A 62,904-nucleotide genomic window follows, 5' to 3' on the forward strand; every position below is an offset into this window, starting at 1 on the left:
GCCAGAAGCTGGCAATGAGCCTAGTTAGAAGCCACAGAAGAGGAAAAATACCTGTGTGTGAGTCACATGTAAGATAGTAAAATAGTGCAACTATGAAAAAGCAACTATCATCCCTAAGTACAGCGAGCAAGACATTTGCCGTAGAGAAAGGACACCTGCCCTGAAACGCCTTTCTATAAGGTGCAGATGTCATTTCCTCAGAACACAGTGGGAATTCTGATCTGCTGTATTAAAGAGATATTAATTTAAACTAGAAGATATACATAGGGAAGAGCAACTAGGATAACAGTAATGGACAGCTGATCACAAGATAAGAGTAAGAGCAAACAGTTTGTTTCATTTAGAAGAAGAGATGCTGAATGACAAGTTTCTGAAAATATCTGGGAGGAAATACCGTAATGTAAGAAAACACAATTGTAGAGAAAAATAAAGAGAAATAAAGACACAATAGCTAAATCAAGGCTGCAGGTCATTGTTAAAACTGGGACAGACACAAGCGCGTAAGGACCATCTCACTGTGAGTCTGCTCAAGACTCCCTCTCGCCCAGGCCCAGGCTCCAATGGTGGCTATGAGTGGATGCTCAGGAAGGTGTGGAAGAACAGGAGAAGCACACACAGTATTTCTCTTCTGTGAACTCATGCAGGCACCTCTTGGGCCGATGTAAATTTCGAGCATCCACAGCATTCTATGGCAAGAAGTTCCCCAGCTCCACAGCCCCTCACATGAAGTACCGCTTTCTTTGGTTTACTTTGATCTTGGCTTCTGTGAGCCTCATTTCATGCCTCTTCTGTATTGGAAGACACAGTGAACAAAATCAGCTGCACAGAGCTGAACAAAATCACCCTCCAGAGATCACACATGATTTCCTTGTCCTCTTCCCTATTTCCCTTGTTTCTCTCCTTTCCAGAACGGAGACTAAATTGTTCCATGCATTGAAGCTGATATGGACCTTTATCATCCTTGCTCCCTCTTTCTGAACTTTTCTCCTGTCTTCCTGTGACCTTCTGAAGATACATGTAGGAGGAAATAAACTGAATATATTATAGCTTAGTGAATTTATGACAAGAATTGCAAGATGTGCTGTTCAGAATCGAAAGGATTTGGTTTCTTGAGGGTACCTTTAACTCAGTAGAAGTAATCCAGAGTTACTTTTTATTTCTAAATCCAGGTCAGCCTATGTGGTATTCAGGAAGGGATGCAGCAAATCTTGAAGGGTTCCATCTCAATGAAATGAATGTGGTGGTCTGTGTTCTCCATTTGAATTCATTGTCATTGATGGAAAAACCTAGACGTTTTCCTGATGAAGCAGACTGAGCTGTGGCCTTTGTAGTGCATGATCTTAGCAGTGGACCGTCACAGACAGTAGTCAATGGCTGTTTCTCTACTAAGAAATAAAGGCCCAGTAGTGATTATTGGCCTGGGGGCTGAGTGGCCCCCAGCAGACACACAAATACTGCTGTGGCCTGACCTGTCTGAAGCAGAGAAACACAGTGTGATGAAAAGAGAGTGGCTGAGCAACCAGAGATCAGGTTAGGAAAGCTAAAGCCCTGATAGAGTTAAATCTGGCCAGGGACATCATGGGGAACAAGAAAAACTTCTATAGATATGTCAGTGATAAAAGGAGGACTAGGGAAAACGTAGGCACTCTCTGGAAGGAAATGGGGAACCTGGCTACCCAGGATATGGAGGAGGCTGAGGTTCTCAATGACTTCTTTGCCTCAGTCTTCACTGACACGAGCTCCAGCTGCACCACCCAAGTCACAGAAGGCAAAGGCAGGGACTGGGAGAATGAAGAACTGCCCACTGTAGGAGAAGATCAGGTTCGAGACCACCTAAAGAACCTGAAGGTGGACAAGTCCATGGGACCTGATGTGGTGCATCCACGGGTCCTGAGGGAACTGACAGATGAAGTTGCCAAGCCACTATCCATCATATTTCAGAAGTCGTGGCAATCTGGTGAAGTTCCCAATGACTGGAAAAGGGGAAACATAGCCCTTGCTTTTAAAAAGGGAAAAAAAGAAGACCCAGGGAACTACAGGCCAGTCAGTCTCGCCTCTCTGCCCGGCAAGATCATGGAGCAGATCCTCCTGGTGACTATGCTAAGGCACATGGAAAATAAGAAGGTGATTGGTGACAGCCAACATGGCTTCACTAAGGGCAAATCCTGCCCGACTAATTTGGTGGCCTTCTATGATGAGGTTACAGCATTGATGGATAGGGGAAGAGCAACTGACATCGTCTACCTGGGCTTATCCAAAGCATTTGATACTGTCCCACACGACATCCTTGTCTCTAAACTGGAGAGACATGGATTTGACAGATGGACCACTCGGTGGATAAGGAATTGGCTGGATGGTCGCACTCAAAGAGTTATGGTCAACAGTTCAATGTCCAAGTGGAGGCCAGTGAGGAGTGGTGTTCCTCAGGGGTCAGTACTGGGGCCAGTGCTATTTAACATCTTTGTTGGTGACATGGACAGTGGGATCGAGTGCATCCTCAGCAAGTTTGCAGATGGCACAAGTTGTGTGGTGTTGTGGACACACTGGAGGGAAGAGATGCCATCCAGAGGGACCTGGACAGGCTGGAGAGATGGGCCTGTGAGAACCTAATGAAGTTCAACAAGGCCAAGTGCAAGGTCCTGCACGTGGGTTGGGGCAATCCCAAGCACAAGGACAGGCTGGGTGGAGAATGGATTGAGAGCAGCCCTGAGGAAAAGGACTTGGGAGTGCTGGTGGATGAGAAGCTCACCATGAGCCGGCAATGTGTGCTGGCAGCCCAGAAAGCCAACCGTGTCCTGGGCTGCATCCAGAGCAGCGTGGGCAGCAGGTTAAGGGAGGTGATTCTGCCCCTCTGCTCTGCTCTCGTGAGACCCCACCTGAAATACTGCATTCAGCTCCGGAGTCCCCAACACAAGAAGGACATGGAGCTGCTGGAGCGGGTCCAGAGGAGGCCATGAAGATGATCTGAGGGCTGGAGCACCTCTGTTCTGGAGACAGGCTGAGAGAGTTGGGGCTGTTCAGCCTGGAGAAGAGAAGGCTCCAGGGTGATCTTATTGCAGCCTTCCAGTACTTAAAGGGGGCCTACAGGAAAGCTGGAGAGGGACTTTTTACAAGGGCGTGTAGTGATAGGGCACGGGGCAATGGCTTTAAATTGAAAGAGGGCAGATTTCGCTTAGATATAAGGAAGAAATTTTTCACTCTGAGGGTGGTGAGGTACTAGAACAGGTTGCCCAGAGAAGTTGTAGATGCCCCATCCCTGGAAGTGTTCAAGGCCAGCTTTGGGCAACCTGGTGTAGTGGAGTGTTTCCCTGCCCATGGCAGAGGAGTTGTAACTAGATGATGTTTGTGGTCCCTTCCAACTCAAACTATTCTATGATTCTATGGTTCTAAGCTGAGCCGAGAAGCCAGCCACTGGTGGAGAAGCCTAGACAGTCACTAACCAGAGTCTTGTTTTATCTCAGTGTAGACTGTTGGGGCTCCAAACTGTAGTGCAGTGCAGGTGTCACAGGTAAGTACCTTCTAGCCTGGATATCAGAAGCCCTGACGTGAGTCAAGGTGTTGGCAGGTTACAGGTACTTGGACCTTGGGCTCTGTGCTGAGGAAGGAACTGTGGTAGAGAGCAAAGAATGGGCTGTGCCTCTGCGATCGTGTCCCCACATGCCCCCAATGTCACCTATAGCCTCCCTCCATCTCCTGCCCAGCCCTCTCCTTGCCCTGTCCGGTCCCACCACTGCCCTGCCTCTTGCTCCTGCCTTCCCACTTCCCCGGGCTCCTGGCGCCCATTGCTTCCTCCCCATCCCTCTCTACCCCGACTGCAGCCCCTTCTACCGCTCCGTGCCGGCCTTCTCCCCGACGCTGCTCCCTGGCCCCTTCGTGCCCCGTGCCTCGCCACGCCGTCCCGCGGCCCCGGGACGCTGCCCGGGGCCGCTCCGGGGCCGCGATCTGCCGGCGCGCTCCGGTGATGGGGCGGGGATGGGGGCGGTGGGGGGAGCGGGGGGCTGAGGGCGGCGCTGGGTCGGGTTTCAGCAGGAGCCTCCGCGCCGAGCCAGCGCCGACCCGCCGCCTGCCGCCGAGCGCTTCGCGGGGCGGCCGCGGCACCGGGGCGGCCGCGGCACCGGGCGGCCGGCACACCGAAGCACCGGGGCGGCCGCGGCACAGGAGGGCGCGGGAGCGCTGGGGGTGCCGGGGCGGCCAGCGGTACCGAAGCGACCGCGGCACCGGAGCACCAGGGTACCGGAGCGGCTGCGGGACGTCTTGACGGGGCCGGATCCTGCGGGATGTGAGCGCCGCCAGCGCGGGACGCACGGTGTAAGTGCCAGCGCCGGGACCGACCCGCTGCTGCTGCCCCGCCGCCCTCAGCCGCTGCTCTGCACGTCGGCATCGCCGTACGGCGGGCCGGGCCGGGCCGGGCCGGCTGGGACCGGCACCGGGACCGGCACCGGGACCGGCACCGGCACCGGGACCGGGACCATGACCGGGCTCGGGCGCTTTGTTCTGCCTCCGCTGCTCAGACAATAGGGCGGGGGGGGGTGGGGCGGGGGGGGGCGGCGCGCCCGCGGCGGCGCAGCACCACGGATCCGCGGCCGGACCGGCCTCGCCCGCGGCGCGACGGCAGCGGGGCCGGCGCTGGCAGCGGACGAGCGGGACGGGGCGGGCGCGGGACCGCCGCCGCGGGTGCCGCCGCAGGGACAAACCCGCCGCGGGGCGGGCGCTCAGCGGTCGCGGCGGACGAGCCGCGGAGGCGCCGGGCGGGGGCTGCGGGCCCGAGCGGAGCGGGGCCCGGGGCTGGCAGAGCTCCGGCACGGAGGCTGCTCTGTGCGGGACGCCCAGGAGCGCCCGGGGACGGGGCTGCGCACGGGGACAGGCAGCCCCAGCGGGCGGTGGGTCCGACGGCTGGGAAGCCCAAGCGGGGCGGGGAGCCCCCAGAGCCGGGCAATGGGCATACGGCATGGCAGCACTGAGACGCATATGGGCTGGGATTGTGGGAACAGGCTGATGCGTGAGGAAATTTTATTAGTGCTTCCTTTGCGGGGGAAGTGTTTTCAAAGACAGGACAGCCTGCAGGAAGCCCTGGTGTGGCACAGAAATGTGATGCGCAGGGATGCAGTGGAGCTTGACTGCATCCTCGTCAGGGGACTGTCATCACTGCTGGTCACTGCACAGAGCGAAATGAGGCTGCGTGGCTGGGCTAGGAGTGAGCTGTAGGGTGCTGGTCCCGAAGGGCCAGGTGGGAGGTGGCAGAAGGGCCAGGAGGCATGGAGATGACTGTAGGCAGTCAGTGGCAGACTAAACAGAGGTTGAAAGTGAGTTGTTAGCCTCAGGCTGCACTGCAGGCCAGCCTGGGCTGTCTGGTTCCGAGGGCAGAGAATTGGAAACTCTTGAGAGAGAGATCTGTGTGAATGTAGAAGAGAAAAGCATATTCCAGGTCAGTGACGGGTGCTCAGCAATGATTAAACGGGCTTCTGAATCCTTCCTCATCTGGACTGAAGTCTCAAAAACATCATTACGTGAGTCATGGCCTCTCATGTGAGACTTCGGGTATGGCATCAGCAACATCTGCAGCTTTGATGGAGCTTTTGCACAGCAAGCACTCTGACATCTGTTTGTGGCATGCACAGTGGGTGCCATTTTTCCAGCTTCTCTGCTGGGGCCAGTGTGGGCCTGCTTTGTCTTCCTCATGGCTGACACGAGATGCTAGGTGCCACTGGCAGGCGGGCAGGGAGCGATGCATGCAGTGGTCCCTCTATAATTTTGTATCTTTTTTTTTCTAAATATGACATCTGCTCAGTGTAGGCTGGGCTCTCCTGGTGCCTGGGCCTATCAGCCCTGGGCTTGGAAATGCAGCTCACTCCATTTTAGCTGCCTTTCCTGTCAACCTCCGTACTATGGCTCTGGACCCCAAATGCCTCTCTGGACAGATCCGCATGCTGGCAGTTTTCTTCAGAGGCTTCTGCTGCCATTTTTTACTCTGCAACTCAGTGCCCGATGGTGGGAGGGACAGAGAGGGAGCAGGGCAGTCTGGCTCACATTACACAGGCTGGGCCTGGACCAGTTAAGCCATCCCCTAGCACTGAGCTATCTGCTAATTGGAAGCAGCTGTTCAGATTTGGTGACTCTGCATCCACTGAGGTCACTGCTGTCTTCCTCTATGACCCAAGCCTGCAAACTTCACAAGAACAGAGCACTGCTATTACCATGGATGGCCTTCTGCCCATCCTGGACTGGTGCAATCTGGCAAGCCTGGCAGTTGCATCTCTCACCCAAGAGGTAGCTGGGCTCTGAAACTACCGACTTGTATCCAGGGAGGATGGAAAGGGAGTTTACACAGTCTTTCTTCACCAGTTCCCCACCCCAAGGACCCTAATTCCTTTTCCCTGGTTGCCCCATTGCTCTCAACTGTTCTTCACACCGCCAGATTCGCTTTTCAAGTTTCTCTCTCTCCTCCCTGCCAGCAGCCCACGAAGCCTTGTTACACTCCCTTCTGATTCTCAAGAGCCACATCACTAATCAAGCCAGGTGTTTTTTTTCCCCATATCTGTGCCCTGTTCCGTTCCAGGCACTACCCAAAACCTTTCAGCTTCATCCTGAGATTGCCCTAGGGATCCTTGTCCCTCTACCTGTTTTTCTATTCTCCTTTTTATTTAGTTTTTGTCTAACCTCCTGCCAAGGCTTTAAGCCCTCTGCCCTGTGCCTTCCCATGACCCGAGCAGCTGGGTCACAGTTAGGATGGTGCAGTTTCACCACGGAAGCAAACTCAAACCCCAGTCCCCCAGCACTGCATGTTCTGGATGCAGGCGGTTACCCCTCCAGCTGAGGAAATTTAACTTGCTCTAACAGAGAAGAGAGAGAGACCTGTCTAGGACCGCTGAGTTAGTGCAGATCCCTAGCTAGCAGCACAGGGATAAAAGTAACTTCTTTCAACTTCTGCTGCTGAGAGAGAATGAGGATTCACACTTGCTAGGTGCCAGAAGAGTGTGTGGATTTACTTGCCATAGACCTCAGACACTGCCTGCCCACTGAAGTAAACAAACACTTCTTTGTATGTAGAAAACACTTCTTCGTATTTTTCTTTCTGTCACTAATCCAGGATTTCCACAGGGAAAACAGTCTAAACAGCTCACCCAAGGTGGGAAAGAGGACCCAGAAATAATCATCCCTGTCCCCTGGAAAGGGTTAACGCTGCTGTAGGGTTCTTTAGCTCAAGGGCTGACACTCTTAGTCCCCAAACTAGGCAATGTCAGCCACCTCCACCCCCCAAGACAGGGAGGTTCCTGCCGTCCTGTGTCTGACATGAGCCGCTCCTGAGTGTGGTTGTGGGACCAGCAGCAAATGCTTTCAAGAGAGTCCAAGTGTGAGCTCATGCTGCCGCCATCCCTGCAGACCACTCGGCCTCGTTTGCCGGGGGCTGAGCAGCACCGGGGCTGCTGTTCTTCACCAGCTCCCGGGCTGCTGAGTTTCTCTGGCTGTCCCAGGGAGGGCGGGCAGAGCCGGGGGGGGCTGGCAGCCGGCGGGCACTGGCAGCCTGTCCAGCGAGTCCAGCGGTGGGGCTGCTGCAGGGCGCTGCTCCTCCCCGCCCGTCCCTCCCCCAGCGCTGCAGTGAAATGAAGCTACGGCAGGGGGAAATGGAGTGAAGGAGCCGGAGCGAGCCAGGAGCAGCGAGAAGGAGACAAAGGAGGAGAGCGAGCCGTGGAGGGTGTGGGACTGGGAAGGAGCCGGAGCAGCTGGCAGTTCAGAGGGAGCTGCTGCGTTCTTGCTGCACTGCCGCCACCCTCCATGGTACCAGCTTGGGGCATCCACAGCTCTCCGTGCCTGCCCAGATAATGGGCCGTTGTCCTGGGCATTCCCAGCTGTGGGTACATCCTTTGCAACGCAGCCTTTCTGGTTTATTGTTCACTGGATGTAAGCCTGCTCCAGTTCTGCTGCTCCCTCCCGGGGACACCAGATTTTCACTTCATGGGTTTTTTTGGCACCTATATCCCCGTGGTCCTGAAAGGCATTGCTGCTGGGGATGGGGGGATCTCCACACAGTCACTTGTGGAGCTCTTTCCCAATTTGAGACAAACTTTTTTCAGGGTGGAGAGGTGCTAGGCTGCTGTTTGTCCAAAAATCTCTTGTTGTCTTGCAGACAGCCTCTCAGCCTCGCAGGAAGCATTCGGCTGTTAAGGCACAGGCAGCTCTGCTCCAGGGCAGCTGGCTCCAGTGATGCTAGGAGGGCGGGTGGTTGGGAAGAATGCTTGGCTTTGTAGGAGACAGCCTGTGCGATGGGGTACTGGCTGCTACCCTCAGCACACTGTCAGGTGTGACCTGCTTGGCTGACTTCAGGTGCTGTCCCAGCCCTTTGTTCTGGGCACCCTCTGCTCTGACACATTTTCACCTTTGCTCCTGGTGAGGGATAGGTGATACAGAGCACTCAGGTAGCAGGTACATGGCAGGCCTTCTGTCTCCGTGGTTTTTTTTCTGTCCTTCCTTTGCTGCTTCCTCTTAACCAGCATCCTCTGGTCTGCATTCCATGCAGGATTAAAGCACACTCTGCAAAGGAGATCAAGCCACCCTCTGCTCTGCAAGTCACTAGCAATGGAGCAGATGAAAGGGTCAGCCATGCTTCTGCTGGAGCTGCTAATTCTTGGAGGCCTGAGAGCAGGGAAGGGCTCTGCTGTCCTGGGCACCCTGGATCTACAAATAGATGAGGAGCAGCCAGCTGGCACCATCATTGGGGACATCAGTGCTGGCCTGCCCCCTGGAACTAGTGCCTACATGTATTTCATCTCAGCACAGGAGGGCAGCGGTGTTACCACTGACTTGGGGATAGATGAGAACACCGGTATCATCAAAACAGCTCGCGTCCTGGACCGAGAGACTCGGGACCACTACAGCTTCATTGCTGTTACCCCAGAGGGCATCACAGTAGAAGTGAACATCCAAGTGAATGACATCAATGACCATGCTCCAGCCTTTCCCAAACAACACAGCACCTTCCAGATCCCAGAGCACACACCCATTGGCAGCAGATTTCCCTTGGACCCAGCCTTTGATGCTGACAGTGGCCTACTCAATACGCAAGGCTATGTGATTAAGGGAGAGAATGTGGGGCAGGCCTTCCGCCTGGAAACACGTCGAGGACCCAATGGGGTCCTGTATTTGGACCTGGTGGTAAGCAACATCTTGGATCGGGAGAACCGTTCATCATATTCACTGCTGTTGGAAGCCTACGATGGTGGCTCTCCTCCCCGGAGTACTCAGATGACGCTGGATGTGTCTATCCAGGACATCAATGACAATGCTCCTAGCTTCAACCAGAGCCGCTATCATACTCTCATCTCAGAGAATTTGAAACCTGGCAGCAGCATCCTCCAGGTCTTTGCCTCTGATGCAGATGAAGGTGACAATGGGGATGTGATTTATGAGATCAACCGGCGGCAGAGCGATCCTGACCAGTACTTCACCATTGACTCCCGGACTGGAGTCATCAAGCTCAACAAAGGTCTGGACTATGAAGTAAGAAAGGTGCATGAGCTGGTGGTGCAGGCAAGGGATAAGGCTGTCCATCCTGAGATCACCACAGCCTTTGTCACTATTCATGTGCGTGACTACAATGACAACCAGCCCACCATGACTATCATCTTCCTAAGTGAAGACGGCTCCCCTCAGATCTCTGAGGGAGCCCAGCCCGGCCAGTATGTGGCACGCATCTCTGTTTCTGACCCAGACTATGGCGAGTACTCCAATGTCAATGTCACACTGGAGGGAGGGGATGGCAAGTTTGCCCTCACTACCAAGGACAACATCATCTACCTCATTTGTGTGGACCAGCTTCTGGATCGGGAAGAAAGAGATTCCTATGATTTGCGGGTGACAGCTACTGACTCAGGAACACCCCCACTCCGGGCAGAATCAGCCTTTGTGCTGCAAGTGATGGACATCAATGACAACCCTCCACTCTTTGACCAGCAAGAGTACAAGCAAAGCATCCCTGAGGTTGTGTACCCAGGCAGCTTTGTCCTGCAGGTGACAGCTCGTGACAAGGACCAGGGTCCCAATGGGGAGGTACAGTACAGTATCGTGCATGGCCGTGACACCCACTCCAGCTGGTTTGCCATTGACCCTGCCACAGGTATCATCACCACCGCTGCCCCACTGGATTATGAGAAGGATCCTCAGCCTCAGCTGACTGTGCTGGCCACAGACAGAGGAACCCCTGCCCTCTCTTCTTCAGCTGTGGTGCGTGTGGCCCTGCAGGACGTCAACGACAATGAGCCGGTGTTCAGGAGTAATTTCTACAATGTGTCCCTGAAGGAGAGCACTCCTGTTGGGACCTGCTTCTTACAGGTAGGTACAACTGTCAGGAGCTGAGCTTGAGGAGGGCACAGCCAGGGCTGTGCAAAGCGTGGGGTGGGAAACCTGCCCCTGCAGGATGTTTGCTGCAGTCATCATGGCTTAGGTGGGCAGCAGTTGCAGCAGGAATGCCAGAGCAGAGGTCTCCGTGTCCTGCGTGTTGGAAACAGGACAGAGCACTGCTACACCCTTTCTGTGTGCTAGGTACTGTGTGATAGCACTGGTGCCATGGGCACACCTTGAGGATGTCCGTGGTGCACAGCACGGTGTTGGCATCAGCTAAGACTGGAGCCCATGGTGCCAGGCCTCGCTCGCACGAGTGTGGAGCTGCCGTGCAGCCCAGGGCGCTCAAAACGGTGCTCCGGAGCGTGGCTGAGACCTCCAGGAAGCTGCTTGTAGCCAAGATGCTAAGTTTTCTCTCCCCCTGTGAGGTCATTAGCCTGAGTTTATCAGTGTTTGTAAGGCTGGTTGTGAACATTAACATTAATTGTGCACAACTGGCATTGTTGTATTACCCTGGAAACAGCACCTGTGGGATCTGAGCTGAGACACGTGCTGCATCAGCCTTTGTGTCGTGAGAGGTGACAGGTGGGGCCTGGGGATGTGCTGCCCCTCTGACAGGTCCTGTGGACCCCGAGATGGGCCCGCGATGCCATTTGTACCGTGTGTATTTTGTGTTCCCTGCGTTTGCCGTTTCTGTCACAGCTCAGGCCCTGGAGCCCTGGCTGCTGGGACCGGCGGTGCAGCCATCTGAGCCGGGATGGGGAGACGTGGGTCTCGGGGCTGACAGTGGGGAAGTGGTGGGTAACGCCGCGGGACACTGCCAGCCGAGGCAGCGTCCCGGCTGCCCATCAGGACACGTGTCTGTGAAGCGTGGAGGCTGGAGTCGTGGGGCACCAGGATGTCTGGCCGGGGCCGCGGAGGGCTGTGGGGCTGGGTGGTGAGCAGTGCCCGTGGAGGGGGCGAGGGCGAGCTGGAATTCCGGGGCCCATGAGACAAGGCAGGAGGAGGTCCAGCAGCCTGGCCAGGGAAAAGGGCCTCCAGATGGTCCTGGAAGAGGAAGTGGAGCTGGTGAGAAAAACTGGGCTATGGGTGTGTTGTGGGGGGACTGCTGGGGCATGGAGGGTGTGTGATAGGGACTGATGGGACGTATGGGATGGGAGTGCTGGAGAGGGGCTCATGGGGTGGGTGAGTGCAGGACATGAAGGGATAGGAGTGTGTGGGGAAGGAGGAACTGGGTGGGAGCAGGGGCCAGGTGTAGAATAGAGAGGGGACATGGGGCAGGCACAAGTTTGGAATGGGGCAGATCTGAGGGGAGTGGAGGATGGGTCAGGATGGCACATGGGGGTGAGTCTGGGCAGAAGAAGTGGGTGGAAGATGAGGAGGAAGATCTGGGTGGGGGAAGATTTGGGAATGGTCTGTGCAGGGCAACATTCCATACTGCCCCAGGTGGGTGAGGATGGGGACAGGGACTGGACCAGGGCTGGAGACAGAGATGGGGAGGGGTCAAGGGTGAGGGTCGATCCAGGGACAGGGTCGGAGTGGAGGAGCCACATGTCCCTGGGTGAGCGTGGAGGCCCTAGGCGTGCGTAGGGATGTCTCGGCTGCGGCAGCCCCTGAAGGGAGGCCCCCCTCTCTCTCTCCTTCTCCGTGCTTTCCTGCTTAGTGCCGCTTGCCGTGTGGGAAGGCATTCTGGAAATGCAATCGGAGATGGCGGCTGGGCTCCTGACTGCGAGTGCAGGGACAGGCAGGAAGGAGACCGGGACCTGCGGAGAAGCTGGGCTGGTGCGGGGCTGTGGGGATGGCACGGAGAAGCGGGTCCAGCACGTGGCTGCCTGGCCACGGCGAGGCCGGTGCAGCGCAGGGGCCAGCCCGGCTCCGCTCTGCGCAGGGGATGGTGCTGGCCCGGCGGCCGGCAGCAACCGAGGGTTTGGCCAGATTTCGATGGTCTTGGCTCAGCCCTCATGTTTCATTTGGAAGCGGCGCGTCTGGGCTGAGCGCAGGTAACTCCCGCGTGGCCTCGGCACAAAGCAAACAGCTCACACATCTGCTGCTGCTTCCTCCGAGCCGGGAAACGTGAGAGGATGGGAAAGGAGGCTGGCCAGGCTGCCGGCTCGGCACTGGGCCGCGGCAGGAGTGAGCCAGGTCGGGGAGCTGGGTAGAGTGCCGTCAGGGACCCGGGTCTCAGAGCGGAGCTGCCCGATGTGGCCACCCCTCAGCCACCCTCTTGCCCTGAACAGGAGGGCTTCAGAGGTGCCCTCAGGATCCACAGTGGCCAGCAGCGTGTCCCACGGGGTCACCCACATCAGGTGTGCTGCCCCACAGCCCCTGTGTGCAGTCACTCCTGCTTGGCTCCATCTGCCCATGGCTTCTCGGCATCAGGGCCCATCCTGCCTTGGGAGGTGAAAGGGGGCTCTGTCAAGGTCTGGATTTGGTCTAGACCCACGTAATGGTCATGAGAGCTTAGGCCATGGGCAGGCCCTGCCAGCATGATGTGCAGAACCCAGGACAGCCTTCAAGGTCACCACAGAACGGAATGGGCTTGATTCTCTCTCAGACTGCCATGTTTCTAAGCAAAAAACCCTTGAGGACCAGGTCTATTTTCAGATGGTGTCGTCTGCTCTCTGTGGGCAGGACAGAACAATGGGGAAGTGAGGAGTCCATGTGAGTGACCAGAAGAGACTTGAAGAATGGCTGCAGGTCTCCCGCTCCCTTGCACACCCCATCCTCTCTGGCAGGTCGGTATTTGAGGTTGGTGTATGAACAGATATGAGCAGAGCAGGTTGCTGGCCTGAGCTCCCAAGAAAGAAAAAAGGATTTCATAACATCTTCTTTATTTATTACTCGTGTTTATCATGGGCCAGGACCCACAGTAGCAGACTCTGCACGAGCACTAAGCGAAGGAAATGGCAAACTCACAGTTCAAGTCTGAGATGAGAGAGAAATACCAGTGAACACGACACCAGCAGAAAATAGAGCAAGGGATAGTTACTGACTGGTTGTCTCTGTGGCCATGAGTTGATAATATAGAAGTTTTAGGGCTTATCGGACTACGTTCAAATACTATGGTTACGTGATGTGAAGCGCTGTTCTTATATAAATTCACCCTGATGTCTTAAATTTGTTTTAAACATTTGACTTTGTACAAGCAAGCTGCATGCATGGTCAGATGTTGTCTTTCTGGGCCTTTCTGACTTTTCATGCTAAATCAAGTATTTTCTGTGCTCTGGCAGCCAGCATAAAGCACGGAGAGCTGTGTAAACCCCATGTTGTGAGCACGGGCTGATTTGACAGAAATATGAACAAGATGAGATGAGATGGTGGATTATTGATTCTTGCATAGATCCAATATTAATGCTTTTGGAACCCGGGTTCATGTATTTCCTTTGCATTCATTCACACAATTGCTGGGGAACAAGAACATCAGAAGTCAAAATCTGACCAGCAATACACCCAACGTGTAGTCTTATCTCGCAGTTTTGAGGTCAAGTCTGATGAGTTTTGAAGTTTGAGTACTGATACATGATTCTGTGGGACTGGCTGTGCTGCATGCACCGCACCAGGACAGCCTCTTGGGCTGTGCCCCAGATAGGAAGACCCGCACGAAGTGCTGTAGGCTAGAGCAGGCCACATATACTGTGTTACTGAAAGAGAGTCTTGATGGATAATCCTGATGCATCGGTTATGCTACTGAAGTGGGCAGCTGTGGGAGGACGCGGGGAGTAGCCGTGCATGGGGACTGGAACAGCAAGAGGACTAACGCTCACTGATTTTGCTGCCAAAGAGAGTGGCGGGAGGTGGGGAGGACATTACTACATGCATTCATTTTCCTGGGACAAGGGATTTAGCATTAGCTTATTTTCAGACCTTTGCAAGACACGAAGCAGGCCTCCCCCTCCTCAGGAACATGGTGGCAAGCTTCCTGAGGCTCGGTGGGGCGATGCCCGTGAGCTCGCTGGGGAGCAGTGAGGGGAGGGAGCGCGTCGCGCTGCTGGGAGAGCAGGCTGCAACGCGGAGAGTCTGGGGCACGCGGGGAGAGGGACATGGGGAGATGCTGGTACATGGGGAGGTTGTGGGGGAGGTGAGTGCTGTTGTTACCGCCAGAAGAGCTGCATTTGTTCCAAATTCCTGTGAAAGTTATTTCCTTGCGCTGCCAGCAGCCTCCTCCTGGGCTTGGCACAGCAGCCAGCGCCATGATTAATTCAAGTAGCATTTCCCCTGGAGCTGCAGCAGCTTTTCCACTGCAGCCGAGAGGCCCCAGCCCCTCGCACTCCTCTCCCCCCATGCTCCGCTCCTCCCCCGGCCCCCTCACCGCTCCCTCCTTCCTCCGCGCCGATCCCCGGCCCCCTCACAGCTGCCCCTTTTCCCTCACCTCCGCTCCAGCCCCCGGCCCCTCATACTTCCCCTCCCTCCTCCACGTCCCCCCACAGCCCCCCATCTGCGCTGCCCCCTAAAGTGCCCCTCCTGGAGCCCCAGCTCAGCACCACGATGTCCCACCGCCGTCCCCCCGTCTCTGCTCCCTCTTGTTCTCTGCACACCCCTCGGTTGCTGCCAGTTGCTGTGCCTGCTGCCCCCGGGCCCCTGGCTGTTCTGCCCCAGGGCAGCGCTCACTGGCAGAGCTCTCCCTCACCTGCATGGCCCTTGGGACACTCCAGCTCCCCATCCCTGCCTCCTTGCCCAGGGTCACCCTGTTTGGCGTGCTCCATTGCGGGCTGCCCTGAGCCCCAGGCTCACCTGCAAGCCTTGCCCAGCTGTGTCCCATCTGGCTGTGTAGAGCTGCTCTGTGAGCACTCCCTGCCTGAGCTCCGCACAGCCCAAATCCAGCCCAGCACCCTGGTTTGGTGCCCCTCTGAGCATCAGTGCCCACTGGGAGGTGGTGGTTGGAGCTGTCACTTGCTATCCTCTCCTGGTGCTGCCCGACTCGAGCCCTCCCGCCTCGATTACTCTCCCTCTGCAGAGGCCCGGCTTCCCTGCGCTGCGCCGCTCCCCCTTGTGCTCTGCTGGGGCTCCTGGCGCCCTGTTGCTCCCTGCTGCAGCTCCCATTCCACCTCCCTGCTCTTCCACCCGAGAGGATACCTGAGTGCTCTTTGTCCTTCTGTGCCTTACTCCCCCTGCGCTCGGAGGCACCGGGGCTCCCAGAAAGGCAGTGTGCACCCCCAGGCTCCTGCAGCCTGTTGCCCAGCCTTGCCCTCCCCAATCCTACCTCCCTGCCAACGTCTGTCATTAAACTGCTTCCCCTCCTCCTCAAAACGGAGGGCTTTACCCCATCCCGGCGCGGTGCTGGAGGCCACAGGCTGCCCTCGTTCTCCGTGCCTTGCTGCGTATGGCTGTGGCAGCCCTGTGCCTGTCCATGCCCGGGCTGTGTGTGAGGCCGCCAGCCAGAGCCCCTGTCCGTGCCCTGCAGCTTCTGGGCTGCAGGGAGCCCGTGGTGCCAGCGGGCAGTGCCTGCAGCTGTGCAGGGGGCTCCCCCAGACGTGGTGCTCCCTGCGGCCTCGGCGTCCGACCCTCGCCTCGGCTGCGTGTGCCGGACCATCACTGGGGCCGAACCCTGACCCCGCTTTACTCCCCCGAGGCCTGAGCATGCCGGAGGCTGAGACACAGCCCGGGAGCCAGAGACAGCTCCTGAAATAGCAGCCATGGCCGCTCCCTGGCTGCTTTTAGCTGGTCAGCAGCTGTGCCAGGGCTGGGGAGGGCAGGACGCCTGGCACACACTCCGGCACAGGGAGCTGTGCGTGGGATCGCTGACCACACTGGCGCCAGCCTCCTCTCCTCTCCCACCAAGAGCCGTCACTCTGAAGGGCGGGAGCCCAGAGCCAGATGTTTGCCAAAGCCACAGCGTAACATGTGCGTAGCAGAGATCCAGCCGGGGCAGGGCTCCAGATGAGCTCCCTGCCTGCTGACTGCGCCCGCTGGAGATGGGGAGGACAGCCAGAGAATGGAGGCCTGAGCTGCTGGGAAGCGCTCTGTCCCTTTCTAGCACTGTGGGCTGTGTGGGTGGGTATATGGGTCAGCAGCAAGGCTGGGAGCACGAGGATGGCTGTGTTTGAGGGGCTGTGGTGTTGCCCTCTAGATGGGTCACAGAATCCCAGAATGTCAGGGATTGGAAGGGACCTCAAAGGATCATCTAGTCCAATCCCCCTGCCTGAGCAGGACCACCTAGATCAGATCACACAAGAACACGTCCAGGCAGGTTTTGAACATCTCCAGAGAAGGAGACTCCACAAACTCTCTGGACAGCCTGTTCCAGTGTTCTGGTACCCTTACTGGGAAGAAGTTCTTCCTCATGTTTAAGCGGAACCGCCTATGTTCCAGCTTATATCCATTTCCCCTTGTCCTATCATTGGATGCCACTGGGAAGAGCCTGTCTCCATCCTCTTGACGTCCTCTTTCAGGTACGGATGATATCCCCTTTGGGCCTTCTCTTCTCCAGGCTGAACAGTCCCAGCTCTCTCAGCTTTTCCTCACAGGAGACATGCTCCAGTCCCTTCATCATCTTTGTGGCCCTTCACTGGACTCTCCAGTATATCCATCTCTCTCCTGCACTGGGGAGCCCAGCACTGGACCCAGCGCTCCAGCTGTGGCCTCACCAGTGCTGAGTAGAGGGGAAGGATCACCTCCCTCAATCTGCTGGCAACGCTCCTTCTGATGCAGCCCAGGATACCATTCACCTTCTTTGCAGCAAGGGCACATTGCTGTCTCATCTTCAACTCAGTGTCCACCAGGACCCCCAGGTCCTTTTCTGCCAAGCTGCTTTCCAACTGGGTGGTCCTCAGCATTTATTTTTGCACGCGATAGTTCACCCCCAGGCACAGGACTTTGCACTTCCCCTTGTTGAACTTCATGAAGTTCCTGTCAGTCCATTTCTCCAGCCTGTCCAGGTCCCTCTGGATGGCAGCACAACCCTCTGGTGTATCAGCCACTCCTTCCAATTTGGTGTCATCAGCAAACATGCTGAGGGTACTCTCTGCTCCATCATCCAGATCATTAGTGAAGATTTTAAACAGGACTGGACCCAGCACTGACGCCTGGAGTACACGGCTAGCTACTGGCCTCCAAGTAGACTTTGTGCTGCAGGTCACCACTCTTAGGCCAAGCCATTCAGCTGATTTTCAATCCATCTCACTGTCTGCTCATCCAGCCCATTCATCGACAGCTTGTCTGTGAGGATCTTACGGGGGACAGCATCAAAGGCCTTACTGAAGTCCAGGTAGACAATATGCACTGCTTTTCCTTCATCTGCCAGGCCAGTCATTTATCAAGTTGGTGAAGCATGACTTCTCTTTGGATGAAGTCATGCTGACCACTCCTAATGATTTTCTTATCCTTCATGCGCATGGAAAGGGTTTCGAGGGTTAGCTGCTCCATCACCTTCCCAGGGATTCATAGATTTCATAGATTTTCTGGGTTGGAAAAGACCTTAGAGATCATCCAGTCCAACCGTCCCTAATCCCCCATTAAACCATATCCCTAAGTAGTTCATCCACCCTTTTCTTAAACGCATCCAGGGATGGGGACTCAGCCACCTCCCTGAGCAGCCTATTCCAGTGGCTGACAGCCCTTTCAGAGAGAAATTCTTTTAAACATCCAACCTGAATCTCCCCTGACTAAGCTTATGCCCATTTCCTCTTGTTCTATCACCCATCACTGATGTAAAGAGCCCTTCCCCCACCTCCCCACCATCTTTTCTCAAGTATTTGTAGGCTGTAATCAGGTCTCCCCTCAGCCTCCTCTTCTCCAGGCTAAACAGCCCCAACTCCCTCAGCCGCTCCCCATAAGTTTTATTTTCCAGCCCCCTGACCAGTTTGGTCGCCCTTCTCTGGACTCGCTCCAGGAGCTCAATATCTCTCTCAAAGCGAGGGGCCCAAAACTGGGCACAATATTCCAGGTGTGGCCTCACCAGTGCCGAGTACAGGGGCAGGATCACTTCCCTGCTCCTGCTGGTCACACTATTCTTGATACACGCCAGTATCCCATTGGCCTTTTTGGCCACCTGGGCACACTGCTGGCTCATATCAAGTCGACAGTCAACCAACACCCCCAGGTCCTTCTCGGCCAGGCAGCTCTCCAGCCACTCCTCCCCGAGCCTATAGCAATGCTTGGGGTTTTTATACCCCAAGTGAAGGACTCTGCACTTGGCCTTATTAAAGCTCATGCCATTGGCCTCAGCCCAACGATCCAGTCTGTTCAAATCCCTCTGAAGGGCCTCCCTACCCTCGAGCAGATCGACACAGCCTCCCAGCTTGGTGTCGTCCGCAAACTTACTGAGGGTACATTCCATCCCCTCATCCAGGTCATTGATAAAGATGTTAAACAGAACTGGACCCAGCACTGAGCCCTGGGGAACCCCACTGGTGACCGGCCTCCAGCTGGATTTAGCCCCATTTACCACCACTCTTTGGGCCCGGCCATCCAGCCAGTTTTTAACCCAAAGGAGGGTGTGCCTGTCCAGGCCAGCAGTTATCAGTTTCTCAACCAGAACACTATGAGAGACTGTATCAAAGGCTTTACTGAGGTCAAGGAAAGCTACATCCACAGCCCTTCCCTCGTCAACCAGCCGGGTCACCCCGTTGTAGAAGGTGATCAGGTTTGATTGGCAAGACCTGCCTTTCATAAACCCATGTTGACTGGGCCTGATCACCCGGTTAACCTGTATGTGCTCATTAATAGCACTCAAGATAACCTGTTCCATGACTTTGCCCGTCGCCGAGATCAGACTGACAGGCCTGTAGTTCCCCGGATCCTCCTTCCGCCCTTTTTTGTAAATGGGGGTAACATCCGCCAGCCTCCAGTCCAGCGGAACTTCCCCAGTGAGCCAAGGCTGCCCAAAGATTATGGACAGGGGTTTGGCAATGACATCCGCCAGCTCTCTCAGGGCTCTCGGGTGGATACCATCAGGCCCCATAGACTTGTGGGCATCCAGCCGAAGGAGCAGATCCTTGACCCGTTCCTCTTGGATCACAGGAGCTTCGATTTGCTCTCCCTCCCTGCACTCAGACACCGAAGGCCAGCTCACCTGGGAACTGCTGACCTTATTATTAAAGACTGAGGCAAAGAAGGCATTAAGGACCTCAGCCTTGTCCTCATCCCTGGTGACTAACGTACCCCCTGAGTCCAGTAGGGGCTGGAGGTGATCTTTAGCCCTCCTTTTGTTGTTAATGTATTTATAGAAGGGCTTTTTGTTGTCCTTTACGGAGCAGCCTAGTCTAAGTTCCAATTGGGCTTTTGCCCCCCTGATTATCTCCCTACATGCCCTAACTTCCTCCCTGTAGTCCTCCCTGGACGCCTGCCCATTCTTCCAAGACTTATAGACTTCCCTTTTTCTTTTGAGGTGTTCCCAGATCTCCTTGGTCATCCAAGCTGGTTTTCTACCCTGGCGACTTGATTTCCGGCACACAGGGACAGCTCGCTCCTGTGCCTCCAGAATTTCCTTTTTGAGGAGTAACCATCCCTCCTGCGCCCCCTTACCCTTGAGAGCTGTCTCCCACTGTACTTTATTAACCAGACTTCTAAACAGCCCAAAGTCAGCTCTCCCAAAGTCCAGCTTGGCAGTTTTAGTGCTCCCCCTCCTAACTTCCCCTAGAATTGAGAATTCTATTATCTCGTGGTCACTATGCCCCAGGTGTCCTCCAACCATCACATCTCCCACAAGACCTTCTCTGTTCACAAACAGCAGGTCTAGGGGAGCACCTTCTGTAGTCGGTTCACTGACCAGTTGTGATAGGAAGTTGTCCTCCACACACTCCAGGAATCGCCTAGACTGTTTTCTGACTGCCGTGTTATACTTCCAGCAGACATCAGGTAGGTTAAAGTCACCCACAGGGACAAGAGCTGGTGAGTGCGAGACTTCCCCCAGTTGTTTAAAAAATAGTTCGTCAGCCTCACCGTCCTGATAGGGTGGCCTGTAGCAGATTCTCACTACAATATCCGCCTTCATAGGCTCCCCTTTGATTTTTACCCACAGACACTCCACCAAGTCATCCCCAACATTACACTCTAAGCATTCTAGACCTTCCCTTACATACAGGGCAACCCCGCCACCCCTCCTACCTCTCCTATCCCTCCTGAAGAGCTTGTAGCCAGCCATGGTAGCGCTCCAATCATACGAGTCATCCCACCATGTTTCTGTGATGGCAACTATGTCATAGCTTCCCTGGTTAACGAGGGCTTCCAGTTCCTCTTGTTTATTGCCCATACTGCGTGCGTTCATATAGAAGCACGTAAGTTGGGCTCTCGACCCCATCGCACCCCTAGGGGGGGTAGCTTTAATACCTATGCCGTTATTTATGGGATTTTCTTTTACCTCAATGCAACTTGTGTGTTCCCCCTTACTACACATATCACCCCCTACTATCACTCAAGGTGAGTGAGTGATCAAGGTGAGTCTGACTGGTCTGTAGTTACCTGGATCCTCTTGCTTGCCTTTCTTGAAGACTGGAGTGACATTTACTTTCCTGCAGTCTTCAGGCATGTCTCCCAAACACTACGGTTGTGCAAAGAGTATTGAGAGTGACCTCGCAGTGACATCTGGCAGCTCCCTTAGCACTCAGGGGTGCATCCCATCAGGGCCCATGGACTTACATATGTCCAGTTTGCTTAAGAATTCACTGACCTGATCCTCTTCAACTGAAAGTACATCTTCCTTGCTCCAGCCTTCATCCCAGTCTCTGGGATCTGGGATTCCTGAAGACTGGTCTTCAGGAAAGAAGACTGAGGGAAAGAAGGCATTAAGTACCCCAGTCTTTTACATGTCCTGTCTCACCAGGTCCCCCATCTCCTTCAACTGCGGGTCTAATTTTTCCCTAGCCTTCCTTTTGTCACCTATGCACTTATAGAAGCCCTTCTTCTTGACTGGAGAGGGACTTTTTACAAGGGCATGTAGTGATAGGACAAGGGGCAATGGCTTTAAAAAAGAGGGGAGATTTAGATTAGATCTAAGGAAGAAATTTTCACTCAGAGGGTGGTGGGGCACTGGAACAGGTTGCCCAGAGAAGTTGTGGATGCCCGATCCCTGGCAGTGTTCAAGGCCAGGTTGGATGAGGCTTTGGGCAACCTGGTGTAGTGGAGGATTTCCCTGCCCATGGCAGGGGGGTTGGAACTGGATGATCTGTGAGGTCCCTTACAACTCTAACCATTCTATGATTCTATGATTCTATGACTTCGACATCCTTGCCCAGATTCAAATTCAGTTGGGAATTGAATGCAAACACTTACATTTTTGTGTAGTTACAGTGATCAGTTAGTAATTTCAGCAGAAAATGCCCCAGATGTATTCCCTGAGCCCTTCCATGGTAGTGGCCTCTTCTACACCTATCAAAGAGTCGTCTTCAAAACACAGCATCAAGTTCATCCCCTGGGTTTCTTAACACATTTTTGGGTCCCGAGGGGCACGTGCCATTTCTTTTGCATCCATTATATGAAAGGAATAATATATCTGGTTTGTCACTTTCATGCAGTTTCTTTTCCTGAAAGTTATCAGCTACTTGGTCTAGTTGAAATGCCCCTGCTCATTGCAGAGGGGTTGGACTAGATGACCTTTAAAGGTCCCCTCTAGCCCAGACTCTTCTATGATTCTGTGATTTTCATGCAAAAACAGCAGTAGCATATCCCAGCCTTACGCCACCCTACACTGTGCAGTTCCTTTTGCATTTGCTGTCCTGTCCCTTTTCCCCTGCCTCTCATCCTTCAGGCCTTTCCCAGTTCTCCTCCCTGGCACACAGATGGTGACTGTGCCAAACTGTAACTATTTTGTTTTAACATTTTGGGGTTTTGTGTGTTTTTTCAGTTAGCACATTTCTCCTGCTGGCATGCCTTTTGCATACGAGCATTCACAGGACTGTCATGATACTCCTAAATCTGAGTTTATAGTATCTGGCTAATCATATCTCTAAACATTCACTGTTTGTCATGCATATAGACTTGAGAACATCCTCAGCCTTTTTATAGTGGTCGCAAACAACTTGTGTAGACATGGAGAGGCTGTCCAGTGCACAAAACATCCTGCTGGGATTGTCTGTAAGGGCTCCACTCAGCAGCTGTCAGCATTTGTGTGCCTTTGTCCCCTCTCCCCCACCCTGCTCTGGGGCATGGCTGCAGCACTGATCAACAACTGCATATACTGAACATCTTGTCTCCAAAGTCTGCAGTGAAATGCAGCTTTTTCCCTATGGATGCTGTTGGTTTCTGGCCCTGGACTCGGTCTCCAGCCCCTGATCTCCAGCTGAATCTCCAGGTTGTCTGCTCCCATCAGCAGCAGCAGGATGCTGGCCTCTGGTTCAGGCTGTCCCCTCATACGGAAGTGGCAGATCCTCCCTGGCTTCCCCCTGCCTCTGCCTCCTCTTGCTTCACCTGTTTCCTTAATTCCCCTCCGTCAAGTTTTCCTTCGCAGCCCAGCGCTCGGTCTGTGCTGCTGCAGAGTGTGTCACTTGTTGTCTCCTGTGTTCTCTTATTTCCCTTGTTTGGCGTAAGGAGCAAACAACAAAAAACAAGCATACAACGTATTTCCAAATAACCTTGAAATTGTCAGCCTGTCTTGTTAGAACTCAAGTGTGAACTGGGACTGAAACATTAACTAACGGAGGGCACAAGATCCTGCTGACCACTGCTGTCTTTTGCCTCAGTATAGATTTGTTTCAAGGCAAATACAGTGGATGTCTCATGGTCCTTGGGAAGGGGGTTGGGTCACGCATCTTACTGCTTCCCCAGTAAGTATTTTCTCTCTTTGGCTACATGTCACCTGGGAACTCAGTCTGTGCCAGCATGAAGAGGCTTTACCCTTGCTAGGACCCAAGAATGGAAAGAGTTGTCATAGAATCATAGAATGATTTGAGTTGGAAGGGACCTTCAAGATCATCCAGTTCCAACCCCTCTGCTATGGGCAGGGACACCTTCATAGATTTCATAGATTTCATAGATTACTAGGTTGGAAAAGACCTTAGAGATCATCGAGTCCAACAGTCCCTAATCCCCATTAAACCATATCCCTAAGTAGATCATCCACCCTTTTCTTAAATACATCCAGGGATGGGGACTCAACCACCTCCCTGGGCAGCCTATTCCAGTGGCTGACAGCCCTTTCAGAGAAGAAATACTTCCTAACATCCAACCTGAATCTCCCCTGACTAAGCTTATGCCCATTTCCTTTTGTTCTATCACCCATCACTAATGTAAAGAGCCCTTCCCCCACCTCCCCACCATCCCTTCTCAAGTATTTGTAGGCTGTAATCAGGTCTCCCCTCAGCCAGGTTGCCCAAAGCCTCATCCAGCCTGGCCTTGAACACTTCCAGGGATGGGGAAGCCACAGCTTCTCTGGGCAACCTGGTCCAGTGCCTCACCACTCTCAGAACGAAGAATTTCTTCCTTCAATCTCATGGAAATCTGCCCTCTTTCAGTTTAAATCCATTGCCCCTTGTCCCGTCACTACATGCCCTTGTAAGCAGCCCCTCTCCAGCTTTTCTGTAGCCCCTTTAGGTACTGGAAGGCTGCTATAAGGTCTCCCCGGAGCCTTCTTTGCTCCAGACTGATTCCCATGATTCTCCCAGGGACCAAAGTGTGGCTGACAAGAGCGTAGATCCTCAGATCATCGTTTTGGCCTTTTTTGAAGGTGGGATGCAATATTTGCTTTCCTTTGGTTGTCAGGGATCTCCCCTGATCTCCACCACACTTGAAAGAGCAGCCCTACAAGTCCAGTTCTGTCAGCATCTATTGATGCAGCCTGTTGAATCCCATGGATTCGTATGGATCACATTCACTGAAGAAATCCTGACTCAATCTTCATCCCTGTCTGGTAGCTCTCTGAACCCTTTCAAAAAGCATGGAGGCCTGGGAAGCCTTGTTGTTGACGGCAGAGGTGAAGGAGGCATTGAGCGTATCAGTCATCTGTGTCTGCCGTCACTCACTCGCCCACCACATTCAGATATGGGCCCTTATTCAGCCTTTTACTACCAGTGCAATGGTGGAGGCTCTTCTTAGCACCCCATGTTTTCCTTGCAATTCTCAACCCCACTTGAACTTTCACTTTCCTGACACCATCCCTACACACCTGGGCAATGTTCGGAAATTCCTCCTTTGCAGCTTGCCTCTGTGTCCACCTCCCATATGCTGCCTTTTTGCATTGCAGCTTAGCCCTAAGGTTCCTGCTCAGCCAAGGCCGTTTGTGATATGTCTCCTTGTTTTCCTGAGTCCTGGGATGGACTATCCTTGTGCCTGGAGTATGCTGTCCTGAAGGCTTGCTAGCTTTCCTCAGCTCCCTTGACCTTCAGACGTGCCTCCCGTGGGATCCCTCCCACCTATCAGTTCCCTGTATAAGCTGGAATCTTGCTTGAAGGCCAGGATCTGTACTCTGCTATTCTCCTTCCTCACTCCATTTAGGATCCTGAACACTTCATGGTCACTACAGCCAAGGCTGCCGCTGATCACCACGTCCTCAGTCCGTTCTCTCTTGCTAATGAACAGCGGATCCAGCTGTGTGTCACCCCTGGTTGGCCTGGGAAATTGAAACTCTTTGTGAGACCCAAGGTCTATGGTCCAGGGGCTTCACCAGGTACTGGTGCCTCCTTGGCAAACTATCCCATCTTCAGCACAGGGATTTCCTGGCTCAGCATTGATGTCCTTGTGTTTAAAGCCTTTAGTGGATTTTTCTCTGTGAATGTGGGTAGTTGCTTTCTGAATCTACACAATTCGGTGTCACTGTGCCCTGAATTGAGGAATTCCACATTTTGCATTTTTGTTGAACCCTGCACTGCTGGAGAGCACCCAGCTCTGGCCGGCCCTGAACCAGGCACTGCCAGTACACTCTCACAGGTTAAGGGCGTGCTGCGCTGCCTGGCTTGCTGCCCTGCAAAGGGAAGGCAGACATGACCAGCAGGTCATAGGAGGGGATTCTGCCCCTCTACTCTGCTCTCCTGAGACCCCCCCTGCAGTGCCGCATTCAGCTCTGGGGTCCCTGACATCAGAAGGACATGGAGCTGTTGCAGCGAGTCCAGAGGAGGCCACAAAGATGATCTGAGGGCTGGAGCACCTCTGCTCTGGAGACAGGCTGGGAGAGTTGGGGCTGTTCAGCCTGGAGAAGAGAAGGCTCTGGGGAGACCTTCCAGTACCTAAAGGGGCTACAGGAAAGCTGGAGTGGGGCTTTGGACACAGGTGTGTAGTGATGGGACACGGGGCAATGGCTTTAAACTGAAAGAGGGGAGATTTAGATTGGATATAAGGAAGAAATTTTTCACTCTGAGGGTGGTGAGGCACTGGACCAGGTTGCCCAGAGAAGCTGTGGCTGCCCCATCCCTGGAAGTGTTCAAGACCAAGTTGTATGAGGCTTTGAGCAACCTGGTGTAGTGGAGGGTGTCCCTGCCCATGGCAGGGGGTTGGAACTGGGTGATCTTGAAGGTCCCTTCCAACCCAAACCGTTCTGTGATTCTATGGTTCTATGAAAAGAGATAAAGTGCCTCATACCCAGGCTATGCTCTTCAGCCCACGGCCAGGTGCTGGCTCTGCACGGCCACAGCAGAACTGTGAGGCACCACTGTATGGCCAGGGGGATATCCTGGAGAGGGGACAGTGGAGGAAGCTGGCAATACAGGGCTGTGATGAAGGTGTCACTGGGGGTGACAAGAGAAAGGCACCAGTCCTATTGACCATGTGAGCATCTATATGGGCATTGGACATGGGAGGACTCCATCTGCATTGGACATGATGAAATTGTGTGGGACGTAAGAGGCAGGTACAGATGGGATGTGCTATGGGACATGAGAGAGGTGTAGTAGCCTGTGGCAGGCTGGACCTGGCCATGGCTAGCATGATGTGCAGTGCTGGGGGACGCCAGTGCCGCCCTGGGCTGAGTGGGCTCTGTGTGAGGCTGTGTGAAGGCTGGGCTGTCCCAGGAGCGTGCCATAGGCAGAGTGAGAGGACAAGGCATGGCGGGGGAGTAACGCTCCATGTGCTGTGCACAGCTGCAGCAGGTTCCAGAGAAATACCGCGCTTGCAGCCAAGCACATCTTAACAAGGCTGAAAGGCAGGCGGGAGCACTGGCCTGGTGCTGCTCAGAAACCCTGGCCTCGCTCCGGACTCGGGCAGGATGCCCTGCAGGACCCTGAGTCTGTCTCCCTCTTTCCTCAAGACCAAGAAGCCAATTGCTGTCAGAAACACATCCCATATGCAGTTGCAGGATGCATTCATGCAGCCGTTATCTCCTGATGGCCAGGCTCCTTGACAGGGCTTTAAACTAGGCCTGAAGGGGGAGGGGGATAACATCAAGCTTGATCAAGACCAGCTGAGAGCACCTGAAGAGCAGCAGAAAGGAATTCCAGACACTCCAGCCAGTAAGTCAGATTCATTGGAGCCCAACTTCAATGCCTGTATGCAAACGCACGTAGCGTGGGGAACAAACCAGAGGAGTTCGAGATGTGTGCTCTGCAGGGCTGTGATCTTGTTGGCATCACAGAGACTGGTGGGATGATTCCTATGACTGGAGTGTTGGAAGGATACAGGCTTTTCAGGAAAGACAGGCAGGGGAGATGAGGAGGAGGGGTTGCCCTCTATGTCAATGATGAGCTGGAGTGCATGAAGCTCCACCTGGGGATGGATGAAGAGCTGACTGAGAGCTTATGGGTCAGGATTAAAGGAAGAGCAGGGACAGGTGACATTATAGTGGGCATCTGCTACAGGCCACCTGACCAGGAAGACCAAGTGCATGACAACCTCTATAGAGAGATAGGAGCAGCCTCATGTTCTTGACCCCTGGCCCTCATGGAGGACTTCAACCACCTTGATATCTGTTGGAGGGACAGCAAAGAGGCCATAAGCAATCCAGGAAGTTCCTGGAATGCGTTGATAACTTCCTTCTTGAAGTGACAGAGCAACCAATGAAGAGAAGTGCTATGCTGGACCTTGTTCTCACCAACTAGGAGAGGCTGGAGGGGAATATGAAGCTCAAGGGCAGACTTGGCTGCAGTGACCATGAAGCGGTGGAGTTCAAGTGATTCACGTTCAAGGAATTGGCTGGATGGTCGCACTCAAAGAGTCAACGACTCAATGTCTAAGTGGAGGTCAGTGACGAGTGGTGTTCCTTAGGAGTCAGTACCGGGGAGGTGCTGTTTAACATCTTTGTTGGCGACATGGACAGTGGGATCGAGTGCACCCTCAGCAAGTGTGCAGATGACACCAAGCTGTGTGGTGGTTTGGACACACTGGAGGGAAGGGATGCCATCCAGAGGGACCTTGACAGGCTGGAGAGGAGGGCCTGTGAGAACCTAATGAAGTTCAACAAGGCCAAGTGCAAGGTCCTGCACGTGGGTTGGGGCAATCCCAAGCACAAGGACAGGCTGGGCGGAGAATGGATTGAGAGCAGCCCTGAGGAAAAGGACTTGGGAGTGCTGGTGGATGAGAAGCTCACCATGAGCCGGCAATGTGCACTGGCAGCCCAGAAAGCCAGCCGTATCCTGGGCTGTATCAAAAGGAACGTGGGCAGCAGGTCGAGGGAAGTGATTCTGTCCCTCTACTCAGCTCTCGTGAGACCCTACCTGGAATACTGTGTTCAGCTCTGGAGTCCCCAACACAAGAAGGACATGGAGCTACTGGAACGAGTCCAGAGGAGGCCACGAAGATGATTTGAGGGCTGGAGCACCTCTGCTATGAAGATAGGCTGAGAGAGTTGGGGCTGTTCAGCCTGGAGAAGAGAAGGCTCCAGGGTGATCTTATAGCAGCTTTCCAGTACCTAAAGGGGGCCTACAGGAAATCTGGAGAGGGACTTTTTACAAGGGCATGTAGTGATAGGACAAGGGGCAATGGATTTAAACTGAAAGAGGGGACATTTAGGTTAGATATAAGAAAGAAATTCTTTACATTGAGGGTGGTGAGGTACTGGAACAGGTTGCCCAGAGAAGTTGTGGATGCCCCATCGCTGGAGGTGTTCAAGGCCAGGTTGGATGAGGCTTTGGGCAACCTGGTGTAGTGGAGGATTTCCCTGCCCTTGGCAGGGGGGTTGGAACTAGATGATCTTTGAGGTCCCTTCCAACCCAAACCATTCTATGATTCCATGATTCTGCCCCTTGGCTCTGCTCTCCTGAGACCCCACCTGGAATACTGCGTTCAGCTCTGGGATCCCCAACACAAGAAGGACATGGAGCTGTTGGAGCAGGTTCAGAGAAGGCCACGAAGATGATCTGAGGGCTGGAGCACCTCTGCTATGGAGACAGGCTGAGAGAGTTGGAGCTGTTCAGGCTGGAGAAGAGAAGGCTCTGGGGAGACCTTCCAGCAGCCTTTTAGTAATTAAAGGGGCTACAGGAAAGCTGGAGAGGGGCTTTGGACAAGGGACAATGGCTTTAAACTGAAAAAGGGGAGATTTAGATGGGATCTAAGGAAGACATTTTTCACTCTGAGAGTGGTGAGGCACTGGCACAGGTCGCCCGGAGAAGCTGTGGCTGCCCCATCCCTGGCAGTGTTCAAGGCCAGGTTGTATGAGGCTTTGAGCAACCTGGTGTAGTGGAGGGTGTCCCTGCCCATGGCAGGGGGGTTGGAAGTAGATCATCTTGAAGGTCCCTTCCAGCTCAAACCGTTCTATGATTCTGTGATTTCCCTTTGGAGAATGGGGTCCTACAGGACAGAACAGGAAATTACAGGCCAGAAAACACTCTGTGCAACTGGTTTATCCAGGAAGGGAATGGGTTGCCTGGTCCACCCACCAATACAGAGAGTTTCTGAGAACAACCCCTTAGTCTTACACAGGCAGAATCAGACTCAGAGGTAGTAGCAGTGATTAGAAGTAGGTCTTCAACAGAGACCGTAACGAACCATAGAAAAAATTCACCATGTCTTCCTTCTCACTGCTGATCTGGCCGGGTCTGTGTATAGGAACATCTGGACTCTTGATATCAGAGCTCCAGGGTCACCACATTGCCTGCCTCACGGCACACCCTCTGGAGTCCCAGCATGGGGAGAGAGTGCTGGGCTCTGGCATCACTGCCGTGCGACAACATGGCACAGAGCATTTTCACCCGATGTAGGGAGTGTCCCTGCACTTGCACTTTGTGAACACTTCTGTTCTTGGCACATGGGGTTGCAGCTGCACATACTGTAGTCTTGGGCAGAAAGACAGCGTGCACTTCATGTCTGCATGTTGTGCTTGGTGTATCCGCAGTGATCCTGCGAGCTTGTGCAGGTGTCCTGTGCAGATGCGGTGACCTCACAACTTTGTCCACATCTCGTATTTGCATGCTGACCCTGCAAGCTCATGCAATTGTCTTGTTCCCAGCTGCTGCTTTCTCCTTCTCTCCTTTCTCCTCTCACGTAGCTCCTCCTGAGACCAGCCAGTCTTGGCCTTGCAGGGTGTTCAAAGAAGTCAAAGGTGAGGGTGCTGTAGGGGCTCCATTCAGGGTCACAGCTCTGACTCCTGCTCCCACATATTGAAGCAGCAGGCTTTGCATAGCCCCAAATGGAGTGTTTCCTGGACTGTCCCGTAGACAGCTTGACCCCATTTCCCTCTTATTTCTCAGGCAAACGTCAGGAGCCTCGTAAGTAAGCTACAGTAAAACCAGCCGTTGATCCAAGATTTGGGGCAGGCGCTAAATAAATAAAATAGCCTGGTGCTGCCCTGCATTAGCCTCTAGCAAAGTTCCTAGAAAAATGTTCAGACGTGGTTAGAAAATTTGCAGGAGTGGAGAGTTCACCGTAGGCCCTCATGAGCCTTTTTGGTGGTTAATTATCCTCACAGCTAAAAACGTGCAGTCGGCAGCCACGGGTCCCAGCCACGCGTGCCAGCTAGACTGAGGTCTCTGCCGTACCCGGCGGCTGCCCAAACCCTGCGCTGCTTCTCAGAGGAGCCCCAGGAGGCATCACCCCAGCTGCAGCAGGGGTCTGCACTGCCTTTGGAACTTGCATGGGGCTCTGGTGAGCGTGGGCTGGCCGCAGGCAGCCTTGTTCCACGGAACACATGCAGGGTATCCGCAGTCTGCAGGTAGGAGAGCTCGGGCTGGTGGGGGCATCCACCCCATTCCCTCTGCACACAGCGGCAGGGACGCTGAGCAAACTGCCTGGCCGCCCCATACTGAGCTAACACAGTTGGCTGCTCCTTTGCGTGTTCCCATCTTCCTGTGGCTTTTCTCTGGGCGCTGGTTTAGTGCCAATCCTCCAGGTGAGACGAGGACCAGACACGAGTCCCCAGTAGTGATTACACCAGCGCTGGTGTTGCAGAGACATGACCTCTCTTGGACCCTCTGTGTGCTTGTAGAGGCAGGATGTGTGTTAAGACATCGGGGGTTGGACTAGATGACCTTTGAAGGTCCCTTCCAGCCCTAACGATTCTATGATTCTATGATTCTATGAAGACTGTTGATCCACAGACAGTCCCACAGCAGGGTGGGAAGGCAGAGTGCTGGATGCATGTGAACAGGGAACTTTTCTGAGGATGTCTTGCCCTGGCTCTGCAGGCAGGTTTGCCTCTGATGCCAGACTGCCAGCTGCTTGAGGCAGCCCTGCAGGGAGATGGCTCTGGTTACCAGGGAGCAGCCAGGGAGATGGTGCAGTACTGCATAGTAGTGAGAGCTCATCTGTTTCTCCCGTTCCCAAAATCTGAGCCAGCTCCTGTGGCAGGAAGCTGGGTTTCCAGATGGCTTCCCCTGTGGGTACCTTTCTTAGGATGGTGAAGATGGGCAAGTAAGGCTATTCTGGAAGCATGAGAGCCCTTGGCCTGAGGAGCCCAAGGAAAATATCTTACTTTGCTGCAGAGCTTGTTGCTGTACAGTGACATGCTTTTTAGAGCATTTTCAGAGTGATAAGCCGTTCGTTTTGAAGGAAAGTGCCTATTCCAGTCACTGTGGCAGCTTATCAGTTTCAGGTGCGTTTCCATCTGCAGTGGCAGAGAACACCGCCAGCTAAAACCCAGGCATGGCACACAACTCCTGTGTATTGGGACAGGGCTGTGACCCCGGTAAGAATATCCAACGTGGGGCCAGAGTACGGGTAGCTCGAAGACAGGTTTCAGCAGTGTCAGTAAGGTCAGATTTGTCCTCTGAGATGAGGAGCTCCACAGCAAAGGGAGCTGGGGCGGGAGGGAGGGAGGATGCTGAACTCAGAGGGGAGGCAGGTGGGTCCAGTTTCCCAAAGTGCGTTCTGGCTCGGCTGCTGTCGTGGCACCTGTGGCTCCGAGTGCTCTGCAGCTGGAGCAGGGAAGGGGAATCCTGTTTCATGGTGCTTCTCCTGGCAGCTGCTGCAGGGTTGGGGAGCAAATCTTCTGTACAGGGAGCGTGTTGCTCGTTGTAGATGTGCTCTCAGCTTCTCCCCTCAGGCATTCCCCCGGACCGAAGGCCGGAGAGCCGTGCGGATGTGCTGCCTCCCCTCCCTGCAGGCTGCGGTCCCTGGGCAGGAGAACTGGCAAGGGGCTGCCGCGGGTGCTGCTCCTCTCCTGGGGTGCGGAGCATGTGGTCTGGGGGAGCGAGGTCCCACCTCTGCCTGATTTACTTTTTCTTCCCCCGCCCAGCCGTTCTCCGTAGTCGCTTGTTGTTCCTCCGTCTCTGATGATGGAGTGAGTGGCTCAGGTTGGGGGCCCTGCCCGGAGGAAAGAGCTGTGCGCAGCCCCCAGCTGGGCCCTTTCCTTGGCGCCCGAGCCGCGTTCCTGTGCTTCTCGCTCACGGGAGCCGAGGCCCCAGCGCTGCTGCTGGGAGGAGCTGTGGCTGACGAGGCCTGAACTCCACTTCACCCGGGCCTGGCCCAGCTGCCTCCCTCCTGGCTCCGTGCTCCAGCTTTGTTCTCTGTGCGGAGCTCCCAGCTGGCGGACGCGCCGTGGGCAGCGGTGCTGGGGTCAGGTGAAGGCGCCGCTTTCTGCTGACCTGAGCTCTGCGAGGAGCCCAGGGAGGAACTGGGCCTGGCGAGCAGGGAGCAGTTTTTATGGTCCTGTGTGTCTGTAGCTGCTAATGCAATCCGTGTGCCCCACGATGCGGGCCTGGGCTGCCACAGGGCAGTGCCACCCTCAGTCGTCACCCGCAGAGCCCAGGGCTGCTGGGCACGAAGCTCTGAGAGCAGGACAGAGCCAGGGCCATAGTGAAAAGGGGCTGGTTTTCTTCCTGTCTTGGGTTAAGCGTCTTAGCAGCAAAGAAGGAGCAGGGGGCCAGGGGCAGCAGCTGCCGAAGTGCGGGTTGTCCTTGGCTGGCCAGTCGAGCTGGGTGCAAGGGGGGTGCTTGGCTGCTGGACCATTGGCATCTGTGTAAGGCTTGACCTTTCTGCACCCCCTCTCCATGTGGCCTTTTCCTCTGCAGAGGCAAGGCTGTGGCTCTTGGTCATTGATGTTGCCCCAGGTGTGCAAGAAGGGAAGTATCACCTGAAACAAAGCACCTCTGGTGGTGCAGGGACCCCTGGCAGCACTGCAGATGCAAAGCACGGTGCAGCTCTTGCGAGTCCACAATGCTGTGTTCCCCCACCTCTGTGTTCCCTCACGCAGACCCAGCCAGCATGGGCTGATCCTGCAGTGCCCCACGGCTGTCTGCAGGCAGCAAGACCATGGGAGGCCATGTCCTCTTGCAGGAAAGGCTGAGGAGGAAGTGGTGGTTTGTCTGGGACAGGAATCGCAGGGTTGAGGTGGTAACTGCCAGTCTGCTTTACTGTGGCCAGCTTTGAGGACTGTGCAGTGATTGTGGGCCCCAGAGCAGAGGGCAGCACTGGGTTGTGGAGGTGGTGGTGATGGGCTGCGTCTGTCTGGTGGTCTTCTCTGTGATGCTGGCTCTGCTCATGTAGTACCTTCCCTCAATCCAGGTGACAGCCACAGATGCAGACAGTGGCACGTTTGGCTCCCTTTCCTACTCCATTGGTTCGGGCATCGGCAGCATTGTCCCCACGCAGTTCAGCATCGACAAGTACACGGGGCAGCTGTGCACCGTGCAGCCTCTGGATCGTGACGAGGGCACATCTGCCTATGATTTCACCATCACTGCTGTCGATGGGGTGAGTGCTGGAGAGGCCACGGGAGTGCGATGTTCCTGACTTGCACCATGCAGGGGATACTGTTGTCCTCACTCCTTCTCTTCGCACCATCTCTGATCTGGTCCTTCCACAGGGTGGCCTGAACTCCATGGTGTATGTGAAGGTTTTCCTGGAGGACATAAATGACAACCGACCAGTGTTTTACCCACTGGAGTATGCTGCCAGCATCAGCACACAGAGCATGCCAGGTACAGCTGTGCTGCGTGTTACTGCCCACGACAAGGATGAGGGGCTGCATGGGAAAGTGACCTACCGCATTGTCCTGGGAAACTCACCACCTCTTTTCTCCCTCAACAAGGACACAGGTGAGAGAGAGCTTGGGGCAGCCACAGCAGGCAGCAGTCAGAGCAGTGGGATGTGGGCAGGTGTAAAAGCCAGCCTGAGGATCACTGCTTGGCCATCTCAGTGGTGCAGTCTGCCACCAGAATGCGTCTATTCCTCTCCCTGCCATGTCTTCCCTGCCTCAGCTTCTTAAGCCTCTGGCAGCCCCTTCCCAGACTGTGTCTCTGACCTCTTGTTTCTGCTCCCGGCTCTGTTACTCATTTGTCCCCTCTTCTTTCCTCTCCCTCAGTCCCCATCCCTGATGCACCTACTGCACCTTTCCTCCTGCGTGCTGTTTGCTTTGCCCCATCAGGTCATATCCTGCTTAGTTTCTTGTCCCTGTCTAGTTCCCCTCTCTCCCCTGCTCAGTTTACTCTCCTTCCCTATAATTCTCTGTCGTACTCGGTCCTGCCTTTCTCACTGGCTGCATCTGCTCTGCCTTGCTTTGGCCACCAAAGCCAGAGCAGTTTCTGCTGGGAAGGTGGGCACATGGGCGTGTTGTGCCAGGGGCTCTCTGCAGGACAGGAAGGGGTCCTGTGCTCAGCATAGGTGACAGGGTCTCTCCACACTGGTTCCCAAGTTCCCAGAATGTGACTGGGATGAGACAGATCTACCAGCCACCCTAATGCAGGGCCGCCTCCTTTGCAGGTCCTGTCAAGTATGGTCCTTCAGTTCTACATTTTCTCCAAGAGCCTCCCCACAGCCCAGATCCCACCTGCTGTGTCGTGACCCTCACCCTGCACCCCACACTGGAAGCCCTGTTCCCTCCTTTCCCTCTCCCAAGGCCTGCCCTCTGGCTTGTTTCCCCCAGCCCTTACCACAGCTTAGCTCAGAGCTGGGCTTAAGGCTGAGAAAGCAGGATTTGGGGAGGCTTTTCCAGGAAGATTCCTCTTCTTTACTCCAGTTCTTACATGGCGAGCTCCCTGCTGCAACACACAATGTTTGCTGCCCCCTTAGGTCTTTCTTTTCCAGCTTATGTTTTGGCCCGTTCCTGTGGTGCCGGATGACAGGAAGGGTGCAGGCATAGTGCCCTCTGAACTGCTTTCTTCCCTAGGTGTCATCTCCCTCTCATGGTCCCTGAGCGGCAAAGCCAACACCCTGGTGCAGCTGGTGATCTCTGCACAAGACGGTGGGGGCCTACAGGCACAGCCAAATGCCCGGGTGAACATCAGCATCGTGGAGGGCACAGTCTCACCCCCTGTCTTTGAGCAAACTCAGTACTTCTTCACGGTGCCTGAGGACATGCTGCAGGGTGCCAGCGTGGGGGCTGTCCGGGCCCAGAACCCTCCAGGTACACACTTGTTCCTTCCATGCAGTCACTTTCCCTGTCCCTGCACCATCTTGAAGGTCTGGTACCACCCGTCCTCACAGAGAAACCCCGTTCTGGGAGCTCCAGGCATGCACAGAGGCACACGCATCCAAATGTGCACCCGTGCCATTGTCACTCAGCTCAGTGCGTGCTCTCACACCTGTGCCTACACACCCTGTGCCTACACACATGTGCACACACACACTTGTGCACGTGCATCTGCACATACATGCACGTGTACACAGTGCCACTGTGCACCTGCCGACCAGTCTGCCACTGCCCAGCCCTGCTGCTGGCTGTGGGGGGCTGAGCAGCTGGGCCAGGTGCACGAATCGTTCTTCCTGTCATTTCCTTGTCAACAGGTCATGCTGATGACATCTTTTACTCCATCTCCTCGGGGGATCCTCATGGCTACTTCTCCATTGACTCTGCCTCCGGGCAGCTGCGCACCAGCCTGCCTCTTGATCACGAGTCCCAGGCAGTCCTCGTTCTGGATGTCCAGGCCCGCAGCGGTTCGCCTCCCGCCTATAGCAACACACGTGTGAAAATCTCTGTGTCAGACGTGAATGACAACGCGCCAGTGTTCCCAGCCCCCTCCGACTCCATTCTGCTGCCAGAGGCCACAGAGCCCGGGACTACAGTGTACACTTTGCAGGCTGAGGACCGTGACAGCGGTGCCAACGGTCAGGTGAACTTTGAGCTGGTGTCAGGAGGTGACGGCACCTTCAGTGTGGAGCGCTCGTCGGGGGCGGTGCGGCTGGTCGGGGCGCTGGAATACGAAGCCAGTGCAGCCTACAGGCTGGCCATTGTGGCCCGAGACAGTGGAGTTCCCCAGCTCAGCTCCACGTTTGCGCTGCTGGTGCATGTGCAAGCCGAGCACGACAACGGGCCCATCTTTGACACACTCACCTACCGCGTGGAGGTGCGGGAAGGTGTGCCGGTCTCCACCCGCTTCCTGCAGGTGCGGGCCCTGGCACGCGACGCAGAATCCGTGACACTTACCTACCACTTGCGTGCGGACGGGGATGCTGCCAGCTTTGGCATCATGCCTGAGAGTGGTTGGCTCTATGTCAAAAGCGCACTGGACCGGGAGACGCGGGACCTGTATGTGCTCACAGTGCTGGCCTCGGCGGGAGGCAGTGGTGCAGGGGGGGAAGCCCGGAAAACAGGCACCAGCACTGTACGGATCAGCGTCACTGACGAGAATGACAACAGTCCCCGGCTGAGTGAGGAGCGCTACTTCTTCACCGTTCCTGAGAATCAGGCTCCTGGTAGCAGTGTGGGGAGGGTGATGGCAAGTGACCGGGATGCTGGGCAGAACAGCCGGCTCACCTACCGCCTGCTCCAGCATGATCCCAACTTTCTTATCCACACACAGACAGGTGAGAGACTTCCTGGCTTCCTAGGCTGGGGCCGGCTAGGGAGAAAGCCCAGAGCAGATCAAAAGTGCCGCAGGGCAGGCCAGTGCCGCAACAGAATATTCATCCTCCTACCCCTGCGGTGCTGGGCTCCCCAGCAACACACCTGAGCACAGGCTCTTCTCTAAAGAGGTTTTTGGGCTGAGCTGTGTCCCCACTTCTCCCTCACAGGGGAGCTCAGCACCAAGCATAGCCTGGACCGGGAGCAGCAGTCCAGCTACCAGCTCTTGGTGATCGTGCAGGATGGGGGAGCACCACCCCGCAGTGCCACAGGAACCATCTACGTCACTGTGCTGGATGAGAATGACAACGCTCCTGCTTTCCTTCATGTGGGCAGTGGTCAGGAGCTGCCCGTGCAGGTAGGGGTGGCTGGCTGGAGCCCTGGTGAGACAGGGGTGTGATAGCCTCTGGGTTTGGGGACAGGCAGGAGAGGGAGACAGGGGGAGAGGGAGTGGGCAGGAGCGCCCAGCGTTTCAGGGTGGAATATAAGCAGGCATAAGTTGCATCCATGCGGCAGCCAGGGCAGTCTGATAAATCCGATCGAGATGTGGTAAGGTGGGCATGTCCTTGGGAAATACAGACATCCCTGAGCACGGAGCAGGTGAGGATTGCAGAGGGCTCTGAGGCCAATGGCACGGGCCAGCAGGCAGAAGCTCTTGGCTCACACATGCCTGCAGGGAGGGAAGGCGAAAGGGAGCCCGAGACCTGACCCAGCAGAGCCAGGGCTAAAACGCCTGTGAGCAGGGAGGCATGGGGTGCCGTTAGCTTCTAGGTCTCTGGAGTTTTGGTAGAGCCACTCAGCCTTCTGGGAGCTCAAGAAAGCACTGCCCAGAGGGACTTTGCGTTCACAAGAGCATTCTGAGAATCTGCTCTGGGTCCAGCCCAGCTTTCCCTGTCAGCACTGTGTGGTGGCAGTGGTTGCTCCGGTACTGAGCATGCTGCAGAATGAGTTACGTCTGTGCTGCTCAGCAGAAGTGGGTGAGGACCATGCCTGCACCCTCACCCCAGCTGGCTGCATCTGCTCTGCTGTGGCCCTGCGCAGCGGCGTGCGTGGCGAGAGCTCGCTGGAGCCAGCCAAGTGGTGCTGGCAGCAACGGAGCAGCATGCACAATCGAGGCCCTGCCCCACCTCCTCTGCACAGAGTGGGGAGAACCTGCAGCTGAAGGGACATGCTTGCTCTGCATGTTGCTGCGCTTCAGGTGGTGTGCTCAAGCCACTTGCACTGTGCTGGGTGTAAAACATCACGGTGATGGCAGACTTTCTCTGTTGCAGGTCCTGCCTGAGCTGCACACCAGAGGCAGGTCAGAGCAGGCAGGACAGTACTGGCAGGTCACTGCCACACCTGGGTGGCCATCAGCACAGGACCCTGGGACTTCCCTGTTTATGACTTTCCCTTCCTGTTCCAGGTTGCAGCCATCCCTTGCCCAGCCTTCTTGCATGTCCAGCTTGCACTCTCTGCTTGCAAAACTGTCTGGCAAGGCTTGGCCTGGATGAAGGCATCTCTCAGGGCCTGATTAGTTAGTCTTGTCCTCTCCCTGAGCAGGGCTCTGGCCGTTGAAACTTGCTCAATGAAGTGTTCATACCAGTGTTCATCAGGCAAAGCAGAGGGAGGTTTGCTTTCGGCACCTTGCTTTAAGCATCAGCTAGAGGGTTATCTCCCACTGTAGGGCTGCGAGATGAGCGCGTTGGTAATGCACTGGCAGGAGCAGGTGGTGGTCATGCAGAAACTGCGATAGTAATGGATCCTCCCAGGGAATGATCACTAGGGAAGGGGAGAGGGGGCAAAGGGAAGGAAGAAGTGGTCTGTTTTCACAGAGAAGGAATGTCACTGGTGGGTGCCCAGGATGGGTGCTGGTGTCCTTGCTATTTAGCATTTTCATATATCCTCCACAAGAGGTGATTGTTGGTGTTACTGGTCCATTCATAGTAATAAAGGTGAGGACTCCCTGTGAAGAACTGTAGAAGGATCTTACTTTACTGTTCAATTAGGAAAGAAGATAGGAGATGAAATTCACTGTTGCTAACTGGAAAGTGATACTGAATTAGCTACGTAAGATGAGGGAGAAGACTGAGGCATCACCATGAGTGCTTTGTGAAAATGTCAGCTCAGGGCTTAGCTACAGTCAAAAAGGCAAATCAAATGCTGAGTTTATTAGAAAAGGGACAGAGAAGGAAAGAAACCCCCATTACCCTACATCTCAAATTCTGCACACCCTCTGCTCTACCTCCATTCCACTAAATAAGCAGTAGTCCTAGAAAAGGATGTTAATGTGATCTCCAGTAGATAATGGTTTCCATGCAGAAAGAAAATACTTGAACATTCTTTGGCATGGAAGAAACTGCAGAAATATAAGAGAGGTGTGCAGTGAATGGCACAGAGAAAGTCATGAGGAAATGAGAAGTTGCTTTTTTCACAGTACGAGACCTAGGCAGCTTCGTAAGAAATGAAGAGGCAGCAGGTTTAAAATAAACAAAGGCAGTACTTTTTCATGCAGAACATAATTAAATTGTGAAATCATTGCCAAAAGTTGCATGGGTTCAAAATTAGATGAATTCATGGAAAGAAAAAAAATCCATCAAAGGCTGTTGAACAAAAATACGATCTGTGGCTCAGGAAGTGACTTAGCCACAGACTGCTGGAAGCTGGGAAGGTTTCACAGGAGGATTATTCCATACGTACCCTACTTCTTGCATCTTCTCTATGTATACGCTGCCAGCCACTGTCAGAGCTGTGGCAGTGGCTGAGATGGCTCTCTGATCTTTGGACCTTCCTGGAGGGTGGACATCAGCCCTGAACAAGCCGCCTGGCAGCAGTTTTACTAAGGCTGAGGTTTTTGCAGGGGCAAGACCACTTCTATCACTGTTTATTCCTCTGTTTGTGTGTCTGAAATGGCATTTGTACATGGAGCCTGTGTGGATGCTGCTCGTTTAACTCCTCTGCTGAGTTACTGCTGTCCCCAGATGGAGTTTGATTCCTTGTGGCAGAGGAGCGTGACCGCGCATGCAGAGTGGGAGCCCCTTGTGTCCTGGTCGGAGGTGATGAGGGGCAGTGTGGGGGGCACGCCTCGCCCCAGTCTGCTACAGAGGAGGGGCTGCAAGAGACCTCCTAGGCACGGTCCCACTCAGAGGCGTCCACGCAGACACTCCGGTTCGTAAACAGCCAAGCTATGTTTAGAAGGTTTTCTGCCTCCATCACGGCTGTGAAATGCTGTTCCAGATTCCTTGATCTGGTAGTTAGAAATCATCTCTTAATTTCCAGCCTAAACTAATTTCTGACCACTTTATACTCATTTGTTCTTGTGCCAATATTGTGGTTTTGCTTAAACAGCTCTTCTCTCTCCTTGGAATTTCCCTTCTCTTTCCGCAGTGTTTACAGGGTGCAGTCACATCACTGCTTGGCCTGGCTAAACATGTCCAGCTCCTCTGCTCTCCCCTCCCGAGCACCACCAGCACGGGACCAGCAGCTTGTGCAACACCATTAACACTTGCCCCCTCTCAGGAGCTTGCAGCCTCTTTCCTTGGATTCTTGCTCGGATTCCACTTGTCTTTTCCGTAAATGCATTGAAGTGGTACCACACAGAGATTGCCTAGCACAGCTGGATCCGTGAGGATGATTCGTGCTGTGGGATGTGCTGATAGGATGTCAGATTGAGGTCTGTAACCTCGGGATGTGAGTTTGATGTCTTCTGATGTGGAAGGGACCACAGAGTCTCTGCCAAGTGGGCAACCTGCTCTACCAGTGAGGTGTGGGTAGGTGCAAGGAGTCTGCTGGAGGAGAGACAAGTCTCCCAGCAGGCACGGGCTGTTTGCTGAGGGTACTCCCAGAGACTGACGGTGGTGAGGGGCAGTAATGGGGTTGTGTCCATTTCCGTAACTAGCCAGGAGAGGTGCTTGCGTGCAGTGCTGTTCTGTGGGGTCTCTGTCAGGAAGCTGTAACTCACCTCAGAATGTGGGGTTAGCTGAGCCCGTGTGCAATTAATGTCTTGATGGTACTGTGATGCACTGGCATAAAATGGTGGTCTTGAGTGCCAGCAGACAGGCAGTCAGCAGTGCTCACCAGGAACAACGGAGAGAAGGGAAAAGTCTTAAGAGTCCAGGCGTCCAAGCCCAGGAAGAACTGCCAGCTGCGTTTCCAGAGACTGCAAAGCTCCCTGGGCTGGCTGGTGGGAACAGAGGACACACCTGCCACTGCCGGGCGACCGGCCTCCCAGCCTGTCGCTGCTCATGCCTTCGCATTTGCAGCTGAAGGGTCTGCTGGGGCAGAGAGAACCAGGGCTGTCGTGGAATCATAGAATCGTCTGGTGGGAAGAGACCTTCAAGATCATCAAGTCCAACCATTCACCCTGCACTGTCAGGGTCCCTAAACCATGTTGCTCAACACCAAACCCACACGGTTTTTAAACACGTCCAGGGATGGGGACTCCACCACCTCCCTGGGCAGCCTGTTCCAATACTTCACAACCCTCTCTGTAAAGTAATTTTTCCTGATATCCAACCTAAATTTCCCCTGGCGCAACTTGAGGCCATTCCCTCTCGTCCTGTCATTCATAACGTGGGAGAAGAGACCGACCCCCATCTCCCTACAACTTCCTTTCAGGTGATTGTAGAGAGCGGTAAGGTCCCCCCTGAGCCTCGTCTTCTCCAGACTGACCAGTCCCAGCTCCCTCAGCCGCTCCTCATAGGACAAGTTCTCTAAACCCTTCACTAGTTTTGTTGCCCTTCTCTGAACCCGCTTCAGCACCTCAACGTCCTTCTTGAAGTGAGGGGCCCAAAACTGGACACAGTACTCCAGGTGTGGCCTCACCAGTGCGGACAATCACTTCCCTGCTCCTGCTGGCCACACTGTTTTTGATACATGCCAGGATTCCGTTGGCTTTCTTGGCAACTTGGTGGAGTCCTGGTTTGGGCTATAACGTGGTTTGGGCTTTAACATGCATGAAACAGCGTTGTCCCATCACCCTGCAGCTCACTGCTGCAGCACGCCCCGGCGCTGCTGAGCTGGTGGTTAAACAGGGCAGAACGGTAGCAGGGCTGGCGAGGCAGAAACTCCCTTCACTGGCTTTGCTGCAGACTTCTCCATGTTGTCCAGCCTCGGGCGCAGCCTGTGGGTTTTGCTGGGGGGTCTATGCCTTGGCTGGTGTAGGAAGGTGCAGATTCTGTGCCATACTTAGGGGTTTGTGGGGGCAGTCTGAAGGGTGCCCTGTGCCACTCAGCTGCTCCCTGGGCTGTGCTGCAGGTGCTGGAAGAGAAGCCATCAGGACTTCTAGTCGCCTCCTTGCAGGCCAAGGACCCCGACGAGGGTGAGAACGGGACCATCATCTACTCACTGATAGGTATGAGCTGCAGAACTGACTAATTGGTGCTGCTGTCTGCCATGCAGCCGTCACCCTTGTGGGCTGGTGGGTGCCACTGCCTGAGCCCTGCCACATCGCACTCCCAGCCTCCCCCTGCCCTCCCTCCTCTCTGCTTCTGCCCGCAGCATTTCCCCTTCTTTCTGCAGGAGCCTGGGCAGAGCGTTTCACACTGCACATGGCTACTGGAGAGCTGCGGACTGCCACGGTTCTACGCCGGTCTGATCGTGCTGAGTATATCTTCACTGTGACAGCCAGTGACCGGGGCACGGTGCCTCGCAGTACCTCAGCCATCATTCGCGTTCAGGTATCCAGCACCCCAGCTTCTCTTGTTCCTGCATTGTTTATCCCTCGCTCACCTCCTGGGGATCCCATCCAGCCCTTGATCCAGCCCTAAAATCTGTGTGGAGAACCTGGGGTGGGAAGGGATGGGTCTGTCTGCCACTGTGCATGTTCTTGTTTGTAGAAGGGTCAACAGTATTAACAGTAAGCAGTCCTGCCTTTTCCAGTCTTGGACAGCCAACCCTGTCCTAGATATGCTGTTGCAGAGAAGACCTTAAAGGTCCTCTTCACAGAGACATCAATTCTTCCCAGCACCTGCTGAAAACAGTGTTCCTGACACACAGCGTGTTCTTCACGTCTGTACAACTTTGGCACTCACTGTCTGGTGCGTTGGCCCAGACAGTCGAGTCCTTTCTCTGTTGTTAGCAATGAGCTTCATTTACAGCAGAGGCTCTGGGATACCCCCAGTCAAAGCACCTTCACAGTACACCATTTCGCATCTTCCTGTCCCTGTTCTTGCAGTTCCCAAGGCCGTTTGATGCTCCTTGGTTGATGTTCTGCTGCTTCTCTGTGCTGGCAGTGCCCTCTAACATTGTCAGCGAGTTCACAACGTAGTCAGCTTTCTTTTGCCCTTGCACTTACCAAAAGCAAATGTCAGCACCACGAGCCATCTCTAAAGGCCTGCTAGTCGCTCTCCTTGAGCCAGTCGATATTGCAGTCCTTTCTGTCACACAGCTGTACTCATTCTGTGCCTTTCCCCAGTTCAGTGAGTGATCTCCCATGCACTACTACATCAGAGCCCAAATAAAACTCAGGCAGGCTGGATACACCGTGTTTCCTTTGTCTCTGAAGAGCAGCACTGTGTTAGCCTGGCACATCTGCCTTTAGCTATTTCACAATACATTTATACCATTTCCTTTTCATGCCATGTCTGCAACAGTTCTTGTCATTAAAGTTGTTCTACAGTCTTCAAAGTGTTGAGACCAGGCTGGCAGGCTGGTTGTCCCTGGAGGGCCTGTTTGCATCCCTATAATGTAGCAATTTGCTTGGCAGTTGCTAGTTTTGATACCCTTCTGGGCTGACAGTTTTGCTCTATTCTCTTTTTCCCCAGCTCCTTGACAGGAGCACACTGAGATCTTCAACACGCTTTCCCTTCAGATAACTATTGCTTTTCATGCATCCTCTCCCCCATCCACAGGTGCACCTCATCCCCAAATTCACTTCAGCATCTTCAGTAAAGTAGGGATAGTATTTGTTTATCTTTGGGTCATACTGGGTTATCCTTCTTCTCTGTATCTCTCATCTGGATGAGTGTTACTTCTCGCGCACTCTAGCGTAGTTTTCATAGAATCACAGAATGGTTTGGGTTGGAAGGGACCTCAAAGATCATCTAGTTCCAACCTCCCTGCAATGGACAGGAACACCCTCCACTACACCAGGTTGTCCAAAGCCTCATCCAACCTGGCCTTGAACACTTAGAGGGATGGGCAGCCACAGCTTCTCTGGGCAACCTGTTTTGCAGAGTTGTTTCTGCTGGTGTCTATTGCCTTTGCAGTAGCTAACACAATCACAGTCTCACAGAATGGTTGAGGTGGGAAGACACCTCTGGAGGTCCTCTTGTCCAACCACCCTACTCAAGCAGATCCACCCAGAGTCAGCTGCCCAGGGCCTCCACGTCCAGGTGGCTTTTGACTGTCTCCAAGGATGGAGACTCCACCACCTCTCTGGGCAATCTGTGCCAGCGCTTGGTCACCTTCACAGTGAAAAATGTTTCCTGATGTTCAGAGGGACCCTCCTGTCTTCCAGTGTGTCACCATGGCCTCTGGTCCTGACACTGGGCACTGCTGGGAGGAGCCTGGCTCCGTCCGCTTTGCACTCTCCCTTCAGGTGTAGACATGCTTTGATAAGATGAGCATGCTTCTCTGCCCAGTCCATCTGTCCTAACTCATCCTAGCTCCTCAGGGGAAGCTCATCTTTCACCCTGTTGACCCCGTGCTTATCCTCAGTGTGTTTTGCAGGTTGCTGTGCATGTTAGGCCCCAAGAGCTGAGACCTTGCCTCTCTACACCTGCGCTCTGCAGGCACCATGTCCCCTTCTCCACCGGCTCCCTGCTAGGACCTCCTGGCGCGTGCCCCTCACTGCTGCCTCTCCTCACAGGTGCTGCCATCCTCCCGGGTGCTGCCACGGCCGGATGCCACTGTGCTGACCCTGCATCCTCTGGAGGGGGTCAAGCCAGGGTCTGTGATCGGCTCAGTGGCACCCCCAGATGCCCCGGCTCGAGGACAGCTGACCTACACAGTGGTAGGAGGTGGTGGGGATGGCACCTTCGTGGTTGACAGTGTGACAGGGGAGATTTACGCTGCCCGGGAGTTGGACTATGAAGCTGGGGCACGGCACGTGCTTCAGGTGAGTGCTGAGGACACGCAGCTGGGCTATCCCTCCAGCCGACTGGTGCTGGTACAGATCCACGTGCAGGACTGCAATGACCAGGCGCCCGCCTTCCCTGAAGATCCCATCACCATCGTGGTGCCAGAGAACGCCCAGGCCGGCTCGTCCATCTTCACCTTTCAGGCGCTGGACGGGGATGGTGTGGGTCCCAACAGCCAGGTGCGCTACGCGCTGCTGCACCAGGAGCCCCCCGGGGCGCCCTTCCAGCTTGACAGCCGCTCGGGGCTGCTGACCCTTCGCCAGGGCCTCGACCGAGAGGCAGTCGCCTCCTTCCTTTTGGTGGTGGAGGCCACAGACCAGGCCCGCAACGTCAGCCAGCGCCGCTCAGCAGCCGTCACAGCCCGCGTGTTCGTGACTGACGAGAACGACAACGCGCCCGTGTTCCTCTCGCCTGCTGCCGTCAGTGTCATGGAGGACCAGCCGACAGGCTTCGTGGCGCTGCACGTGGTGGCCCAGGACAGCGACCTGGGAGAGAACGGGCGTGTGAGCTACTCGTTGCGAGCAGGCAACAGTGACGGCCGCTTCCACCTGAACCCCAGCACTGGTGAGGGCCCGGGAGGACGCAGGGTGGGTGACGGGGACGCTGTGAACACGGGGCAGAGGAGGGTGCAGGGACACGTGGGGATGTGGCACGGTGCACAGGAGGGGGGTGGGGGGGGGGGAGCCCAGAGGAGGGAGGCCTGGGGGGAGTCAAGAGCCCCGAGCACAGCACCGGGTTGGCATGACACTGCTGTGTCCCTGGAGACCAGGCTGCCCCCGGCTCACCCCAGTGCCTGCAGCCTCGTGATGGCTCTGTCTCGGCAGCAGTCGGCCCTGGTGCCGTGCAGCCCCAGCTCACCCCTGCCCGTGTCTGCAGGCGCGCTCTCCATCGTGCGGGCCCTGAACCGAGAGGAGGTGGTGCAGCACAACCTGACTGTGGTGGCCATGGATCATGGTTTTCCACGCCGCTCCGCCACACAGCTACTGTCCGTGCTGGTGCTGGATGTCAACGATGAGGCTCCTGCTTTTGAGAAACCTGAATATGAAGCACTCATCATGGAGAACTTGCCAGCTGGCAGCCCTGTGCTGCAGGTGCTGGCAGTGGACCGGGATCTGGGTGAGAATGCCAGGCAAGGGTGAGCTGCCCAGTTTGGTCAGGGGCCCTTCTGGGGCTCAGCAGCTGGGACTGGGTGCGCTCCGCTCCCTCCCACCTGGTTTGGAGAGCCTGGCTGACCATGGAGGGAAGGATCATCATCTGGCCTGGAGACGAGAGATGGGCTGAATCCTGGGAGAAGCTGAGAATGAAAACAGGGACTGTGATTCCTTCTGCTCCCCAAGACAATGGCCCTTGTTCCTTGGAGGTTCCTTGACCCATCTTCCCTTCCACAAGCTGGGCTGGGCTGGGCTGGGACCTCCCTCCACCATCTCTGCCACAGCTTTACTTGCCAGGGAGTGGGATCATCCTCTCTCACAGCTGTGTGACCCCTGGGTGGGAAGCCTGGGAGGAGGGAGGTGCAGGGCTGTGAGCCAAATGAGAGGCTCCTGTGGCTGCTGCTGGGCTGCCCTCAAACCGTGTTCCTCCCTGCAGGTGCCAATGGGCAGGTGTCCTACGGGGGTCTCTCAGGGGGACCGTTCTCCATCCACCCGCAGACAGGACTTATTGTCACCACACGTGCCCTGGACCGCGAGGAGCAGGAGCACCACGTGCTGATCGGTAGGGCCATGCTGGTGCACAAGGGGCGTGCAGCAGGCATGGGGCAGGGAGCACAGGGAAGGCAGATGGGTGCTCCCCACTGCCGGGGTAGAGCGGTATTGCATGGGAGGGCAGGCCATGGGGAGTGACGGGCAGAGTCGTTGGAGGGTTTGAGCATGAAGGAATGCTGGTGGTCCCATCCCCTGTGGTGGTCTCGGCGTTTGCACGTGAGGGCCCTGAGGGCAGCGCCCCGTCAGCCGGGCAGCCTGCAGTGCTCTCGCTGTGTTCCTGCAGTCTACGCACGGGATGGTGGCCTGCCCCCCAACCTCTCCAAGGCAACTGTGCAGGTGACAGTAGGGGATGAGAATGACCACGCACCATACCTAGAGAGTGAGTCCTGCTCTGTGGAGGTCCCTGAGAACCAAAGCCGCGTGGCACTCTACACCCTGCGCGCCACCGATCCTGATGGAGGCGAGAACGGACGCTTGGAATACCGCATAGCAGGTGAGTCGCACAGGGAGCTCTGTGGCTTGGTCCTCAGCAGTAGGTAAGGGCCGTTCACCCTGGGCTGCCCGTGGCTCCGTCACCTGTGGCAGTTCCTGTTCCACTTTAGTTCTCTCCTGCTCCAAACCACATGTAGCTGCTGCCACCCCTCAGCTCTCTTGTTTCTCTGCCTCCAGTGAAGAGCACCCCAAGATCTGGACAGGCTGCACTCTTCATTCCCCAGGCTGTTGTCTGGTTCCCCAAGCTCGGACTAGTTCTGTGCTTCTCTTGGCTGCTCTGACCTGTTGAGTTTACAGGTTGCTAAGTGAGATCTCTCTGCTGTCACCATGCCATGCCTTATCTGGGGGCTCTCTGTGGCAGCAGCACTGGCCTGTAAGCTGTTGGAGCCAGTTCTTACACACACTCCTGCCCCTTCCTCCACCTGCCCCCCACCTCCCCGGACCAAGGAGGTTCAATCCCACTGAGGCCTTACAGAGGACAGCTCACTCTACCCTCCCTGCCAGGCCACGCTGGGATGAACTTCACACTGTCCTCTCTGAGCAGCATAGGGCAGGGCAGGTCCTCCCCTGTACCAGTTATAGTCATGCTGTCTTGTTATTCCCTCTCTTCTTTTCCAGATGGAGACCCTGGGCAGGATTTCAGCCTAGACCCAGTCTCCGGTGTCCTCTCCACTGCACGTGCCCTTGACCGGGAGCAAGTTGCTTCCTACAGTCTCACAGTGGTGGTGCAAGACCACGGCACCCCCCTGCGCAGTGCCACCATGTCAGTGAACGTGCGAGTGTTGGACCTAAATGACAACGCACCTGATTTTGCTCAGGCCACCTACATGGTAGAGGTGCCAGAGGACTTGCCTGTTGGTGCCCTGGTGCTGCAGCTGGTGGCTGAAGACCCTGACGAGGGCACCAATGGGCAGGTCTCTTACTACCTGGGCAATGAGTCACTTGGCATGTTCCAGGTCGAGCCGCAGAGTGGGCGCATCAGAAGTGCCCAGGCGCTGGACCGGGAACGCCACCCCAGTTACAGCTTCCTGGCCAAGGCCGTGGACTCAGCACCATGGGAGCCCAAGAGCGCAGCTGTGCGCGTCACGGTCACGGTGCAAGATGTCAATGACCATGCCCCCGCCTTCCTGCACAGCCCACTCACCGTCAACCTGTCCCGCCACACGCCGCTCAAGCAGGTGGTGGCCACCATGAGGGCAGAGGACAGGGATGCGGGTGCCAACGCCTCCATCCTCTATCGCCTTGCCACCCCCAACTCTGCCTTCGCAATCAACTCCTATACAGGGGATATCCAACTGCTGCAGCCCCTGGGCTCGCTCAGCCAGCGCCAGCGGACACTATTTGTCCTGGCCACAGACCTGGGGCAACCGGCGCTCTCCTCTACTGGGGTGGTGGTGATCCGTCTTCAGGAAGAGCCCTACCGGGGGCTGCGCTTTCCCCGGAGCACCAGTGACGTGGCCCTGCCAGAAAACGCTGCCCCAGGTATCAGCTGGGCTGAGTGACCAGCACTCAGGGGTGAAATGGGACAGGGCGGGAGGGGAGGGGAGTGCTGAGCTGGCAAAGCTGTGGGAAACTCAAACCAGGGAGCACCACAGGGTCTTGGGAAGCCCCATTATGCTTTGGGTAGACACAGACTGTTCAGGGTGGTAATCTGTCGGTTGGCCTCAGGGTGTTCAGATCACTGCAGGCAGTCACAGGTGCCCAGTTGCTCCTGGAAGGTCTCCAGGGGTCACAGTGAGACCATAGAGGGGCCATGGACAGGCCCCACGAGTCTGGCTCCCAGCCCAAAGTTGCCATGAGATCTCTCTTCCTCTGGCAGCAGCGTCCTCGGGCAGATCTGTGTTCCCACACACTGCCCTCATCCTCTCTGCCACTTGCCCAAGACTCTGCTGCCCCTTCACACTGTTCCACTCTCTTCCAGGCACTGCCGTGGCAAGCATCCAAGCTGTGCACACCGGAGGCTCTTCTGGGCGCATCACGTACAGCATTGTCAGCGGCAACGAGAAGAATGCCTTCCTCATCCAGCCCAGTTCAGGTACAGCACCAAGACCCCCTGGGGAAGCAGCAAGTGGGAGGCCACCTGTGCTCTGCCGACGTCTGCTCAGCTGTCAGGAGGCTCAGAGCCCCTCAGACCACAGGAACACAGTCACACCTCTGTACCAGTCGATTAGTGTTAGTATTTGGATGTGGGCATGAACCTGCCGTTGTCTAGAGGCTGTTAGTGCAGATCCCAGCACAATTTTGGTCCCTCCTAACAGGACCTCTCCCCATAAGCTCCTGGGCCCAGTTCAGGAGTTAGCAGAGGCCAGGACGATGGCTAAGATGCAATCTGGGTGCAGCCCCTCCCTCAGATGGCAAATTCAGGCAAATGGCACACCCTGTGTTGGGGCTCAGAGCCAGGCACCTGCGCAGCCACGCTTTATTCTCCGGTGTGCATGAAGCTGCTGTGACCACAGTGCTGCTGTGGGTTCATGGCTGTCTGTGCAGTCCCAAAGGTGACGCTAACTGGGGAATCATTCCCTGCCCAGTGAGCACACTGAGAGAGCCCTCCCTGCCCAGGGCTGTGCCCTGAGCAGTCAGCAGGTGCTGAACGTATCAGTGGTGCTTGTGGGTGGCTGAGCCCAGGCTGAGCTGTGAGGCAGGTTGCAGGGTGCTGCCCAGTGACACTGGGCAAGCTGGCGTTGTTTGCACCACATGCTTCAAAGAGCAGCCTTTGAAGGGCCGCACATCCCTTGACATCAGGGAAAGCCTGGCCGAGGGTAGGGTGAGGGGTGCCTTGCTGTGCAGTTGGTGCTTGGCCTGTAGTTTAGAAGAGACTGAGATATCACAACCCCGATAGCAGTACAGGCTGGGAATGAAAGGACTGAGAGCAGCCCTGAGGAGAAGGACTTGGGAGTGGTGGTGGAGGAGAAGCTCACCATGAGCCAGCAATGTGCACTGGCAGCCCAGAAAGCCAACCGTGTCCTGGGCTGCACCCAGAGCAGCGTGGGCAGCAGGGCGAGGGAGGGGATTCTGCCCCTCTGCTCTGCCCTCCTGAGACCCCCCCTGCAGTGCTGCCTTCAGCTCTGGAGTCCCCAACACAAGAAGGACATGGAGCTGTTGGAGCAGGTTCAGAGGAGGCCACGAAGATGATCTGAGGGCTGGATCACCTCTGCTCTGGAGACATGCTGAGAATTGGGACTGTGAACAGGCTGAAGCCTAGAGAAGGCTCCGGGGACATCTAGTTGTGGACTTTCGTTACTTAAAGGGGGCTTATAAGAAACATGGGAACAAACTTTTTAGCAGGGCCTGTAATGACAGGACAAGGCGTAATGGCTTTAAACTAAAAGAGGGGAGATTTAGACTAGATCTAAGGAAGGATTTTTTTTACAATGAGGGTGGTGAAACACTGGCACAGGTTACCCAGGGAGGTGTCAATGCCCCATCCCTGGAAACATTCAAGGCCAGGTTGGATGGGGCTCTGAGCAGCCTGATGTAGATGAAGATGTCCCTGCTCATGGCAGGGGGTTGGACTGGATGACCTTTAAAGACCCCTTCCAACCCAAACCATTCCATGATTCTGTATGAGAAAGTCAGTCCTCGGAGCCCAGACGTCAGGCTGGAGCTTCTTGCTAAACCGCTGTTCTCTTGTGCCTGCTGGATGGTTGGGTTTGGGAAGGATGACAGAGATCTTTCTGACACTGTGCTTGTGCCCTCTGCAGCCCATGGCCACTGTGAGGTCCTTGTGAGCTACCTGTGCTGTGGCACAGCGTGCAATCCATTGGCACCATGATTTAAGTACTGGCCACTGCAGGTCACCCATGGTCATGGCAGGAAGTGCTCAGCCACACACAACTACCTGTCTGAAGTCACGGTGCCCGTGGCAGCCCACTGTCACCACGCGTCCCCTCGGCCGCCATACAGGGCTCACAGAACACCCCCCCATGTCATCACTGTCCCTTGGCATCCCTGCATCTCGGCTCTGCTCGAGCTGTGTGTGCTGGTGGTTCTCAGAGCACCCTGGGCATGTGCTGGCTGCACCTCAATGGCACCTCAGTTGCTGTGGCAATACCACTTTGTCTCAATGAGGAAACATTTCCCTGGGGCACAGTGCCCAGAATACAGGATTTTTCCCTTCAAACATGTCTCTCCCGGAGTCCCGTTTGTATGCCTGAGACACTGCCCTGCTTTCTCCCAGGAGAAGGGGCTGCTGCAACCAGGTACAGGGTGCTGGAGCTCCACAGGGAGGGAGGCCAAGGTGTGCTGGCACTGTGCTGCTCTCCTGCCCTGTGCCAGCTGCCGAGCAGTGCCACCCTGGGCCCCTGTCCTTCAGCTCTGCCCTGTGCCAATGTCACAGGAGCATCCTCAGCCCTATCCTGTGGCACCTCAGGCTCTGCTGCTTCTGTCCCAGGAAGGAGCAGTCCTTCAGAAAGCAGACTGCTGCTGACCGCTCTTGTGTATCTTCTGGGCACAGCCAGCCCTGGAGGCAGGGCCTGCTCTGGCAGCCAAATGGTGCCGGAGGGGCAAAGGAGCACAGCCAGCTGCCAGCATTGGGTTGCAGGAGCTGAGGACACCGCTGGCCTCTAAACCAGGCCACCGTGCTGGTAGCTGTAATCCGTGTTTTCCATTCCTGGACGTATGGGCTGGTTTCAGCTGTGTGCGGTGGAACTCGAGTTGCCATGCCAAGCTGGCAGCAGGGCTCTTACACAGAAGCTAAGCTTGTTGAAGCTGTTCTAGATGCTGGATGCTGCATCCCTCTCGCCTGACCAGTCCACCTGGTGGTTGCAGGTAGATGCTGAGACAGGCTGCATAGAGAGGGAGGCGCTGCAGAACTCCCCAAGGCAGGAATTCAGCCACAGGAGCACAGTTCCTCATGCCATTTGAATGCATGCCTGTAGGAATGCTGCAAGTCAGTTTAGTTTATCTCTTCAGATGCCCTCCACCTTCTCGTGGGACAGCAATACCTTGTCATTACGAAAGCCCAGTGCACAGTGGCACAGGAGGATAAGAATGGATGTCTGTCCTCAGCCCCCTGGCAGGAGAACTGCTGGCAGCTCCTACAGTGTCTTTGTAAGGATTTGAGCTAGACTAATAGCTGCAGTTAGCTGACTTGACAGAGAGACCGGGACAGGCTGGAGAGATGGGCCTCTGTGAACCTCATGAAGTTCAACAAGGCCAAGTGCAAGGTCCTGCACGTGGGTCGGGGCAATCCCAAGCACAAGTACAGACTGGGCAGAGAATGGATTGAGAGGAGCCTGGAGGAGAAGGACTTGGGAGTGCTGGTGCATGAGAAGCTCACCATGAGCTGGCAACATGCGCTCACAGCCCAGAAAGCCAACTGTGTCCTGGGCTGTATCAAAAGCAGCGTGGGCAGCAGGTCAAGGGAGGTGATTCTGCCCCTTGGCTCTGCTCTGTGAGACCCCCCTGCAGTGCTGCGTTCAGCTCTGGAGTCCCCAACATCAGAAGGACACAGAGCTGTTGCAACGAGTCCAGAGGAGGCCACGAAGATGATCTGAGGGCTGGAGCACCTCTGCTCTGGAGACAGGCTGAGAGAGTTGGGGCTGTTCAGCCTGGAGAAGAGAAGGCTTCGGGGAGACCTTCCAGCACCTTCCAGTACCTAAAGGGGACCTACAGAAAAGCTGGAGAGGGGCTTTGAACAAGGGTGTGTAGTGACAGGACACGGGGCAATGACTTTGAACTGAAAGAGGGGAGATTTAGATTAGATCTAAGGAAGAAATTCTTCCCTCTGAGGGTGGCACAGGTTGCCCAGAGAAGCTGTGGCTGCCCCATCCCTGGCAGTGTTCAAGGCCAGGTTGGATGGGGCTTTGAGCAACCTGGTGTAGTGGAGGGTGTCCCTGCCCATGGCAGGGGGGTTGGAAGTAGATCATCTTGAAGGTCCCTTCCAGCCCAAACCATTCTATGATTCTACGACTTTGGTTTAAAGCTTGATGAGCTTGTGTAGCAGTGTGGGGCTTGACATGGAGCAGTTCTTTTTTAAACTGGCCATACCTCAGATGGTGTCTCCATGGTGGGAGGACTATTGCATGCTTTAATGTAAGTGGAAGCTGTCTGTCCTGAGCAGGATGCAGATTTATCACCCAGGGCAGCTCACTGGGACTGATGAGAAGGCTGTCAGCTTGGAGAGGACTCAGAAGAGCTCAGTGTGTTTGTTCTGTCTGTTTGAGAATGGAGGGATGGAGTGAGTGCAAAGGAACAAAAGAGAAGATGAGGGATGGATGTACTGGTGCATCATTCACCCCCTCTTCACCCACCCTGTCCTGCTATTTCCCTGTTCCCAGGTGCCATCTCTGTCCAGGACTCCAGCAGCCTGGATTTCGAGGCCAGCCCCCGGCTGCGCCTTGTGGTCCAGGCAGAGACAGCAGCTTCCTTCGGCTTTATGGCCATAAACCTTAACCTGCAAGATGTGAATGACAACTTGCCACGCTTCCAGCTGCAGAACTACGTGGCCTTCATCTGGGAGTCACAGAGCTATGACTCACCAGTCATCCAGGTATCACTGTGGGCACAGACAGGAATGTCTGGACCTACCACCTGCCTCTCTGCCGGGATAAGGGGCTGAGGGGCTGTGCCGTGGGCCTGGGGCTGGCACCTATGGATAGGTCAAGCTTTGGAGGGCTGTGGTTTGCAGGGCTCCACAAGTGCACTGCTGAATCTCTCATGTGGCTTTGCAGGTCCTGGCAGATGATCTGGATCAGGGAGCGAATGGGCAGGTGACTTATGCCATCAATCAGTCCCTGCCGATGACAGGCTTGTACCACATCGATCCTCAGACTGGCACTATCACTACTGCTGCCATCCTGGACAGGGAGATCTGGTCCCAGACCAGGTGAGTGGAGCCAGGCTAACTTGTGCCACAGATACGAGGGGGGCATAGCTGTAGAGCAGCGTTGCCAATGCTGCAGAGGATACTCTGCTACTTGGTGCCACCCAAAGCTGTCTCAGCCCTGTCTGTAAAATGTTTTTGCCAAACAACAGGCACTTAGACTTAGTGTTACCATGGGGAGCAAATGGTATCAAAGGCATGACAGATGGCTGTGAGATGAGCCAGTGCCCTGTTCAGCCTGGGCTCTGCAGGTCTGAGAAGGTTGTGAGGGGGGCAGCGGACTCTTCAGTGGCCGCGTCTATTCCCCTTCCTGCCTGCTCAATCCAGATCAGATACATTCAGTCCCTTTCTGCTCCCACGCATCGCACCCTTCTGCCACACACGCTCCAGGCACTGTGCACTGCCCTGAACCCTTTTGCAAGTCCTCCTGCGTTCAGCTGAGGGCCTCTGGGCCCCTCTCCATGTGTAGACACTCTAGACATCATCCAGGTAGTCCAGCCACATGTGTGTAAGATAATGGCAAACACTACACACGATGGATTTAAGTCTTCCCCTACCCTTTTACACATGCATGGTTCAGCTGCAAGGAACAACTTCTGCCACCCCACCCAGGCTGTGTTCTCTCCCCTGTACGCATGCTCCAATGGCTACAAGTCTCTCTCCCCTCTTCCCAGGCACTGGGAGGCCTACGGCATTCATTCCATTCACATACCTGCCACCATTCTACAAAGAGGCTCCACGCGTTCCCCAACACCCAGATATTCTCCGAATGCCTGTCCCCTGCACACCACAACGTGCTCTGCCTGCATCGTCTCCCACACACCCACCCCTTGCACAGACTGAAAATGCTGTGGGTGCATCCACTACCTCCCCTTGCAAGAGCCTCCAACCACGCACGCATGTTTTGTCCCGTGTGCCCATGCCAGGGCTGTGCATGGATCCACTGCCCACCACATGCTCCAAACACTTGCGCCCACATTTCCTGCCCGCTCGTGTGTTCCAGGTGCCGGATGCAAACCCACTGTCCTCCAAGCACACACCTCAGATGCGCACCCATCTTCTGACCTGCCCCACCATGCTCCTGATGTACACACGTCCACTGCCCCACACATGCACTCCAGATGCTCTGCACGTATCTGTTGCCCCAGACACTCCAGATGGTGTGCATGGTTCCACTACCGCATGTACACACTCCAGCCCTGTGCAGACATGCAGTACCCCCCCTGACATGTTCCAGCTGCTGTGCAGACATGCATTGCTACCTCGCACATATGGCCAGACATCTGGGAACCTTATCCTGTGCCCTTGTGCTTGCCCGCAGTTTGGTGGTAACAGCAATGGACAGGGGGACGCCGCCTCTCGTGGGCTCTGCCACGCTGACCGTTGTGGTGATGGACATCAATGACAACAGCCCCACCATCCCATTTCCCTGGGAGGTGCGGGTCCCAGAGAGTAAGTGCCACTCAGCTCCGTGAGGTAGCGGGTCACCAATGGCAAGAGCTGCGGTGCGATGGATGCCTGTGGGTTGGGGAGAAGAGAAGCCCCAGAGAGGCCTGTCCGTTCCCTCGCCAAGGGCTGGCTTGTGCTGAGCCAGGGCTGAGCTCCCCTGAGCTCTTGGGGACTTCCCCTCCTGTGGCAGCATGGGGCTGGGGGTTGTACAGCCCCCGTGCTGCAGCTGTGTCCTGAGGGAAGCAGTGGAATTCCCTACTCATCCCTGGCCCCAGCCCGTAACGGAGGGGTTCTGACTGCACACTCCTGCCCTGCTGGGTCTCTGCCTGCCTGTGTGCCCTGTGCCAGCCTTCACCTGCCCTGTCTGACTCCCAAGACCTTTTCCTTCACCCCTACCACCTCCCCCTTGTCCCTGGTGCTCCGGCTCTGGTCTGAGCTGATTTCCCACCATGTGAGCCAGGTCTGCTCCAAGGAGATGGGGCTGCTTACTCACACCTCGCCTCTCCACAGATACGCTGCTGGGCACCCAGATAGCCCAGCTGACCGGGAACGATGTGGACTCCGGCCCCACACTCTCCTACGCGCTCGTGCTCGATAGTGATGCTGTGGGCACGTTCAGTGTGCTGCGGTACGGGGGACACATTGCCCTGACGGGGCCGCTGGACTACGAACAGCGCAGCCACTACACCCTCACGCTGCGTGCCTCTGACACCCGCCATGAGACCGAGGCCAACCTCACCGTCGTCGTGGAGGATGTGAATGACAACGCACCGACTTTCAGCCAGGGCTTCTATCAGGTACGGTGCACACAGGTGTGCCAGGCAGCGTGGGCTGTCCTGCACCAGCTCCTCTGCTGCTCCTGCCCGGCTCACCTGGCTTTACAAGGCACACACATCCCCTTGAGAATGCGTCTGAGCCCATCCTGGCCCCCCTCTTCCTGGGCTCCCCTCCACATCCTGACACCCCTCGCGCTCTCACTGTGGCGTGGACAGGAGGCTGAAACCAGGCACGCAGCACTGGGATCAGCAACGGTGGGTTTGGAATAGGTGGGAACCGTGGGAAGGCCAGAAGCGGTGGGAGGTGGGTCACAAGCTGGACAAGTGTTTCTGGTGAGACCTGGCGTGGGGCCCCACAGGCAGATCCCTGGACAAGAGCTGACTTGTATGTGCTGCAGCTCTGGAGCAGAGGTGCAGGAAGCCGGGAAGCCACAGAAACGCGTGAAGGTTGCGAGAGCACAGACCAGCACAACTGGTCTGTGCCTGTTCTTTGGCACACCGAAAAGACAAGAGCTGTTTTGGTTTGTGTAAAATACCTCTTGTGGAGAAAATACCAGCTATTGAGGAGTTCTTCTCAATAGCAGAGCAAAGCAGAGGAAAGGATCAAGAACTGGATGCTGAAGCTGGTTGGGAGTCAGACCAACAAAGCTGGGCACTGTGTGCATGGGCCCATGGGCCAGGCCCCTCGGTGCCAGCCATGGCCCTGGCGCAGATGTGGGGAGGGCCCTGGCCAGTGGCGAGCTGGGCTGCCTGGGCTGTTGCTGCCCTGGCTGGCCCCAGCCCTTCTCCCAGCCCTGCTGGCTGGCTCTGGGCAAGGGGGCACAGGCACCCGCATGGGGAGGCTGGTGCTGACTGGGGCTTCCTCCTCTTCCAGGTGACGCTGCCGGAGCACACACCTGCAGGCAGCGCCATTCTCACCGTGAGTGCAACCGACCCAGACTCGGGGAGCAATGGGGATGTCACCTTCCACCTGGCTGTGCCCAGCCCCGACATCGCCATCGACCCCAGCAATGGTGCGTGGGGCTGGCTGCTGTGTGGGGCCCGTTGGGTGGGTTGCCCTGACAGTGCCTGCGGAGGGAGGTGCCCCCATGCTGGCCCAGGTCACTGGTGTAGCCAGTGAGGCAGTCATAGTGGTGGTGTGGCCATCGAGCGCTCCCACTGCAGCGTCCCAGACGCCTGTTGCTCCAGCCAATAACTCTTAACACTCTTCCCGGCTCCCTGTTGGCCCCTGTGCTGACTCTGGCTTTGTGCCCTCACAGGGACCCTCTTCACCATCCGGCGGGTGGAATTCGACGCCAGTCAGCCCACCCTGGACCTGGTGGTGGAGGCTCGCGACCGTGGCTCTCCCAGCCTCTCATCCTGGGCCACAGTGCAGCTCCTGGTGCTGGATGTGAATGACCACAGCCCCACCTTCCAGGTGCCATACTACAACGCCAGTGTCCCTGAGGACCTGCGCCCAGGAACCACTGTGCTGACGCTCGAGGCAGGCGACACCGACCTCTCCCGGGAGAACGCCGGCTTCGACTACACCATTGTCAGTGGCAACGGTGGCAACGCCTTCCAGGTGGAGAGCCGGGTGGCCTGGGCAGGGGGCCATCTCCGCACGCAGGGTGCCTTGGTGCTTGTGGAGCCCTTGGACTTTGAGGCCATCCCAGTCTACAACCTGACTGTGGCGGCCTCGGACCGGGGCCTGCCGCAGCGCAGCACCACAGCGCTCGTGGTCATCACTGTGCAGGATGTCAACGACAACCCGCCTGTGTTCGCTCGAGCCGAGTACCGGACAGCAGTGAGTGAGAGCGCACCCCCCGGCACGGAGCTGCTGCGCGTGGTGGCCCACGACGCTGACTCGGGGCCCCGCGGCCGCGTTCACTACAGCATCAGCTCGGGTGACCAGCACGGGCTCTTCCAGCTTCACGAGAGCACTGGGGCCCTGTGCCTGGCGCAGCCTCTGGACCGGGAGGCCCAGGCGCTGCATGCGCTTGTGGTGCAAGCCACGGACGTGCCGGGTGGGCACTTTGCACTGGTACCTGTTGCCATCGAGGTGAAGGATGTCAATGATAACAAGCCATACTTCCCGGTGGAGGTGCTGAGTGCCAGTATGCGGGAGAACCTGCCTCCCGGCACGCTGGTCACCACGCTGCGTGCCATTGATGCTGACACCGGTGTCTTCGGGGAACTGTGGTACACAGTGCTGGAGCAGCCAGTGGGGGAGCCCGGCATGGCAGAGGGCCAGGATGCCTTCGCCGTCAACAGCAGCTCTGGGGAGCTGCGCTCCCGCCTTACGTTTGACTATGAACGAGCCAAAGCCTTCCAGCTCCTCGTCAGGGCCACGGATGCTGGCAACGCCTCTGCCACGGTGACCGTGCGAGTGCTGGTGACAGGGGAGGATGAATACGATCCCATCTTCCTGAGCCCCTCCTTCAACTTCGAGGTCCCCGAAGGTGCCCTCAAAGGGCAGAGCATTGGGCGGGTGCTGGCAACAGATGAGGACGAGGGGGCTGACGGCGTCGTGCTGTACTCCCTGGCAAAGCCCTCGCCGTACTTTGCCATCAACCAAACCACGGGCACCATCTACCTGCGGGTGGACAGCCAGCCCCAGGCTGGGGCCGGGCGTACCAAGAGGGAGCCACGCGAGATGAGCCTGGAGGTGCAGGCGCGCAGCCCCCTGCCCGCCTCCCGCTCGGCCTCTGCGCAGGTCACCATCGACGTCACGCACACCTCCTTCGGCCTGGCTCCGGACCTCAACCTGCTGCTGGTGGCCGTGGCTGCCTCGCTGGGCGTGGTGGTGGTGCTGGCCGCCGTGGCCATCGTGCTGGCCCTAGTCCGTTCTCGCCACCGCCGTGGCCACGAGAAGCCGGAGGGGGACGGGCGGCTGGGCCGCGTGCAGAGCGGCTCCCTGCAGAAGCTCGGCCGCGAGGAGCCGGCGCTTCCCGGGGGCGAGCACATCTACCACCAGGCCCTGCCGGGCTACGGGGGCGAGCCAGCGGGGCCCTACACGCGGGGCGGCTCGCTGGACCCCTCGCACTCCAGCGGCCGAGGCTCCGCTGAAGCCGCCGAGGACGACGAGATCCGGATGATCAACGAGTACCCACGCGTGGCCAGCATCACCGCCTCCATGCAGGAGCACATCTCCGCCCGCGGCCCCGACTCCGGCATCCAGCAAGACGCTGACCAGCTCTCCGACATCTCCTGTGAGCCGGCCACCCTGGAGAGTGCCCAGTGGTTCAAGAGCAAGAAGGGCTCCGGGCTGCTGCTGCCAGGGCCACCCCCGCAGCTGTACCGCGAGGAAGGGGGAGGCAGCGCCTTCCTCGGCGTGCGCTGCGGCCTCAGCGTCTCCTCCCAGCCCCAGGACTACGCCTTCCCGGAGGATGGCAAGCCCTCAGTGGAGGGCTCACTCACCGCCATCGTGGCCAGTGACGAGGAGCTCCGCGGCAGCTACAATTGGGATTACCTGCTGAACTGGTGCCCCCAGTTCCAGCCGCTGGCCAGCGTCTTCACAGAGATTGCCCGCCTCAAGGACGAGAGCTCCCTGCGCAAGCCCTTCCCGACCAAGCCCAAGGCAGAGCCCAAGCCCCGCATCGACCCCCCACCCCTCATCACCTCAGTGGCCCACCCGGGTGCCAAGTCTGTGCCCCCCAAGCCGCCGGCAGGCAGGACCTTCCCGCACCCGTCCTCCCTGCGCCGCTCGCCCATCAGCCACGAGGGCTCCATCTCGTCCTCGGCCATGTCGCCCAGCTTCTCCCCCTCGCTGTCCCCGCTGGCCGCCCGCTCCCCCGTGGTCTCGCCCTTCGGCATCTCGCAGGGGCCTTCTGCCTCCGCCATCAGTGCCGAGCACTCGCTGGAGCCCCCCGAGGAGGCCGAGCTCAGGATTTAGACCTGGGCCCGTGGACTCCTCCGCCCCACGCCGCAGCCGTGGGTCGGGAGCGGGGCCGAGCCCAGGCTGCTCCGCATGGGTGCCGATCATGCACTCCCAGCACCTTGCCTGGCCCGGAGCGCCCGTGGGCTGCGGGTTCCTGTGTCCCATGGGGCTGCTGGCTCCTGTCGCTCCCTGCGGTCTGGCAGATTGCAGTGCTGGTTTCGATGCCCCATGGACTGCTGATCCTCGTGCCAACACCCCGGGGCGATGGTTCCTTGTGCTGCTTATGGTGTCTCAGATCGGTGCCGGGCAGGATGGTGCTTCATGGTACTCTGTGCTCTGAGAGAGGCCAGGAGCAGGAGGGAGCTCCCTGCTCTGCTGGGCCAGGGTGCTGCCGACTGCGGACCCTCTGGCCACTCAGCCGAGTCACACGGCAGCCTGGGTGCAGCAGGACGCTGAGCCACCCCCGCTGGCCCCCACCCCACAGGAGCTCCCGGGGCTGAGGAGGGATGCTCCCAGGGCAGGAGTGCCCTGCTCAGCAGGCACAGCCACAGCACCCTGCCAGTCTGCCCATGCTGCCGGAGGGGATGGGGATGGCTGAACCCGCTTCCTGATAGTGAGGGGAGACCCATCCCAGGCCAAGCTGGAGTGGGAGGAGAAGGCAGTGCCCGCTTTCTGCTTGCCTATCCATGGCTGCTGGGGGGAAGGGGGATCCTTTGGGGTGTCTTGAGCCCTTTCACCTCCCACCACTGCATGTGACCCTTTTAGAGGATCTCCTTCCCAGAGCTGCTGGAGAGCTGTGTTCTTGGGGCCAGGGCTGAGAGGCGGGTGCCCGGCTCAGCACGGGAGCCCCATTCCTGGAGAAGCTGCTCCCAGGGCCAGGTACTTCCCTGGGCTGTGGGCTGGCTGGGGCACCAGACACAGGCACTACCCAGGCACCGGGCAGGCGGTGCGGTGGGGCTGGCAGGAGCGGCAGTGCAATAGCTACAGCAGAGCTGACCCCCAGACAGCCTGGGCCCTAGGCAGGCAGCGACATCGCCACTCAGCAATACAAGCCAGTCATCTCCCGTTCCATCTGCCCTGGGCCTGGTGGGCAGCTGCAGGGGAGCAGGTGGGAGTAGGTACCCCAGAAAGGCACGCGGCCCAAAGCTGTCGTGGTGGCAGCCAGCATGTTATCTCAGAGCACAGGGCGGGACAGCGGGCAGCTGGCCTCCCCCAGCGCCCTGCAGTGTGACGTGCTCCCCGAACAGCGTGGGCCACCAGGGCCACCTCCAAAACGTGGGCAGGTGCCAGAACAGCAGCCCTCTGCACAGAGGCTGCTCTGCATCACTCCTTCGCGCCATGTTGTGAGCTCAGGATATAGCCACACTGCAATGGGGCCGGTCCCCATCCTCGCTCCAGCACTGCCACAGCCTCCCTGGCAGCTGCTGTCACGGTCGCGCCGTGGTCAGTCCCCAGCGGGTGCTTGCCCCACAGCCCATGGCCGCTCACGGTGCAGCAGGCACGTGGCACACGGCCCCGTGCCCTGGGAGCACGGTCCGAGGGCTGGCTGCAGCAGCCCTGGATGCTCGCAGCCGCTGTGCCCCACGCACAGACATGGTGCAGAGCAAGGGCCGGGCACGGGCTGTGCAGAGCATCGTGGCAGCCGTGAACACATGGTCAGCCTTAGCATGAGCCTGTTTGCCGCCTCAGGGAGGACACTCGGCATCTGAGAAGGAGGCCTGGGGAATTTCCTTCCAATCACACTTTTCCTAGACCCACTTTGTAGCCTCAGCCTGAAGCATGTCAGTACCATGGCTGCAACCTCAGCCCCAAATGTTTTAGCACAGCAGCCAAAACCCATCACTTTTGCCCACTCCCTCCCCATTTCCCACTAAGAACCATCTGTGACTGCAGCTCCATCTCTGTCCTTGTCGCAGCCCTAAACTTCCCCCTTTGTGCCACAGGTCCCAGCCCAGCAGGCGTGTGGGTGTCCCCATGCCGCGGGCACAGTGCTGTGCCCCAGTCTCCACGATGTCCTGTGTGGGCCCCTGCTGCCGGCAGCCCTGGGATCTGTCCTGGGCACAGGGCAGCAACACAGGACAGGGATCTGCAGCAGCGATGGTGGCACCAAGGGGGGCTATGGGGTCACGCCTGCACTGCCTGGGAACCACAGAGTGCCCAGGGCGGCTCGGGAGGGGAGGATGGTCTGCCTCGCTCAGCAGAGGAACAGCCCGTGGAGGCTCCTGGGGCAGGCACCCCGCACCCCCTCTCCCCTGGCCGGGCTGCCTGCTCATGGGCACCGTGAGGAGCACGCCGAGGGTGCCGTGTGCTCCCCGAGCCCTGCATGGGCCAGGCTGGCCAAGCGGCCGTGCTCCCGCCATGTTCCCGGGTCAGGGAACGCGGATGGGCCACCCCCGTGCACGCTGCAAAGAAGGGTCAGACACACAGCCGCTCCGCTTTGGTATGGGGGGACACAGCCGGGGGCTGCTGAGCCCAGTCAGGAGCCGAGCCTCCAGTTATTTATTTTTACACATTGTACTATGATTCCTGTTTTCTACTTTGTTTGTACCTTTTGTATCGTGTCTCGCTGAGCTGCATGTATTGGGCGCTGCTCACCGGCCTGCACACTGGGCCGTTCCAGCACGGCCTGGATCCAAGTGCCAACTTCTCAAAGAAATGCCTTAATAAACCACACTCGTTTGTACAGAGATGGACGTAATCACTGCTGCTCTGGGCTCCTGTCTTGCAGGCACCATGGCCCCACCGGTTGCAGGGCTGGCAGGCGGGAGACAAACCTGACACACAGTGGGGCTCAACACGTGGCTTGGCTGCTGGCAGCGTGCCACGGGCCACAGGCACCTGGGTACGACCTGGACGCTGCGCTCAGCTCTGGGCAGCTCCTTGGGTGGGAGAGCTGGGGCTAGCTGGGGCACATGGGCTGGGCTGTGCCCGCTTCTGGCCCCTGGGGCAGACACTGCCAGCCCCAGGCAGACCTGCTGCCTGGCCACAGCTGCCTGGCCACAGCTGCCTGCCTCCTGGCCTTAGCAATAGGTCAGGCCAGCACAAGAGGTTCAGGTATTTCAGCCCGAGCATGGCACTGTGGGCCTGGCCTGGGTGCCCCTGACTCCTCCAGTGGTGCCCAGTGTGGCTGCGCATGTCCTGGCACCGCTGCACGTGTGGCCCTGGCTTGGCCGTTGCCCTGGCCAGGCCACCGGCACCCATGTGCATGACGACATCATGCAAGTCCCTTCTGTGAGAGGCTGCCAGATGCGGCAGGTGAGGCTGCTGCAGTGCCATGGCCCCAGGTCTAACCCGTGGTGAGGATGAGCATGTCTTCCCGGCAGGCACACGCACAAACACAGGTGCACAAGACACGTCCACATGTGTGCACGCAGGTGGCCACACAGAGCAACACGGACA

General features: G+C 56.5%; 1 protein-coding gene across 1 annotated transcript; it reads left to right on the forward strand.

Moving 5' to 3' along the window:
• The first annotated feature begins 8,574 nt into the window (after positions 1–8,574).
• Positions 8,575–59,520, forward strand: DCHS1 (dachsous cadherin-related 1). The gene is made up of 20 exons (XM_086630634.1): positions 8,575–10,326; positions 33,067–33,255; positions 33,368–33,599; positions 34,670–34,906; positions 35,287–36,306; positions 36,514–36,701; positions 41,579–41,675; positions 41,843–42,000; positions 44,133–44,967; positions 45,280–45,519; positions 45,991–46,116; positions 46,390–46,599; positions 47,217–48,080; positions 48,520–48,633; positions 52,877–53,088; positions 53,270–53,424; positions 54,743–54,873; positions 55,381–55,667; positions 56,521–56,659; positions 56,906–59,520. The coding sequence occupies exons 1-20, from the start codon at positions 8,575–8,577 to the stop codon at positions 59,518–59,520; spliced, it is 9,801 nt and encodes a 3,266-aa protein (XP_086486760.1).
• The last annotated feature ends 3,384 nt before the right edge of the window (positions 59,521–62,904 follow it).

The sequence above is a fragment of the Tauraco erythrolophus genome, unplaced genomic scaffold (assembly GCF_009769465.1).
Source record: "Tauraco erythrolophus isolate bTauEry1 unplaced genomic scaffold, bTauEry1.pri scaffold_45_arrow_ctg1, whole genome shotgun sequence".
NCBI lineage: Eukaryota > Metazoa > Chordata > Aves > Musophagiformes > Musophagidae > Tauraco > Tauraco erythrolophus.

Excerpts from the sequence above, each read along its gene's own strand:
- DCHS1 (XM_086630634.1), top strand. The coding sequence starts at position 8,575 with ATGGAGCAGATGAAAGGGTCAGCCATGCTTCTGCTGGAGCTGCTAATT. Across the intron at positions 36,307-36,513 it reads TCTTATCCACACACAGACAG|GGGAGCTCAGCACCAAGCAT; the intron begins GTGAGAGACTTC and ends TCTCCCTCACAG. Across the intron at positions 56,660-56,905 it reads CGCCATCGACCCCAGCAATG|GGACCCTCTTCACCATCCGG; the intron begins GTGCGTGGGGCT and ends GTGCCCTCACAG.